Source organism: Gymnogyps californianus, chromosome 3, assembly GCF_018139145.2.
Source record: "Gymnogyps californianus isolate 813 chromosome 3, ASM1813914v2, whole genome shotgun sequence".
Lineage (NCBI taxonomy): Eukaryota > Metazoa > Chordata > Aves > Accipitriformes > Cathartidae > Gymnogyps > Gymnogyps californianus.
Window position 1 is genome coordinate 88,943,332 of NC_059473.1, and position 72,089 is coordinate 89,015,420.

General features: G+C 38.4%; 2 protein-coding genes across 5 annotated transcripts in view; one reads left to right on the top strand and one right to left on the bottom strand.

The window, feature by feature from the left end:
• Positions 1-5,948: 5,948 nt before the first annotated feature.
• On the top strand, positions 5,949-55,489 carry CEP162 (centrosomal protein 162). The gene is made up of 29 exons (XM_050894043.1): positions 5,949-5,983; positions 6,835-6,938; positions 12,010-12,148; positions 15,748-15,858; positions 17,935-18,084; positions 20,667-20,807; positions 21,078-21,264; positions 22,163-22,215; positions 24,359-24,474; positions 25,453-25,483; positions 25,880-26,002; positions 26,700-26,891; positions 27,054-27,135; positions 27,970-28,234; positions 30,028-30,295; positions 32,043-32,185; positions 32,986-33,213; positions 33,894-34,031; positions 34,574-34,686; positions 35,452-35,557; positions 37,145-37,271; positions 38,200-38,363; positions 39,891-39,995; positions 40,998-41,222; positions 42,411-43,081; positions 43,943-44,084; positions 46,898-46,996; positions 50,505-50,639; positions 52,808-55,489. The coding sequence occupies exons 2-29, from the start codon at positions 6,879-6,881 to the stop codon at positions 53,024-53,026; spliced, it is 4,533 nt and encodes a 1,510-aa protein (XP_050750000.1). The 5' UTR covers positions 5,949-5,983; positions 6,835-6,878; the 3' UTR covers positions 53,027-55,489.
• Positions 55,490-57,196: 1,707 nt separating this feature from the next.
• Positions 57,197-72,089, bottom strand: part of MRAP2 (melanocortin 2 receptor accessory protein 2) — a 24,966-nt gene continuing 10,073 nt past the window's right edge. For 2 of the 4 annotated variants that reach the window (XM_050895040.1, XM_050895041.1), the window contains exons 4-7: positions 72,054-72,089; positions 71,019-71,168; positions 65,919-66,018; positions 57,197-60,640 (exon numbers count right to left, since the gene is read on the bottom strand). The exon at positions 72,054-72,089 is cut by the window's right edge. In XM_050895040.1, the coding sequence (XP_050750997.1) occupies positions 60,247-60,640; positions 65,919-66,018; positions 71,019-71,168; positions 72,054-72,089 (680 nt within the window). In that variant the 3' untranslated portion in view covers positions 57,197-60,246. The remainder of the gene's footprint in view (positions 60,641-65,918; positions 66,019-71,018; positions 71,169-72,053) is intronic. The other 2 variants (XM_050895042.1, XM_050895043.1) reach the window with 2 other exon arrangements.

Consider the following 72,089-nt stretch of genomic DNA (forward strand, 5'->3'; position numbering starts at 1 on the left):
AAAAAAAAAAAAAAAGTTGAGCGCAGAGAAAATTCTTCAACTGCATTTGGAGAGTGACCTAAGATGTGGGAAAGTTGTCTATTGCTTATGTTATTTTTTCACCCACTTTTGAGCGCTTTGAGGCTACATTTCCCCTGAGTTATGACAGATATTGCCACCCACCTTAGTTCTTCCTGCCTCTGCCCTAACAGAACCTCTTTGTTGTTTTATCTAATCAGATTCAGAGGCCCTGCTAGAGTTGGCTCTTTCAGACTGTTCAAAGCGGTTATATTTCTTATTTCCCAGGCTTCAGAAGAACTAAAAATAACTAAGTGAAAATCTGAAATGCAAAGCTAATATTCTTGCCAGTGTTAAGCAATATGTTGTCAGGATTAACGAGAGATTTTACAGATCTGAAAAATTTGAATAACTCAGAACACTTAATTTTTCTTTGCTGAGTTTTCTGAGTTTAATCTTTCCTAAGCCACTAAGAATCCTTTATAAAAATATTTACCTTAATTTTTTCTGAACTGAAGATATGCGGTGTGTCTTCACGCAAAGAGAAAAATTTATTATAAAACTTTCCATATACAAAGGAGAATATTGATGGCAGATGAGGGTTTGCAGTTCAAATGACTTCGGGGTGAAAACGACGCAAGTTGTTTCTCCGGTCCCCATGTAGAGTAGGAGTGGTAGGTGTGTCGCCTGATGCCAAGGACTGAGATTTTTCACCGGCAAAGGAGACCTGCAGTACGCCTACGGCAGGATCGTTAGGCTAGTTCAAATGCGCTACGGTTGGTCAAACCAGCCATGTTTGTATCTATCTTTGCTCAATAATTTTCCCAGGATTTGTCAAAAGTGAAAGCCTGTAACAGGAGGGATCTTGCTCCACTGGCTGGATGACGCAGTAGAGCAATGTTTCCCAACAAGTTTATAGAGAATCAGGAAATGGAAGAAAAAGTAGTGTTAAATGTTGGCAAATGCACTTCTTTTAAGTTGAGAGAGTGAGAAGCAGCTATAATTATTGACTGCAAACATTTACTCTCTTGAAGGAACTTTTAACTGCTTACATTTGCTGGAGATATAACACAGTTTTCTCTATGATGGGGAAGGGTTTACTCCTGCAGCCAGTAATTACAGCAACTTTGCGCTCCCCCTCTTCCAGAGGAACTGAAAAGTTGGCAGCACAGTGCACAACATTAAGGCAATTAAGCATTTACACAAATGAGCAAAAGGGACGATCCGTTTTTAAAAAGTCTGAGAAACGTTGCATGTCTGCTAACTTCCAGAAACCAGAAAATGGCCAGCAACGTGACAGCCCTGCTTCTAAATCTGCAGCTCCATTGAACGGACGCAAGCTTGAAGCAGAAATAAGATTAGCAACCGGTCTAAACCTCTGGAATAATGTGAAACACGACACAGAGTTTAGTTCTCAGCCCGTGGACAAACTGCATGATGGAAAAGACTTGGCAGGTGAGATGCTAAGCTGAGTTCCGGCTAGCTACCGTAATGCAGTCAACCATAAATCTGGCCCTCGGGATCTGAGGGCTATGGTTAATCAGTGGCAGAACAAAATAAGACCTGCAGTGAAACAAAAGCAAAAGTATTAAAAATGATCTTTTAAACTGAAATTATAGTTAGGTGAACTATTTTATAACTAATCCTAATTGAACAATGCCAGACTACCGTTTTCTCTCACACGAAATACAGTTCCACGTAATTTTTCCATTTTCTGTGCAACTTGTACTTTTATGGAAGGCTTTTCCTTTTTCTGATGCGTATACTGGAAAGGGTTTTTATTGCATAGTCATGTAAGGAAGTATTATCACAGCGGGCATGCACAGAGAATGCAGTTTTAACTTCTTAATTCACCACTGTTTGTTTGCTTTTCATTCAGTATGAAACTGTTAACCTTTAAAAAAACATAACCAAGAATATGGCTAAATATTTATTATCATAATCTCCTATTTCACATATTTGCAAGTTCAGTACTGAAATACTATCTAATGCAATGCCTCAGCCAAAGTGGATGTGGCAGACGTTTTCTTTTTTTATTTGATGACTTTTTCCCCATTGATATTTATGGATGATATGAATCTGAAATTAGATGTGCAAAAAGAAAAGTATAGATATTTTATCCCTTTCAATTTTACCATTAATTGTTTGAAATTATTATACTAATACATGAAGCCTTGTATTTTAGCAATCTGGGGGAAAAAAATGTGTTAAATATACACATACCACATATTTAAATGAGAAGCCAATGACTACAGCAGCAAAATCTGGTTTCATAGAAGTCAACAAAGGCTTCCCATCCATGTCAGCAGAGCCAGAATTTTACCTTATAATCTGGGGCTCTGTCCAGCAGGATCTGCTTCAGAAGTTGTGGCCACCCTTCTGCTTTATTACCATTTGTGCCCAAATTGCCACGTTCCTGGCTGAAATTCATGGCTAGCCCCTGCTCTCCGTTTTTTAAGCTCCACTGTTAAGAGCTCTTGAGAAAACTGCTCCAACTGGTTGGCATTAGAAGGAAATGAAAATCTTTTAAGTGGCTATTGTGCATGTTATTTGAATGCACTGGATGACATTTCAACACCAGGCAATGCCTCCTCTCCACCACAGTCATCAAGAGTGGTTTGGGTTTTTTTTCCTTCCCATATGGGCACTGAGGTTTCCAACAGCATTGATCCCTCCACACATTTTTCTATACTTTGTACAAGCCTCTTTGAACATATTTCTGCAAACAGAAAGGCTTCAATGTGCAACAGTTTTTTAGCAGCTTGCAGGACTGAGCCCTTGATGTGAGTATTTGATTATATATGAAGTTACTCTCATGATCAATGAATGATGTCACGGCTATCACTTTGAAGTTAACAGCAAAATTTGCATTGGCTTAAATCTAGGCAGGATCAAGGCATGCAGCATCAGACTGACATCCCTTAATTAATTAATTTCCCTATTTCTCTTTAAATGCTCATGCCTCACTCCATGTTTTTTCACGAGATGAGAGAAAAAAGCAAATGCTGGAAACTGATGTTTTCACCAGCAGTAGGCTGTCACGCTTAACAAATTGTTCCAGTATATTAGTTTATGTAGGCATCCTGTCCTTGATCAGCTCCCACGTTTCCCATAGCAGCAGAAGTTGCGCACAAAGACGAAATAAATGACCCATACTTTGCAAATGGAAATATAATACTCCATCTGCAGACAAAAGGCCTGATTGAAAGAGGTGCTGCAGCACCTTCAGCAAAGTAATTCCTATAGACTTGGGTGGAAAATACAGAGCCCGTATTTCTTTGCTTCTTTGAATTTAAACTATAATTTATACTTGCATAAAAAAATCTGGGGTACATAAAGGCCATATTGGAAGCATGGTCTTTATCTCTCAGGCTAACAGGAAATGAGAGACAGTAACAGGATTTTAACTAGTTTCTCACTTGCGATGAGTATCCAACACTCACCGAAGAAAACTCCCTTTTCATTCCAAGTCTGCTCAACAGAGAATCAAAACGTGTGTGTGCGCGCGAACAACGTTCATTTGTATTCTTAAGTGAGCTTGTTTTATTTTGCCATTTACTAAATGCTGGCGTAAGAATTCCTAAAGCAACGTGACTCTCACAACAAACACAACTGACAGACCCTAGCTGGAGAGCACATGCAAGCACAGACTGCAATTGTTCTGTGGTTATTTGAGAGACAGTGGTCAGGGAAACAGGGGTCATTAATTTCTCTGCATATTTTAAACATTTCTAGAGATGTGCTAAAATGTATTAAACGCACAGCAGCCGACACCTAGGGCTGAAACATTAGAAAAGCTTTAGAAGGGGACTTCTGTGTAAGAGTGAGAAGGGATGGTTTGGTTTTGACCTTTGCATGAGGGAAAGCAACACACTTTTAACTCTTTCCATCATGCTTTTCCAAAAGATCAGCTGAGCCACTTCTGCAGAAGCGCGTCCCTCAGGAACTTGAGGAAGAGATCTTGGCTGCAGGTGGCAACAGCGTTAGCCCCACCGGCTTCGGGAACAGGACAAGGGTGGTCCTCTGCACGGGCCTGGCATCGCCCCCGAATGGAGAAATAAACTGAATTTAGTTTTAATTCCCCCGCTTTATCCACGGGCTCCTGCGCAGCTCCTAGTTGGCAGAAAACGGAAACAAGGCGAGCAGCAAGCTCAGGAGAACCGACAGCGGCGGGGGGAACCAAAGCCGCGTCCCCTCTCTCTGCTCCCACCGCCCAGCTGCAGCCCCCGCTGCCGGCAGCCCGGGGGGAGGCGGCCAGAGGGCCGCGAGCCCGTCCCTGCGGGGGGGACACGGAGCAGTCCCCGGGGCGGGCACTGGCCTCCCCCCGCCAAACCCCCTCTCGCTCGCAGCCCCCGCTCGCCGGAGGCAGGTGCGCGGGTAGGCCTCGCTGGCTCGGCGGGCGGCGGCCGGGGGCTGCTGCGCTATCCTGGCGTGACCTCTCATGGTGGAAGCGGCGAGCGGCGGGGCCGCTGCCCGGCCCCTCTCCCCGGCGCCGGTCTCCGCCGGCGCTGCCCACCCGCCGCCCAGCAGGCGGCGCCGCTCCGCCCGCCTGGCGCGCGCCGCCGCCTCACGTCACCGCGCGGCGACTTCCGCCTCCAGCCGCGCGGGCCGGGCCGAGGCGAGGCGACCTTTGCCACGGTAGTAATGGCCGCCGGGGACCGTTCTCTCCCGTCACGTGCCTTCCACGCGCGTCGGCGGCGGAGGGGCGGGGGGAGAGGAAAGCCGGCGGATTTGGCGGAATCACGTGACACGTCGCCCCGCGGTCAGTTTTGGCGGGCGGTACGGTGGCCGGGAGGGTTTCCTAGGCAACCGCGCCGCGCCGCCAGCGAGGGGAGGCGGCCGTGACCGAGAGGGGCCCGACGCGGCCCAGGTACGCTCCCGGCGCCCCGAGGCAGGGCAGCGCTCGGCCCTGAGCCGCTTCCTCTCCCGTCCCCCGCTGCTCTCTGGAGCGTCCCCTCGGGCCGCGGAGCCGAGCTCTGCCCGCCGGCTCGCCCTGGCGGTGCCCCGTCGGGGGCTGCTCTTCTCCCTCCTCCCGCCCGGCCGCCCATCTCCGAGCCCCCGCGCTGCCGGGGGCCGTCGCACCCTGTCGCCAGCACTCGCTAGGCCCAGGGCGGGAGAGGATGGGGCTGGAGGAGAGCCGCGGAGTCGCGGCTGGGGTTGGGAGGAGCACGGCTCGCCGGCCCCAGGGCTGTTGCCCGGCCGCCGCCGTGTGCTAGCTCTGCGTGTGCTTTACGGGAAGCCGGAGGAGGCGGAGGATCAGGTCACGGCTGGTCCCAGCGCTGGGATGATTAAAAGATTACATGAAATGTGTTAGGCTGTATAAGCTTTCTTTCATCCCTGTGGTTTAGCCATACCTTCCCAAAACTTCTGCATTCTGCATTGTGTTATAGCATATATCCTAGCAAGTGACTTACTTGTTTTATGTGCCAAGCCATTTGTGAGCCTCCAATTCTAAAGGTATGGCTGTAAAGTATATTTGCTAAGGGTAATGTTTGTCTGTAATCTATTACGGAAATTGTCTGACATTTCTTGTGCTTTTGAAAAATAAAGTTTTATATTGTTAATTTTTATAAAAGCAGTAATTATAAGGTAGACAGAAGTACAGATAATGTCAGAAAAATCAGTTAGTTTTTCTGGCAAGGCTGGAATTAAGTATTCTCCACTTGCTGAAGTAGTTGGCACAGCTAGTAAACTGTTAAAGCATCTAATGTTTAGCATCTAGTGTTCTTTGATGTAAAAGTACAAAAGGATACTGGATTATGTGTGTTGTGAGAGGTAACATTCTTAATCTTCTTACCATGTTTTCAGAGATATTGTCCAAGTGCTTACATAAGGATATCTTATTCAATTCAAAGTCTGGGCAGTCTGCTATAACTTTTTTTTTTTTTTAACTGCCAAAGCCAAAGTGTCGGGTGGTCTATGGATGAATAAGGAGTGAAAGCAGGAAGCAGTTGTCACAACTCGCCTGTCAAAATCAATTTACTAGGTAGGTAACAGTCCTGTGTACTGAGAGGGCTCCATATTGGGACAAGTTTTATTTAATGGTAAAAGCATTTCTGCAAATGTTTAGCCCTTTTATGTTTACATAGCACTTAGCCTGGAAGATGCTGGGGTAGTTTAATGCTGCTATACATATGCAGTTTTGAAGGTAGCCATATGTGTTGAGCAGTGTGATATACAAAAGCATTCTAGCATTTTGAGTGTGGGGCATATTTTATACCTGAGAAGTCAACACAGACTTTTGGGAATTGCGGGGGGGGAGGGGGGGGGGGCGGGCAGGTGCCATTGGCTTTCTGTGTCAAGGCAGATCAAACCAAATGTCATACTCTAATCTTAAAAGACTTTCATGTATTTATTGTTTACTGAGTCCTAAGCACAGCAGAGATGATGAAACAAAACTTATAGTGCCAGATGTCTCCAGTTTTGGGGAAGAAACATGGAAAGGAATTAAAAGCTCTTAAAATGGATGGGAAGTATTACTGCAGTGGATTCTTGTTTGATCATTGACAAAATGCTTAATTGTGGGTAGCTAAGAGAGCTGTCTTTTGAAGAAAAATGTAAAGATGGTGAAGAGAATCATGTTTTATTTATCCTTCAAAGTTTAAATGCTGAAACTGTTGTTTTGGAAATTACTATTTTGATTATAAGGAATTCGGGTAATCCAGGTATGTTTGCATTGATTATCTCATTCAGTAAATAATTTAGATTAGGAGTGGGAGGAATGAAATTTGGCATCTCTCGAGATTTTTTTTGCTTATAGCTCTCTATGAAAGCAGCAAATCACTAGGCTACCACTAATTTCAGAATGCTTTTAATTATTTTTATTTTATATCTTAGTTTTTAAACTCAGTTGTTTGAAAGGTAACATCCAGTTGCAGATCATGGCTCATCGATTTTCAAAAGAAGAATTAGATGAGCAGTTTGAAGAGTTTCTGAAAGAGGTATGTTTCAGAGCAAGGTCACATCCCTTTTCTCTATTAAAATACAGGGGGAAAACTGAGTATGGAAGAATATGAAATGGAAGATGCAGCTGTGCTTTTATCACGATTCACATAGCTGTCTTATGCGTGGGTCTTTGCAAGGTCTTAACTTCATTGCTAAATTCATTTTGCTGTATTGAAATCAAGAGAACAGTTTTGTGATTAAATAAATATTTTGTCACTGCTAGGTTGTATCTTCAGAAACAGCCCTTCTTGATTTTTGTTTCAATTTAATTGTTATTGTGTTGTGTGTTATTTAGTAGTAGAAGCTTCAAATTGATATATAATTGAAAATGAGATAAAAAACTTTTCCTGTATGTAGGCACAAGCTACATTTTAAGAATTTCCTTATTTTTCTGTGCAATACCTAATTTCACTGAATTCTATTTAAAAATTCTTGTATTAATCCTAACAAAATGAAGTATGTTGTAGCGATTAGAAAATTTTAATTTGATTCCTTTTATTCCTCATAGTGCTTAATGATTTTGAGTACAGGCAAAATCATGCAAGTCTGTGGGTTGTGACTTAAGCTAACAATTATCGGACGTGGTCAAAATGCCCTAACTTGGTATGATTTTTTCACTGCATATAGACCTGTAATTTCAGAATTTATGCGTCTGATAGGCCAGAGGGCAGTGTGGTAACCCTAAGATATAAATGCCACATACATAAGGCCTTTACTAGATTCTATTACTGTATATAAGTGTAGCTAATGATGTCAGAGAATATTCTTGGGGTCTCTGTTATATGTAATGTATGCTTAAAGTTTTTTTGATGTGGAGGCTGTGCTACAATTTAATTACTTGTGAAAAATGTAGGTGCTAGATTATATAAAAATTGCACTTTGTACTGTGTAGTAAAGATCTGTAGTAACCAGAGGCTTCTTTTTCAAGAAGATTTTAGCTTTTCCAGGTAGGTCTGTAACTCTGCCTTGACCATGCAGCTTGTGAGGTATTTTTACAAATACAGAATAAACATAACTTCACTGAGCGATACTAAATTGAGAGAATAGAAAACCAAAATGCCATCTGAAAATTAAGATTCACAAATAACTTAAAGGTAGATTTTGGCCTTCAGTTTGATGATGTAATTGAGTTAACATTCTTGAATTCACTGGAATTATTAATGTTAGTAAAAATAGAAAATTAGGCTCTGCAATGCTGTCAATAATTCTTTACTTACTATTGTTATGAAGGGAATTGCTCTGGGGAAGAGAAAGGAGGTTTATTCTTTTATTTATTTTGCACATCTGTCAAAACTCTGCATATGATTGCTTCTAGTATTTTGTTCCTCATTTGACATGCTCTTCTTGCTCCTCAGCTGTTGCCCAAATTGAGAATGCTTGAGTTAGAAAAAAAAATCAAAGTAGTTGTATTGAATTATTCTAAGTGGTATTTGGCATGTTCCAGAGAATGTAACTCTTAACAACTCACGTCTTAATTGTTGTTTATCGTTTCAAAGTAAAATTGTTTATAAAGTGTTTAAGCTTGCTTAAACACATATACTGCCAATCCAGTCATTAAAAATATGCATTGTTTTATGTTTTGCCAGCTAGATACAGACTCAAATAACAATATTATCTACTCTCTGTTACTTTATACACATGCATCTCCTGCTATGTCCCTCCCTTTGCTTTTGTTTTTTGTAAAAAGTGTACAGTCTTTTAACGTTAGAAAGATGAGAAACTGGTGCTCCATTGTTTGAAATCGCTGTGTAGGTGATGTTTGTGTTGAGAGTATAACGGCAGGGGAGGGAATAGCAAAAACTGTTTCTTGGTAGTTTGAGGAAGACTTAATATTGTTTAAGCAAATCTTTCAGAGAAGAAATGGAGCAGGATGGTTTTTCCCTTTTAAATAACTCATAGTTAGTAAAACTGCCTTTGTTTGGGGGGGAAGGGTGTATGTATGTTTGCGATTAAAATAGAAAGTTAAAAGAAAGACTGTATATACAGTTGGATGATGCAGGTCTAATATGAGGATTAAACTAAAGTCTTTGGGCATATGCAGTGAACTTTAAAAGCTATCAGTGAACAGGATTTTCAAGGCTTTTATCATTATACAGAAGGAAACACAAATGTGTAATAACAATCACTGCATGTAAGATAGGTCTTTTAATGATTCCTCTGCCTGGTCATGCTTATTCCCAACCCCTTGCCAGAACGGCCTGTTGTCATCCATGATTCTTCTGTTCCTCCTCCATTGTCTGTGTGCTTGTGATCCTTCCACTCCCCACCACCAGTATCTTGCTTTAGCGTGCTTCCCCTATTGTCACTTTAATTTCCCTTGAGCATCATCTATCATATTGGTATAGCTCCTAGGTTTTCAGTGTTGGCTGTGAAGTTCCCTTGGGACATGCAACGTGAGGAGCTCTTTCTAATACACAGTGCTTCAATTAATTGCTTTTTTTGGTGACACTTCAAGCAAAGCAAAGTTATGAAAAAGCCATTGTCTGCTTCTAGTCTTCTAGGTTGACTTTTGTTCTACTTGATATTCATGGACAGGTGAGAAGGAAGACTTTCAAAAGGAAAGGCTATACCATCTTTATTAGAAAATCTGTAGAGTAGTACCTGGAAGAGTAACACTGTTTAAAAAACGTTTTTAATTTTTATTGAAAGATCAAATGTATTAAAATATTATTTTGTACTAGAAATATAATTTGGAGTAGACTAGTTTTATTGAAAAAGATTTGTTTCATGAAATAATTAGGACAACTGGTCATGAATGTCTGAGTGTTTTAGATCCAATCCTGTATTACCTGTCTACTTTCTTAAGTTCCTTCATGTGTATAGGAGGTGGTAAGCTGATTATGTCCATGTAGTTGTCCCAGTTCTTAGTACTGACTCTTTTGGCTTTTATTTAAGTTGAGATTAAACAACTGACACTTTTTTTCTTTTTTCTTTTTTTTTTTTTTTTTGTGTGTGTGTCTGTGTTCCTGAAAGGCTGACAGGCTGTTTTATCAAGGAGGGGAGGGAAGAAATCAGTGCCACTTGCTGGCACTGAAAAGCCATTACTGGTCCAAAAAGTTGATTGATTTATTTATTTACTTTTTTCCAAAGGGGGGAAAAAAAAAATCTCTAAGTTTCGCTGTTGAGACAACTGACGTGTTGGGAAAAATGCACTAGTATTTTTGTGTCAGCATTTCTTTCCCAGCTGCTGCAACTTTACTGTCTGCAGTTGACAAGATGGCTGGACATAGAAAGTTTCCAGAACTTGAGAACGACCTGTGGGAGTTTCAGTTTCTTTAGTTACAATACTCTAAGGAGTACGACCATCATTGAAGTTCTGCTTGCAGAGTAGAGGATACTGTTAGTCGTAAAAGAAACAGCAAGTGATAACAGAGCTTGCGTCAAGCACCTGTCAGTACTTCTAGCTAGCAGGAGGCAGTCCGACCTTTGGGGACAATGGCACTAGTACTTGTGTTGTGACTAGTGTAAGGAAGTTGTTATTTATAGGACATTTATTAAGAATGTAAAGCTGTTTTGTTCTATGTCACTGAGCCAACCTAAAGAAATTGCAATACATCCTGTTGTCTAGCAGTTTCATAATTTATTAAAATTGTGGTTTTTTAAAGTGCAACGCTCAGAGCACTGAAATTTTCTTTCTGAGACTGTATGACAGGCATTTAGTTTTCGCAAGTGAAACTAAGCTCTAAAGATGTTATTGGTCAGAGATATTTGTAAGAATATTATTTTCTTATAATTATTTTTTTCTTGAATGGTAGTTTTGGATAATTGGCATTTGATTTATGGATGTTCTTGTTAGGCCCATATAAATTGAAGTGTTAGATATATAGTAAAGATAGGCTTTTATGGTAGTGCTTTTCATGCAATAGGAATCAGGCAGTGGACTGCACAGGCTAGTTTTAATAAAACATTGTCGTGTGTTTTACATATTAAGTACCCACAATCCTGTTGCCTCTAGTATTCTGTTTATACGATCACATTTTGTTATTTGTGACTATTACAAAAGTGAAGCTTTTGAAATTTTCCCATATGATGCATTTCATATGATAATTCTTTGTTTCTTATGCTTTATGGCTTTTGCTAACTCTATTCACTGTGTTCTTTAAGACTCTTTAGGACAATTGGTTTCAACAATTATGGCTAAAAAATTAGATAAAAATAAAAAGTATGCCACTCCCCTTAACCTCATGTTTACTGAGTTCAAGCACAAAGAATACGTAGCACATAAAGTTGCAGTGCACTAGCTTAATGAATATATTTCCTTGTTCAATGTCTGGACAGCTAATTGTGGCTCTGAGCCTGCTGTAAGCTACAAAGAACTTTATTAAAGGAAAAGAGCAGGGATTAGGTTTTTTTTTTAAAAATCTGCATCACTTCAAAAAAGTGCTGTTGTCTTGTGAAGTGTCTGTAGATCTTTTCGTTCCTGTTACTCTTCAGTAACTTAAATTCATAGGATGTTCATACTTAGAGAGGTTTTTTTCTCCATTGATTTAAGCCATCGGTCAAAATTGGCATGGATGACTAACACATATGAAAGCTTAATACACAGAGTTGGGTAGGAACGGCTCTGGCATTTCTATTAATTTCCATGAACACAAAGTACAAAATTAATTTCTGAAATCTGATTTGCTGGGAGCTAGAATGTTGCTTGTGAAGGTTTATTTTTAGAATATTAATAATGTTGTTCATGTACGAAGCAAGGCCAAGGCAAAACTGTTTCTGCTCTACTTCATTATCTTCAGGGATGTAGTCAGGATTTTGGTTCCTATATGTTGTAACTAATTGAAAAAGAGCTGATTATGCTGTTCATTTGAACATATGCTCTGCTAAGCAGTTAACTTTTAACATATCCAAATTCTGGCAGTGGGGTTATTGTAATATGCAGTATTATGCCACGTGAATATAGTTATTATTTCTTACTCAACTTTGTCGTGCATATACAAAAAAGGCAGACAGTGGGGAGTAGAGAGAGGCATCTGAACTCAGAAGTCCAGAACTGAGTGGCTGAAAGACAGTTAAAGAATGTGAAAATGTAAAAGCTGTTTTTAATCTTGTATGCAATTGACTCAGTCTCTTTCAGATGATTCACTTGGAAATTCAAAGAAAAAATCCAGCATTCTTGAGACATTGGGACAGCCCAGGAAAAAAGAAACGAAGAAAAAGGATTCAGTGCCGTGGTGGATATCTGAGGAAGATTCGGATGATGGTGGTAAATAATGTAGTTTTGCAGTTTTTTGGCCACAGGGTGTCAGGCTAGTTCTTCCTCATACTTCATGTAGGCCTGGTTTCAGATTAAGTTGATGCCACTCAAGTGCTTTAGAACATTACAATGCAAGATTGTGAAGTATAAAACTCAAATGTAATTGTAATTTTTTAAAAGGGATCATATTCAAGCTGTAAGCAAGCTTTCTGCTGTTTTTTCTGTAGCTTTCAAGTTATTAAAACTTTTATAATGTGTTATTAAAACACATTATAAATAGTAAGATACTTAGAAATGTAACTTATGAATTCTGCTGAAATATTTGTAGGTGTGTTTTGTAACCAACCTGTTCCTTATACTGGCTTTTTATAGATTTCTGTTTTCAAAACTGGAGTGGCAAAAGACCGATTTGTATAATCTTATGCTGTTTGCAACATTTGTAATAGGTTGGGGAAGCACAGAAAAACTTTTCAACAGCAGCTGATTCAAGGATGTATGTCTGTCAGTATTCTCAACGTTTCCCTTGCCAAGAACCATGGCTCAAGGGGGAAAGAGCTGTGATGACATGATTGCTAGTTCAGTATTGACTTGGTTACATAGTTCTGGAAGAAAATATATTATTGTTTGCAAGCTTTCCACCTCTAGTTTTCCATTTCTTCATTGTTTTCTTATTCGGTAGTAAAGCCTATGAGGAGTTAGTTTCTACAGGGTGATTGCCTCTTGTTCTTGTAGTAATTGGTGGCTTCTTATTTTCATGATTTGTATAACTTACAACTGAAGCTTAACAGAAAGTTCCAGAAATCAGTTTTTCGTATGACAGAGTTAAGATACTGCTGGTAGTCTCCGATTTTAAGCATAGCTCTGTCCTGTCAGTGTTGTCATAGTTGGGAGTCAAATCTTAGTCAGCGGTTGTGCCATTTAGGCATAACCCTAATACGTGTTGTCTGGACTGCTTATCTATCTCTGGCCTTTTAAGACGTTGCTGGAAAACTCAGATGGATATGAGAGAGTTCCTACCAGGTAGTTATGAGATATTATGATTTCCTTACAGCTTTTCAAAAAATGGAAGGACAGAATGTTCTTCCTGGGCAAAGTGTGAGAATTAAGAGGTTAGCATGACCTCATTTTTCTATATACTATCAAAGAAAATTTTCAGGTGACTTTAGAAGTTCAGCATTCTGCCATGGTTTTTCTGAGATGCTTGAGGCAACCCATAAAGCACTTCGATGCTTCTCATGCTACTTAAACCAAAAACCACTGAAATAGGTACTTAAAAGGCAGGGTGATTACAAGTTTTCAAGAACAGTGCTTGTATGGGTTAAGTACAATGCAAAGCAGAATCAGAAGAAATAATGTGATTATATCAGATTGTTCCCATCCAAACCAATTCCACCGCTTTTATTTTTTAAATTAAGAATATCTTATCAGCTGTATAGTTTAACTAGGGGTAAAGCTATTAGAACTGAAACATGCTTGATCTGCAGTTTATTGACGTATAAAGTATAAAGAAAGTTCTGGTAAACTTTTTAAGGTCTCTCTTAAAAAAAGCTTTTCCTTTAACAGGAAGACATTCAGGAGGTGAGCCTACTGAGTTTTGCCAGTACGGAATCCATTTACTTGCAAAACAAGCTAGCCTGTTCATATTCATACTCTTGATGAGGGGCTGGATTTTTTCAGAGGGAGTTGGAAGTAATCTCTGTGTAATGCTTTTTGAATCAGAGGTCCAACATGTCTTGGTCATTGGACGTAATAAAACTGAGAATACAAGAACTTGGGGCAAATATGCTAGATCTATGCACTGAATTCTTCCCCTAGCACCATTTTTGTCAGCCAGATTATTAGTTTTATTTCATCTACACCTCTGTCACCACTCTCTGCATAGAATTCTGCATTTGTGGGACATATGCAGTAAGCCCTATCCCACCTAGTACTTTAACATTGCCAAGCAGAGAGGCTTTTAAGTCTTACTAGAGGGCTTTCCAGGTTCTGTCTTGGCAAGAAGAGGATAGCACTGTGGCATGAAGCAGAGCTCCTGGTTTTATCATCCCATGAGGAACGGGCTATATTTGTCACACTGGACACTCGCAAGTGGTAGCAGTTGTATTAGCATATACTGTGATAGATTAGGAACTGCGTAGCACAGAAGCAGTCTATACTATGATGAATGCCATTCTGCTAACTAAAGTCTAGTTGTAGGGCAATTAACTTAGAGTCAAAAGAGAGCCATTTGCAGAGGCCAGCTTGGCCACCTTCAGTATAAATTGAGTTTTCCTCTGCAGTTGCGAAAGTAGATAAGTTTTATGTGGCTATAACTGAGAATGATGAATCCCACACATAAAGGGGGATTTATACATGTGTGTACACACTACAGACTATGCTATGATTTTAGTTCATGTAGATATACTTGCAGTGTTTTAAAATGACAGGTCAGGTGACTAAGGAATTCAGTGCGGATAGGCTTCTAGAACTGCTCCTCTTTTCCTCTGTGTGTGTCTCTGTTTGTCTTGCATGCTTCCAAGTACTTTGTCAAATACAATTTTGCCGGATCTGATATCCTTCAGCAGGTGTATGTTGTGTAGTATGTTGCTCAGATGTATTAATAACGGATGAAGGCACAGCAGCATTGCAATTTAAGTTACTGCACGGGATGACTGAGAAGATGATGTAGATTTGTAGCTTTTTGTAAGGTTATTAAATGTGCCCTAAATAGCAAAATAATTTTCCTGCGGAAAAAAGTAATAATATTGCTGTGATGATAACAAATATGGAAATAAGCTGAATTTAATTACTGAAAAGTGTAATGTTGGCATGCTTTGAAATTTTGTGGAGATCCTTGTGTATTCTTCTAGGCTTGAACCTCCACGTTGGTTGCAGATAGGACTTTATTAACAGGCTGTCAGCTAATAGAATTATTATTTTTAAAGTGTTTTGTCATCATGAATCAAACTTATGTAAATGTGTAAATCTTACTTCTACCCACAGTGTGTCACTGCATTACAAATACATGCTCCATATGTATGAGTTGATGTGTTTGGGTGGCACTGTCTAGAGATATTGTTATATTAACAAAATCTGGCTAATTAGCTTAAGTAATGCACCAAGCTGATAATTTGTTTCCAGTCTGAGGTTTTCATTTTGAGTTACTTCGGTATCTATATTATGCTTTCTTGAAAGAAACACAGAGAGATGACTGGAAGACTAAATATATGCTATACTTTTATTTGTTTTTTCCAAGGCATCTTGTTACAGAAGTGCCAGGAAATAGGTAGAGATTTAAACTAATAGCCTGTTTTCAGTTGGTTTTGTAGATTAATGGTAAACAGCATAGACTATTTCTGTTCATTTGACTGAGAAGTGTAAAGTACACTTTAAAATAACTCAACTTGTTATTCTAGGCACGTTTGAACTCTTTGTTCTTCAGCTTTAAACTGAAATGTGCAAATTATGATTCAAGATACTGTCTTCCATATTTGACAGGTTAAAGACCTACCTCTGATGTCCTTTCTACTTGCTTTTGTCGTTTAAATGATAAAAAGAAATTGGATAATAAGAATTTCTGTCCTGTCTTGCTTGCCTGTCTGTTCTTGCTGTTTGTCTTACTTTTCAAGATTTTCAAACAAGATTTGTTAAACTGAGAAAAGAGAAGAAACTGATGGAAAGCCATGCTGAAATAGTGGAAAATAGTGAACAAAAGAGTCCCCATTCAGATTCCCAGTCTGGTATTTGATTAAATATGTTTTGCTATATTTATTCAATATCAGCCTTGTATTACTAGTGCGTTTCCTATAGAAAATCCTTTGCAAATTGTGCATTTGACCATCGTGTTCTCACTGAAAGCAAGCTGCCACTTACTTCATTTGTCATTTCCAGAAGAAACTAATAGCTGTGTGAACTTTTGCTCAATTGTCATGACATCATACATCACTACCTATAGTGATATAGTAGGACAGACAGTATTGAATGTAAGCTGGGGGTGGGTGGGAATAACTTTGAAAATCTAAACAAAAATCAGTATGTTTAGTAAACAGGAAATCTCTTACACTTATTGTATTTCATACTCAAGAAATGTTAATATTCACGATTCTACTTGTTTAATTTCAAAGACTGCAGTCAGATAAGTATTCTACTTATTTTCTATTGATGTGATTCATTTCCCTCTGCTGACCAGTAGGCCGCTCTGTACATGCTGCCCCTGGAATGGAAACAGTACAGTTGGTGTAATAATGACAAACTAAATTGTTTAATCTGCAGGATTATTTTAGTCAATGTAACTTCAGATTCAACCTTTTATGTGAAGTCACTTTTTATGCTATCTGAAGAGAAACTCCTAAGAATAATTAAGAGTTATAAACGTTGATCCATGAAATACTTTTGTGTAAATGACAGTAGCAATTAACTTGTATGTACTAGTTTAAACGTGACTTTGGTGTTAAATTCAAGCACATCAATAATATTTTGGAGAGCCATGACAAAGGAATATTTGGCACTTGGTCTTTAGATCATGTTGGTGATCTACTATGTAGGCTTATAGAACATTTCCCTATGTTAGCTTTCTAGAGCGTATATGCTGCCATGTTTTCATAAGCCTCATTTGCATAGAATAGCTATAAAGCATCTCGGTCTGGGAGATAAACACTAAAACTGCATCTATTTCTTGAATTAGGCTTAATATTTGAAATATGAGCAATAGGAGGACTTTGGTAGTTATTTCAAATTACTGTTTTAAAAGGCATCAGGTGTTTGCATTATTTACAGCGGAAGGTATGCTGTCAGCACTTTTAGTTTCCCAGTAAATGTGGGAGAATATAAATCTAGAGAAGTGGTGAGTCACTAGTGGACTTGGACATCAGTTGAGGGAATAAAGGACCCATGCATTATATCAGAATGGATTTCATACCATTTCTTTTTTCACACTGCACCTGCCATATGCTTGCCAGCTTCTTTTAGTCATCTTGGATGTTTCTGAGTTGTGTTAGCTTCTGGTCACATGTCCCCGTAGTCCTGTTTCTAGATAGCAGAAGTATTTGGCCTGATCCCCATGGCTACTCTTGCTCTCTCTTGTGTCAGGGTAAATTCAAAAGACCTGTAACTAAGAATTTTCTCTGAATTAGCCCCCTCCACCCTGACAGTTTGAACAAGGAAAAGTCTAATACAGTGCATCTGCTTAGCCTAAGGTATATAAAGTGTGTAGTGTGACTATCATTTAAGTATCATGAGAGCACAGTTTTCAGCATAGGTACTGTTATCTAAAACTTAATTCTACGAATGTTAATGGAAGGTGTTTGGTTGTATTTGCTGCTAAGCAAGTCCTCACAAGGATTTGAGCAAACAACATGCAGTTCTTGTACCTAACAGTGATAAAGAATGGTAGTAATTCACATTTATGTACCTATGTTTTTGCACTTTCTTTGAACCGATCTAGATGCTTTCTTTTAAAACTTCTAGTACAAAACTTCTTTTATTGTTGAAGTAGTTTTACTAGTTTTCTTTGTTTTCAGCTAATATATTGAGCTCCTAGAACAGTGTATTTTAATGCAAGGTATACGTGGAAAAAAAAGGAATTTGTCTTTTTTAAAAATAAAAAAAAAGAAGGAAAAAAGAGTTTTATTCTCAGAAGTTACAAGTATTAACTTTAATTTTTAGTTATAGCTAGAAGATTATAGATAATTGAATCTACAAGAAACTGAACTACATTACTTTTTCAGAAGTGTCAATTTGAATTCTCACGTTATTTTTCTCTTTATTCCCTGTCCATTTTGTATAAAAACTTATAAATGTTTGTGTACACTTAAAAGTAGTTCCCCGTAAACCTTCTTCCAGTGCATCTCGCAGCAAGGCTTTGTCTAAATTCAGAATGCTGGAAAAATTTCATAAGGACAAGAAAGATTTGTACTTAAACAGAGAAGAAGGAAGCCTCACTTCTGACAGTCCAGACAATTCTGAGGGTAACAAATTTACTGTATTTTATATGATATTAAAAAGGTAAAATGGCTCAATTCTGACAGTCCTGGTCAGATTAAGGAGAAAAGAAGTTACTTTTTAAATAGATGTTTGTCATTGTCTGTAGGTTTGAGTCCTTTGTATTTATGTTTTTAAACTTTTCTCTGCGAGTGTGGTGGTTAGAAATATTTTTCTAAGTGAAACTCAGGTTTGTATTTTAATTAATTTCAAGTGGCAGGACTTTAAAAAAGAATACTGTATATCATTAGCCTTACAAAATATTGCATGTGAAGATATGGGTAGTGAAATCTTTGGAGTTCAAGAAAACTGCTGCTTCAAAAAGTTTTTATGAAAAGTAACAAATACTCCCCCAAAAAATAAATCACTCTTGCAAGCCCCACAAAAATCAGTAGGACTGTTCAAACAGCCAAAAAACACAGTGAAAAGAGACTTTGAAATCCATCGAAGTTGATATTTTTTCCAAGTTTGATAGCTTTCTCAGAGTTCAGGTTGTGTAGGGCGAGTAAAAAAGACATTCTTGCCTTCATTAGCAACAGTAGTATCCCCTGTAATCTGAGGTATGTGTCTGGGAATTAGGAGTGGCTGAGTTGCAAAACTCAATGGCTGCAAAACAGTATTTGATTTTCAGATTATTACGGGAGGTGCTTTTTTAAAAAAGCTCTGGTCTGGTTTGAACTGGCAAGATACTTAAAAAATATTAGATAGCTTACATAAATCCCATGAAACCTTCAAGATCAATGTAAGTCTGTCAGAAAGTTCATTGCGTTTGAGATGATTTAAATAAAACAACTCAGGAAAATGTTTTTCTCTAAGATTTTGTTCTGTTAAAAGTTCTAATTGTCTTTTTACTGAAGTATATTCCGATCTCCTTTCTTGTGAATCTTACGTAGGAGGGCAGTGACAGTTTATCTTTGATTCTACTAACATATTCTCATGAAAAATAAGGTGGTGGAGGTCTGGTGAGATTATGGCTAATGTAAACATTATTCATTTTATACTTTTCAATGTAGTAGCAAAATGTATTTTTTTAGGCATTAACTTTGTATACATGTGGAGCTTGACCTTTAGTCAATGTCTCTGACATTTATTTGTTGCGTGCAAGGCAAGTCAGTCAGAGCCCTGTTATAGGGGATGGAGCTGAAGTTAGATACAGGAATGTGGAAATCATTTCCAAGATGTAGAATCTTATGCACTTAGCCTCCCAATAAAACGTGCAAGGGGACTTTGTCATTGAAGTCAAGAAAAAAAACCTATTCTACTTCTTAACAGGGAGGCTCTTATAATCAGAATGCACGTGCTAAGGGCTGCCCAGTAGGGAAGGAAAAGGTGTTCAGACTCTTACTTTCCCCACCCTGCCTCACCCTGGGTACGTTTTCAGTACTGAAGGGAGAGGATTCTCCATTGTCATGATATAGGCAAGTATGGCATTTCTTAAAAGGGACTTGGTTGGACCTGTATAAAGGACAGAGTAACAGCCCAGAGTTGAAGCACTTGATCAGCACGTGAGAGGCTGGTTTAGTGTTCTTGATCTGAAGGATTATTGATGTACGCATCTCCTGCAGTCTCCTGCCAGCAGGAAATGAGCTGTTGTCAGTGTCTTCACCCCTCCTGGTATGTTCAGTACAAGGACACAGCTACAGTCTAAACATCATTTGGCCAGACAGAAGAAAAAATTCTGAGTTTATTTTACCAACTGGAGATTCATGTTGGAAAAGACGGACGTGGTTTCTGTTCCCTTCTGTGAGAACTGTTAAATCATTTCATATGTCATTGGATAAAATGCATAAGCAGCTTTTCTCCTAGCCCTTCTCCTAAGAGAACCTCTGAAGAATCTAAGGGGGGGATGACTTGGTACTGCAATATCTGCAGTATTTGCAGTATTTTGCAATATTGCAAAATTTTATTTTTCCGTAAGGAAGTAGATAAGGCGGCATTCTATCTGAGAGTAGAAGTCACACATAAAGTTGGTAAGGTGATGTTGAACCCTCACAATGAAATTACAGTAAGGAGAGCAACTGCCTGTTGTAGTTGCATAAACATACAGAATGGAAGAACTGGGTGTTCTTCAGTGACCTTTAAATAACTTTGGTTACTATTTTTTTCCTTAAAGCATTTAATTTGCAGCAAATGAAAAGGAGCTGCTGGACCCATGGCTACAATTTTCAAAAGTCTGTGGGTAGTAGATCAAACAAAATTAATAGGCTTTTAACAAAGAAATGTTAATTTCTGTACAGGGTTTGTGTGTGTGATTGTCCTCCATAAGTAATGTTACAGTAAGTCAATTTTTACAGTTGTTATATTTGTCCCATGCTGACCTATAGGTTTGTGTGCAAATATGAAGGATGGGAAGAAAATGTATATAATAGACTAATTAATTGTAATTAAACAAGGTTTACATATCTCATAATAGAAACTGAAGTTAGATGAATGTGATTTGTGAGACTGGGTATCTTTGCAGTTGCAACATGAGCTTAAAATTGGTGGTTCTGGAAAGTGACTAAAAGACTGAAGTGTCATAGAAATAGCTTTTAGATGATAGTCAAGAATATTGCAACTTTTTTCCTAGGAATGCTTGGAGCCAATGGAAGCTTTGTCAAGATACAGAACACTTCACAGCCTGTGGGGGAAACTGATGAGAATATGCATGTGGAAAAGAAAAGTGATGGGGTTGCTGTCTCCTTAAGTAGAGACAGCCTGGAGACAAATGGTGAGAACTGAGAGCGCAGCCACTTCATGAAGTTAGCTAGATCTAAATAGACTATTATTACAAACTGTTTCCCTTAATTCATTACAAGTCAGGATTCTTCACTTCTGTCAGCTGCATCTCGTGAGCTCAAGGCTCCTGGTACTAGCTTGTGATTATTTGATACTGTTAATATTTTGTGAGTCTGTCTATAGTTGTTGTTAACTATTATGACTATTCTATGTGGACATACAGCACAGACACAATTAGTTTATTCTTTGTTTTGAAATTTAGATTCAGTTTTAGCTTCTGGGCTTAATCAAAGTATCGTGGGAGTTGGATTGGATACCTTGGAAGAAGAAGAAGAAAAAGAGATCTTCTTTGCCAAACTTGAACGAGAAGCTTCCTCTACTATTGATTATTCAAGATTAAATAAAGAGCTGGATTCCAATGATTCTGTATTACTAGCACCATTTGTACGGTAATTTAGAGGGAAGAAAAGTTGTGGACTGTATTAGTGGGCACATGTGACTTGGGTATCTGAATACTGTGGCCACTGAGATTTTGTGGGACAAGATCCTGTATGATTTCAGTCAGTTTTTTGTTTGTTTGTTGTGGTTTGTTTGTTTTGGGGGTTGGGAGTTTTGGAAGAGAAGGACAGAAGTGAGCTTAATAAAAGAAAGGAATAAGGTGAGAGCATGACTTGGTCATGAGTGGACATAGCTACACAGTCTTGTGCATAACTTAATAGTTACAAATCAATTTAACATTCTTAATTGTAAGGTGTAACTGAATGAAAAGTTAACAACTGATAATAACAAGGAAGTAGATCAGGAAAGATTCTGTGTCCCCTTAGATATGATGTTACAAAGGGGCAATTCAAGCTGCTGTTGCTAAAAATGCTGAGTGCAAAGGAAACTTCCAGTATGAAAACAGCTGGAGGGTCAGAATTCTGGAGAGTTTTAAGTAAGGACAAAACTTTAACTTTACAGGAAAAGGGGAAAGAAAGGAGAGAGGTTTGTTTTTTGTTTTTTTTTGTTGTTGTTAATGCAGAATGAGCTGTCAGAACAGGAAGCAAACCTGATGATAAAAATTTCTTTGAGAAGCTAATATAGGTGTTGGAGGGAATGCAGAAAGGGAGTGATTTTAAGAGTTAGATTGAGAATTTTAACTATGGACAGTTGTAAAAACTTAAATATTTATTTTAATAATTGCTGACATTTATCCACCTTTCTTACCTATGTTTTGATATGATGGACAAATTCAGGTTTTTAATTCTATTGTTAATTGTAAGAAGTATCAAAGTTTGGAATTAGAGGGAAAAAGCTGTATTTATTTGCTGTCCAAGAAGAGAGTAAAATTTTCATTTTGTTTCTCAGAAATGAAAAAACTGAAAAAGGAGAAGAGGAATCCACACATGAAGAGAAATCTGGTAATACCATCTTTCTAAATCATTACTTTGAATTTTTTTTTTTTTTTTTTTTACTGTGTGTACACTAAGATTTGTGAGAACCTCATTAAACAGAATAACAGAAATGAAAGCTGTGGATTACTGCTCCAGTTCAAATGCAAAGTCTTCAGAAAGCATCACAGCAGAGTGTCAGAGGATAGTGTAGGATCTTCATGTTTCTAGTGGGATGTAATTTAAAGATCTGGAAAGAGGAATTTGTACTACAGTCTTGTAGCTTGTTCTGTACTCTGTGTTGCCTTTGGAGCTAGTCAGAAAACTTGACTCTAGGTTTCAGATTCACGAGACAGTCCAGCATCCTCACTGAACTTTTTTGTTCTGAATAATACGTAAACCAGTTGACTTCTGTTCCGATATCACCCTGACCATTGTGGGTAAAGCTTTTCTTTATCTGAAAGCTAATGTAATTTTCATATTAATGATTTGCATTGATCTGTAGTTCTCACATTAGCCTTTTAGTCTGCCTTTGCATTATGACTGTGCAGCTGGTGTTCAGACAGAGGGTTTCAGGGGTTTGCTTTTGGTTTGTGCTTTTTTTGTTTTGAAGTGGATTTTTAATGTATTGTGACCGGTGTTTAAAAGAAAAACAGCAAAAAAACCCCCCAAGCAGCTGTCAATCAAAAACTGAAGAAAAAATGACCCTGATGTTGAAATACATCTTAATGTTTGAGTTACTCCAGTGTCTTAACTGTCATCTGTGGTTTTGTACTCTTTTCATACCTGAGTTTAATCTTTGTAATCTGCAGTATTACTCTTACCTGATCTTTTTCCCAAATTTCCATGCTACACTCCTTCCATCTTGCTTATTTGTCTTTCACTTGTCATCTCTCTTTATTTCACTCTTCATTGCTAACATATGATAGAGTGTATTCTTGTAATTTAATCAACAGATTGTATTTTTGAATTGATATATTTAGCTGAACTTTTGAGAGATCCTGTTATCAGGCTTGAATTTCCCAAACATAGAGAGGCTGTATTTGTAAATCTTAATCGCAGGAAATCTTTTCTCCTTGCAAGTCTGATTACTCTGTAGATTGCAAGACATCATGATAGTTGTAGCAGAAATGCTACAACAGTTGGTAGCCTTTTTCTGAACAAAACAGTTGCAATTACTTGATTGTTACAGTCAGTTTTATGAAATTGATACTTCTAATTTTTAGGAAAGCAGTTTCTATGGAATACCTGAAATGACCAATCTGTGTGTTGTGTATGGTTTGGTTTAGTCTTTGCCAAACTGCTATTTCATTAAATAGCAAATGAAATAGTGGATAATACGTGTACAGGAATAGTATAAGCACTGTGTAGGTCTTAAGTCAGTATGAGAAAGCTATTTTCAGCTGATCAGACTTCTCATGGTCCAAAACCAAAGAGAATGCTGAAATAGTTACTTTTCATAGAGTAGTTTTTACATATGAGTTAGACTGTGCATCAGTTGTATTGGTGACAAAACACAGAAAGAACACATTATAAACCAGGGTTTTGCAATGGTTCTAGATTTAAAGGTTACAGATAATGCAGTCACTGAACCCTGTAACCACAGGAGCTGAGTGGGGGAGATACGGCAACAGGAAATCAGAACTTGTGGAAGGATCTAGGTAACTGAAGGAAAAGCATTTGGCTTGCTTGTAAAATTCATTCTCCGGCACACTTGTGGTTTTAAATAATGCTTACTCTTGAGAGTGGCTGTTGGGCCACCAAAGCAGGTCAGAGGAAGCGGAATTACAGATTCTAAGCCTAAAAACTGCTGGAGTTGTCAAGGTGGATGTACAGAGTACTTTGTCTGCTAGGGGGAGAATTGCATCATTTCACCCCTAAGTGAGAGAAAGTGATTCAATAAAAGGGGTCAATTCAGGTACCCCTTGAGGAGACAGAGGTAAAGTATATCTGATCATAAGGCAAGCTTCATTTAAGTTTAGAGATATTATGTCTGTCTTTTACTGTTGTTTTAGTACCACACACAGTCTTGAAACCTTTCTATTGCCTTTGTGAAAGGAGTAATAGTGGCAGTAGCTGTTCTTAGATGAGAGATTGGAGAAGAGGAAATAGCTTTTCCTTACTGCTTTATCTTCCTTGAATATTCATTCTATTTGTTTCTTTTACTCTTCAGGCAGCTACAGTGAAGATTTTGAAGAAGAAACAGATGCTAATCCTGCCTTTAAAACTGAGGCAAGTCAGGTGAATCAAAACATCATGTCAGGAGTTGATTTAAGTCCTCAAGAACAGGTATAACTTGCCAAATGGTCATATTTCTTGCATGAATTGTAAAAGCTCTGCAATGTATAACTGTAAATGTAGTAAACCTTTATATAATATGTACTATCTGAAAGAAAATAATATAGTGGCCCTGGGACTATATTGTCCTATTAAGGATATACACTTTCCTGCGATAAATCACTGAAAGGATTAAGTTCTTCACAGGGTTTCCTGCTTGCTCCTCCTTTGAATTAACTGTGGATGGGAGTGCACAAATGATGACCTCTGGTTGGAGCCTCAGCCACAGAATGGGTAGTGATTAATCTCTCTCTTGGAGCTATTAAGGTGGTGTCTACACCAGCAAGTGACACAGACTGAGGGAAGTAGTTCTGTACAGCGCAGCAGTTTGGACAGAGGACCCAAAATCTACGCTGTATGAGCTTTGGGGGTATTCCTGTCGACTAGCTTAGTCAGGTCTTTTGATGTGGAGCACATGTGGCTGGAGCACATCAGGTGCATTCCTGGAGCACACGTTCTGATTTGTTTTTTTACGAAAGGAGTCTATAGAGCACCACGTGTTCATCTATAATAGATAAATGGTTTTTTAAAATTCTTTTTAAGTAAGTTTATTAGGGTAATATTTCTAATAAATGTTTGAAAAGAACAAATAGAATGGAAATGTAATGTACTTACTGCTACGTTATTTTCTTTTCTCAAATTACAATATAAAAGAACCAGGGAGGTGCAAAAATATTATTCCATTTATGCGGAGTAGCATTTAGTTCCCAGTCACTTGTGAGAGGGTTTATGGAGTACAGGATGTTGAGGGCCTTTTGGCGTGCTAAGGAGAGTTTTAGAGAAGTGCATATTCTTGGAGCACCAAGAACTGCTTAGCTCTAAGTTCTAAGAACTGTTCTTTGGTTTTGGACCAACTTTTAAAGTTCATCCAGATTATTTTTTTTCTCCTGAAATTCAAAAAGTAATTTTTTTTTTCTTTATTTTTGTTAGGAAGAAGCAAATGCTGGTATGCTGGCTAAAGGTAAAATATAAACTTTGATCAGTAGGAGAATACTAAATGTAACTTTTTGAAAATTTCTTACCTGATTTTTACTATTTTGATATTTTTCACCTGATTTTATTGTGTTCTACTGAAAGTCTGTTGGACTGAAATGGTTAAAAATTAATCTACATGTTAGCACTTCAAAGTGATCATCAATGTAATTTTTGATTTTACTACATCTAGTCAGTACTCAGATTTTGATGCTTGCAGTCAGAGTTAATCAGTTTACCATTAATGGCATTAGAATAATCTATATAGTATTTTTTTGCATGTTTAGTACATCAAGATAAGCTTTGGTATACTTCTAATTCCAGTGTAGACAGAGTATAAATAAGAGAATTGTGTTTTCTTTAACATTTATCTTCTTGGTTTTAGTTGTATTACTTGATTCACAAGATTCAACTACAGAACTTCAAAAGGCCCTTGAAACATCAGACGTAGCTCTAGGTGAACATTATCTGCCTGAACAAGTCAGTGGAATTGAAATGAATGAAGCAGGTAAGGGTTGCTTTAAAAAAAAACCAAAAAAACCAACCACACAACAAAACCCAAATCCCAAGATCTTACTTTAGTAGAATAGGTGGCTCTGATGTCTTCATTTGTTCTTTGGTTATCAGTGAACATGAAGCCCTTGGCTTTTAGTAGCAAATCTTGACAGGAGGAGGAAATATTTCAGGAAAAAGTCGTTTCTGCTAAAAAGACACCTTTTTACACTTGGTTATTTTAAAGTTGCTTTTGACATTGCAGTTTGATTTTAAATACCACCTCCTTTGGTTATTCATCATAGCTAAAATTCTTCTTTGACAGCATTGAACACAATTATAAAATACATTCTCTTATCAAACTTTGTACAACAGTGTATGGCACTTATATCCAGAGTATGGCTCTGATGGCATCTGTTAAAATAGTTATATCACATATGCTGTTAGTTTTAGTACGGATAAAATATTGAGGCAGGGGAGGGGGGTGGAGAGGCATGCAACCTGTAGATGAGGCTATTTAGTATGTACTAATTAACTTGGCAACTGTTTATTCTTATAGTAAAAATGAGATTTTAAAATACTTTTTTCATAACTGAAATCACTGTTCTCACCATGTAATAGACCAAGCTAGTAACTGAAACACAGGCTCCAGTGGGATGTTTCCCAAAACAGAAAATCCTGTAGTGTCTCTTATGAGCCTGCATTTTTCACAGGCACTTCCTGTGGACAAACCACCAGTGATATCGAAGCGTTACACCAAGCATACCATCATATTGATCAGTCTTTGGGAGACACTGATGAGCAGAAGCTGCACGATTCTGCAATGGCAGTCTCAGAATGCTTAGTGCAAGGTGTTTCACAAAATAATGACATCTATTCAAAAAACGAGTCAACTATTGAGTCAGGTAAATACCTCAAAGGAAGGCATGTGTTGTACAAGCATGTAAAATGAGTGAACTAGTAATGTCTTTAATACTCCATCTATGAAACATTTTTAAATGCTGTCCTTTTTACAAATATTTTTTCTAAGGGTTTGTTTGTTTGGGGGGGTTTTTTGCACTAATTAGATTTACCTACCGTGGAAGAATTGATGAAACCAATTAAAGGACATTCATGTAATATCAGAAGTTTTGATGTGGAGCCTGAAAGGTATTTATTTCAGAATGCATTTTAAGAATTGTAATAACTTAAGTCCATTAACTATTTGTGAAAAACAGCTTACTAAATAACTCATCTGTCTTTTTCCCTAATTAAATACTGAAATTTCTTTATGTCTTGCACTGGCATTATGGCATTTGCAGTGAATTGTAAAATGAATATACAGGGTTAATTGGTTTAGACCAGGGATTCCCAAACTATGTTTGAGTGATAAGCAGCAATGTTTGCCAAATCATTTGGAGGAGTGTTCCTCACTCTCACAGCTGCCACAGCTAGGATCTCTGCTTTCCCAGTCTTCTGCTCTTTCCCCTCCCCCATACATGGATTTTAGCCCACATTCTATCCTAGCTTTCCAACCTCCATAATTTAAGATCAAATCCTCTTATTCTGCTTACTCTCGTGATTTTTACTAACCTGTGTTCCATACCTCCTTGTGGTTTGCTCCAACTGTTGTGTCTAGAGCAGAAAGCACAGGCCCTGGAACTGTCAAAAATAGGTTATGCTTAGCAAATGAGTTTTGGGAGCTTATCATATAGCTGCACCCAGCAGAAATTACCACATGCTCGCAGGTGTTCATCTTGTAGCTGAGTTTGGTACCTCCACAAAAACAGTCACTGCTGGGAAATGGCTCTTGTTCCACAGTGTGTGAATGAATCTGTATAACTGAAACTGCAGGGTTGTTCTTAAAAGAAGCCTAGTGGCTCTTTCAAATTCAAGCAGTCTTTACAGCTGATACCTAAAGGAAAAATGGCCCACTTTTTCCAGAGTGATAGAAAAGCAAAGGGCAAAAGTCTTATTATATATGACTATTCCTTTCTCTTGTAGTCCTGTGAAACTAGTAGGCAGCACAGCAAATGACCTCATCAGCCACTCGCCCTTTAAAGAGCACCAGAATAATATGGTTTGGGAGACAAACTTATTTGAAAAATTTAACGGAGAAGAGAGCGTCTTTCTGCAGACAGCTGTGAATGACGATAACTTTCAGAGGGTGACTGAGAAAGAAATTCAGACCAGTGACGTAAAGCCTGATGTACTAAGAGAAAAAATAGTACAAGACTCTCTGCTTTCACAAGGCAGCAAAACTAAACAAGTAAGTAATATCAACCAGATTCTTATTATGTGGAAATACATTTAAAATGTATATATTTTTAGACTGCCTGTCATTTGATTATGCTCTGATGTTTAGAAATTGAGAGACTGTTGCTGTTTTTCTTGAAATTCTCATGTTACCATTGCTATTGTTAGAGGTAGCCAAACCCAGTGGACTTTGGGACCAGCAGGATTCTTTCTGTCCCAGCCCAGTATGTGCAAGGCTGCTGCGGTTCCATGTCCCCAGCTCAGGCTAGTAGTGAGTATGAGCATGTGTTCCCACTGGGGGGACATGTATAAACACACACAGGCTCAGAATAGAGAGCATACCTACGGAGAGGACAGTTAGAAATACAGTTCAGTAAGAATATAGGTGAGACTGCAATGATCGTTGTAGGGCTTAGTCAGACAATAGTACTGACAGCAAGCTGGTCATGTCAACAGCTTCTTTAATCCTGTTTTCCCTCTGTTTCCCACACTTGTTCCTACCTGATCCACCCTTCACCTAGTTTTTGTCCTTTCCCTAAACATCCCATAAGTTTTGCACATTCCCACAATCCTCTCAAACATTGCATAACAAGATTTACACAATCCCAGATCTTCTCCCTTGTCGTGGTTTAACCCCAGCCAGCAACTAAGCACCACACAGCTGCTTCCCCCTTCCCCCTCCCAGTGGGGTGAGGAGGAGGAAAGAGGGGGAAAAAAGTAAAACTCGTGGGTTGATATAAGAACAGTTTAATAACTAAAGTAAAATATAATACTAACAATAGTAATAATGAAATGTAATAATAATAATAGTAATGAAAAGGAATATAACAAAAAAGGAGGGGAGGAAGGGAAAAAAACCAACCAAACAAAAAAAAAACCCACCAGTGATGCACAATGCAATTGCTCACCACCCGCTGACCGATGCCCAGTTAGTTCCCGAGCCACGATCCGCACCGCCCGGCCAACTCCCCCCTGTTTATATACTGGGCATGACGTTCCATGGTATGGAATACCCCTTTGGCTAGTTCAGGTCAGCTGCCCGGCTCTGCTCCTCCCAGCTTCTTGCACACCTGCTTGCTGGCAGAGCATGGGAAACTGAAAATCCTTGCTTAAGATAAGCCTACTTAGCAACGACAAAACATCGAGTGTATCAACATCATCACACTAAATCCAAAACACAGCACTGTACCACTACTAAAAAGAAAGTTAACTCTGTCCCAGCTGAAACCAGGACATCCCTGCATCCCCAAATTCTCTTCTCCCTGCATCCCGTAAATTAGCCCCACACTCCTTTAGGCAATCACTGCTTCTGTCTGCAAGGCATTGCAGGGAGAGAGATTGTTTGGCTGATTCGTCCTGGTGGGTTTCCCACCAGGGCCAACAGGCTAAGCTTTCTCATTTGCTGGTCTTAGGAGCTGCATGCTCTGTTTTCAGTGATCGGGTTTAGTAGGGTTCCTCTGCCTGCCACTGTTTGTCTCTTCATCGCTGGGTTTCTGTGTTCACTGTGATTAGCCTTTAGTCACGAGCTACCTGCTTTGGTAAGCTAAAGATGCTGTAATGTAATACAACTTTCCAGAACAATTAAACGGAGCCAGTAAAAAATACTTGCACTACGTATACTTCTGTCATTTTGCAGAATTTTACTACTTCATACTATTAATTTGGTTAAAAATAATGCTTCCCGCTGCCCCGAGTCTTACAGCTGTGTAATTCTGGTAACTGGTTCTATGTTCTTTTAGTAGTGAAAGCTACCTTCAGATCACACTAGAGCCTAGAACTTGTTTTAAACTCTGTGCTCTATCACAGGCTCTTCAGTCTTGTTCCTTGAAGAATGAAAGATCAGAATCAATGACAACTAAACCAATGTTATACAAGAATATCAGAAGTCCATCACCTTTACATAAAAAGAAATCTTCATATGGTCCTCATGGGGTGGTTAGAAGTTCTGGGTATGGGAAACCCACTTCACTCTCAAAACAGTCTTTTCCAGCTAATGAAAAGAAAGCACCAAAAGAAACTTTCAAAAAGACCAGTGTGAAAGCCAAAAGTCCTGCAGATAGAGCAAGATCTAAAGGTAATTCTATTGTAAGAAGTCTGAGTTTTAAGAGTCAGAGAGCTTTGCTGTTCATGCTTCACATTTAAAAAAAAAAAAAAAAAAAAAAAAAAAACCCCAACCATTTCAAAATTTTATAGAAGAAATCTAAACCCAAACGCAATTAAGTACTGAATTTTTTCTGTATCAGCATGAAGTTGCTGGAAGAGACACTTTTAAATAAAGCTTTGTACTGTGGTCTTGTTTCATTTCCACTTGCATATACCACCACTATGTTTGAGACTTACTTATTGTTCACCAGTAGGACCAAAACAATAGAAAAAGCTGGTGTTCAAAAATAAATATCTACAGGTTGCCTTTTTCGTTACAGTAAATGCAAAGATTTGCTGACACACTAACTTCTGTGTGTGATGCCAAATTTCTATTCTCAGCTTCTTTTTATCTTTGCTTTCCTAGAGTACAAAGAAAGCACTAAAAAGAAAGTCCTATTTTCCGTTCATGTCTCTTGTAACACTAAGGAAAGGAGAATACCAGTGTAGTTCTGTGAAAGCTGAGTTGCAAGTAAAGGACTGAAATTTTGTAGTTTTGGGTGAAGCCTGAAGAGTTTCATGAGATAATTCAGCTTAGCGTCTTTGCAGACGATGTTTGCTATCCCTGAGGCGTAGGAAAATAACTCTACAGATGCCCACATTTTAGCACACTTCTAGCATGTAATGCTTTTTAAAACCCTGCAAGTAGTGGTGGGAAAAGCAGTTTAGGATTATGTTGCCCATCTTGGGGAGATGCTTCAGTGGCAGCTGTCAAACTAAGGGAACTTAGTTCCTCAGTGCATTGCTGTGGCACTCCCTGGAGAAGAGGAGGGTGTACAGCCAGATGGAGGTGGTGAAGTGAATGATGAGTCCCGAGAAAATGAGGCCACTAGGCTCATTCAAACCTGTTCTTCCCTCTCTAGCTATAACCATTCTCCATAGCAATTTCAGGTGACTTCAGAAGTTAATCTCTCCAGGATGCATTCTGCAGGGACCTCTATTGCTAGGAAGCGAATGGCATTGAATCAAACAATCCCCTCATCATCAGTGCTAAGGGAGCACCTTTGTGAGGGGATAGTGTGAGAAATGTAAAAAGTATTAAATTTGGAAAACGATCATTGCCTATTTGTTTTCAGGTATAACTTTCCTAAGCAGGAGCTCTTCGCTTAAATTGCTATAGGCAGAAATGAAATGGCAGTTGTAGTTACTATCTGTATTTCAGAAGACTAAGGTGCGAATAGTTCCATGTATGTTAGTTACTCTCTAGGGGGAACTTCCCTGATTTTTAATTTCCAGTCAAGTTGCTATTTAATGCAACAAATAGATGTTGCATGTCTTTGTATGCTGTCTGCACTCCGAAGTCCATTTTGAAAATTGCTGTGTCTTATCTTCACCATAGCTTGAAATATGTTGTATTTCTGTACACTTAAATAACTGGCCACTGCTTGAGCAGAGAACTGAGATTAACCTTGTTTCATGAAGGATTTATTATCCAGCTACCTGTTTCAGTTGTTCCCTTGGGTTTTGTTTTATCTTGTTATCAGTTCCTTACTTAAAAAAAACTACAACATTTTCCGTAATGTCTCCTTGCTCTCAAGTTTCTATATTTAATACAAAATTCAGGTTGTAGAATACTTACTTTATATGCCTAAAGGGTGGATCCCATGAATAGATTTTTTTGAAAGGACATTAAATTCTGAATTTAATTTTGTTCTATTTTACTTTCTGCCTAAATGAAGACACCTTATTTGCTACTAGGATAATACGATCTGCAACAAATGAACCAACTTTGAAGGGGAGTATTAATAGAGTTATGTCTGGCCAATCAGTTGTTAGTAATCTTGGACACCAGGCTGTGGATTATTGCAGTCAACATCAGCATGTAAGTAATCATCAGTGATGCTCCTAATTACAGTATGTACAACTTGGTTTGCAAGCCTGTTTTGTCAAGACTTTTATAATTATCACAAGATTGGCAAATGCTGAAATATTGAATAAAGACTTTCCTTTAGTCAAATACTAGTTTTTGCTTTTAAAATATGCAAGTATAATCATACTGCTTTTCAGTTGCTTGGATAATTCTATTGCTTGGGTGGTTCTATGTACTTAAAGTTGGGATGCTTATTAATTTCTAAAAATTGCTATTTTGTGGTAGAAAAGGGGAAAATTTAAAATAAAACTTTTACTTAAAAGTATTCTGTTATGAATGTTAAATAGTACTACTGTTTGGGGTATTTTTCTATTTGCATTGCATTTAGTATTTAATAGTATCTTCTGACTTCTCCAAGATGACTGAATTTGCCGTACCATGATGGATTTTCCTTCTTCCTTATCAACTGTATAAAAAATTATTCATTGAATACCTAAATCATTACTGCTTTTCAGAAAGTAAGATGCGTAATAGAATAATTCTGGTAGCCATGTAGTGGCTCTTGTATGAGAGATGTTTGTTTCTTGTTTTTTTTGGCTTGTTTTCCTCGTACATATTTCAGAAATGACAAAGTAGCTCATTAAAGTAAGTGCAGGATGTTTTGCTATTAGAATGTTGGTTTTTTTTTCCTTTTCAAGTGCCTTATGTAGTTGCCAAGAGCCAGACAAGCCAGTTAGATAAAATTGACGAGTGGAATTTTTGGTAAACAATCAGCTCAGTCTAATGTTTCCCTGAATTTTTCTCTTCATTAGGATTTATCATTTTCTCCTATCAAAAGTTGTGATAGAGAACTATATTTGCTAAAACGAGTGCAAGTTGCAGAGGAGGACCTGAACACAGCTCGTGATTTGATTCAACAGCTAACCAGCACGGTTTCACAAAAAGAGAAAGAAATAGAGACAAAGATAGTAGAATTGAAAACACAGCATGAAAAAGAGCTTTCTCGGTTGGGTCAGGAAAATTATGTTCTTCAGAGTAAGGTACTCTATCATCTTGTATCCCACTACTATAGAACAGGAGAAACATTGCTTCTGAAAATTAGGTTAATGTTATTTTACATGAATTGTTAATGAGCAGAAAATCCAGATTTTACACACACACACACGGCTAGTTTGTAAATGCATACCCACTGTTACATTTATTGCCCATAAGACATGATCTTTTTTTTTCTACAGAGATAAACTATGTTATCCTGAGTTCCTTTAGTTTGCTCTTTTGAGAGTTCTGCAGCAGGTTTTTTGCAAAGATTTGACTCACTTTTATGTTAAAAAAAAAAAAAAAAGAGGTTAACAGATACCGCTTGTTGTATAGATAAGTACTATATGTTGAGTTATTGTTTATTTTTTGGATGCATTTTTTGATGCTGTGTTTTGTCTATATGGCATATTCCCAGGGTTACTCCACTACACCCTCCTGTCTAGATACATAAGAATAGAAGAGGGAGGGTAAAACTTCGTTAACTTTTCCCAAACTTTTTATACTTTGTTCCTGTTTTGTAATACTTCTGTAAAACTCCAATAATAAGATTGGCTCACTGGTCTGCTTTCATATCTTAATGGAAAGATTGACCTATTTATATTATAAAAGTGTAGTCTTGTAGAGAATTCCATATAGCTAACAAAATTTTCTTACTAATTGTGTGTCTTTTTCCTTCTGAAAGTTAAGAAGTATGGAAGAGCTGACTAAAGAAAAGAGATGGACCCATCGTACAGCAACAATTCCCGTTACTGAAGAAAAATTGGCACAAATACAAAAGGAAATTGAAGATCAAGAGGTCATTATTCAAGGTTATCAACAGGTATACCACACAGCATATTAAGCTGTGTTCTAGCCAGTTTTAGAAACAAAATTGTTTAATGGTTACTACTTTTCTGCTGAAAACAGTTATCTTGCTATCTAAAAAGTGGATGAAATTTAGGTGTGAAGGGCAAACATGTATTGCACATTTAAAAAGTATTTCACGCATGTCTAGTTTGGGCTATATTTTTCCACGATTTCATGTAAGTATTCTAAATTGTAAAAATACACTGACCTGTCAGTTGAGAACTGGAAAAATACTTTATGGCCAATAAAGAACCACAAACTTTTTGCCCCAAATGTAGTAGAAAACTAGTATTTTTAAGCAATATTAGAAATCTGGAGGGTTCTGGTTTTGAGATGTTTTTCACAGGATCTGAACAGCTGATTTCAAGGAAACCTTATTAGTGTGCCTGATTTTTATTACTTAGTCAAGTGTAGAAATAGATAATGCAAGCTTAATAACCCTTTTAAATACTTGCAGCTGTAAAATCAAATAGGTTAATTTATGAACATTCTTTAACTTTGTCTGTCTCAACTTAGGAAAATGAGCGGTTATACAAACAAATGAAAGAGCTACAAATCCAAAACAAAAAAAATGAGGAACGAATGTTTAAGGAGAATCAATGTTTAATGTCTGAATTAATAGCCCTAAGGTAGGCTCATTTAAACGTCTGACCTAAAATCTCTGGAGTTTTCGGCTGTGTTTATTATTTTATTTATGAAGAATCACTGCAGAGTCTGTCAGGTGCATGTTTTCCAGTGTTTCTTGAGTTTGTGGTTTTGTTTTTTCTTTTGAAAATTGATTTATGTTGATTATGGGCACTGAATTCTTAGTCTTCTTGCTGATGTTGCAGACCTGTGGGAAGACTAGAGTCTTCCATTTGGGAAGATTTCAATGCTAAAATTCAAATACTCTTATTCATATCAGAACGTGTAATATGTATACTACACTTGTTCTGGTACTACGGCTCTGCTCACATGTCAAAATGTTTTGATACTGTTGTAAGATACACAGTAGATTAGGGGCCACAAAAGATCCTGGTAGTGGAGGAACCATTAGATTCACTGCACTGTAGGTCCTGTAAGATTTGCATCCTGTGCTAGTAGTGAGGAAAAAATCTAGCAATTGCGTGTACTCCTAATTTACAAATCTTTGCTTGGGAGAGGCCTGTAGAGGAGTTCCACTGATGCAGAGTGGGTTTTGTTTCCCTCCCTTTTGTGGTCCCAACAAACAAGTTTGTGTGAGGTGAGTAGTATAAAAATGTCCTGCATAGTTGCTTCTTTCTTTGTTTTGAGCCTGCACGGATTGACTTTGTGGTACCATTTTGGGGGGCAGGGGGGTGTGGGTTTTTTTAGTACGCCATTGTTAGTATGCCAAGTCACCACATTGCATAACTGTTTTTGCTGTTGCCGTTTAGAGAAAAGATAGAGAAGACTAATATCCAGTCACAAATCATGCAGGATTCTGAACCAGCCAGAAATCAGAGTTTCACAGAACTGATTTCGGAGCTTCGAGCAGCACAGGTAGGTATATACCAAGCCTGTTTTTCATGTGTTCTTACAAAAAACGCATAGCCATCCATACTGTAGACTAATAATGTAAATTAAGTAGTGGAGCACGCTACTCTTCTACAGCATTATTTGCCACACTTGTACATCACAAATGTCTCATCAAATGAACTTTCAGAAGTAGGCCCCTAAGACATAGATTCACTGAAAGAAGTGCAGTGTTGCCATGTTTACTGGCAATTCTGAAATATCTTGTGAGAGCTTGCAGACAGTAGTGATACCTCTGTAGCTTTCCCGCATAAGACAAATCCAGAAGAATGTTTATCCCCGCTCTGTACCAAGTAAGTTCTACAAAAGAACATCAGAGTGAAAAGAATCTTTTGTTATTCACTCATGTAACATTTTTTGTAGTCCTACAGATGCTTGTGGTTTTGAGGGAGGATGTTTAGTAACCTTCATGTTAAAATTAAAGGTTTTCAGGAACTTCTATTGCTCTGCTTACTGCAAGTGGGGGGACTGTTCTGGTACATACTTCCTCTGATAGTTAGACCAGAAATTAAAAGCTGCTTCTTCTGGTTTTTGGGGGGTTTTTTGTTTTGTTGGTTTTTTTTTTTTTAAAAACCCAAACAAACAAACAACAACTGGTTAGGCAGGTGATCAGAGGATCTGGATCCAGTGAGCTTCAGGACCAGTGGAGGCGTTCCTGGTCTGATAGAGTTGACTTTGAGCTCTTAAGACTTCAAGGGCTCCCCTAGTTCCAACCTCATAGGTGCTGCTGCTACACTTCCCTGTCCTTAGGTCCAGCCTGTAATGAGACTGAACACAAGATCCAAAGATGGAGAGACACACACAGACAACACTAACAAGGTCAGGCACACAGATAACACAGAGAGCAGTGCCTTTGCTCGCACCACAGAAATACAGATAATACTGCTGGGAACACAAAGAGCACATACGGCCTGATCCTGTTCAGCAGATCAGGATAGGAGTTCGCTAGCAGTAACACACATACATGCACATGCTGGTCCTAGACACTTGGTCTATTTACTGGCTGGCCCCAAAATCTCAGTCCCCCAGTTGCTGCTTCCTGTACCTATGGATCCCTAGGACCAAGGGCTTCCCTCTCCAGAGGTGGTACTGGCAGTGAGGCCTTTCATCCTACTTAGTCTTGAAGTTTGCTTGCTAGTGATCATGCATAAACAAACAGAATGGAGAGTGCATGCAGAAAATGGTGAGAAATAGAACGTAGTAAGATGAACTGTTGGACAATACATTTGTCCATTTAAGCTACAGTCTTAAGTCTTAGAAATAAGTAAAGCCATTTTCTTTACTGACCTTCTCAAAAGGTAGATGTTTTTTTACTTCTAGGACAGTTAGGTAAGACTTATTGGGGAAAAAAATGTTTTTTTTCATTTAGCTGAAGTTTTCCCATGCTATAGCAAGGCCTGAGAATAATACCAAAACTAGCAAATCTCATTGCTGCTGTGGTCTGATGCAACTGTTGTGATTTAATCATTTTGTGGTGACAAAGCATGTTCAGGTTTTTTGGTATGACAATGTGTGTTTAGTTTTTCTTGTCTTACTGTTTTCTCTAAAACTCAGAAGGAAGAAACTAAATTACAAGAAGAGATAAGACGTCTTAAGCAAGATAAGCAAGCTCTTGAAGTAGACTTGGGACAAGCAAAGAAGGAGAGGGATTTAGCAAAAGTCCAGATTGCATCCACATCAGGTAAAGCACTTTCATTTTGTTGAATAATTTTGCCTACTCTGTGCTTCACTAAATAAATGTATAAATAAAACTTGTTTCTTATTAAAATACTAGTTAGTCAAATGTATCTAGACCATTTCCAAATATTGTCTAAACTTCTAATAAAAGCATACAGTGAAAGACATGCTACAGTACCTTTGGCACTCTATTAGAAAGCCTTTTCTTGTATCCAGCCAAACTCTTTGTTGTTGCCTATTAAGTTTGATTTCTTGCCTGTCTTCCACTGGGAATGTAAACCAGACGATTCCATTTATATGACAACTCTGTTCATAAGAGTTACTATGTTGCATCTTAGTCTCCTATTTAGATCTTGCTCATTTTTGACCTATAACTTATGCCTTGTGACTTTTTTTCAACATTCTTACCAGAACTCTTTCCAGTTTGACTTTTAGGTTTCTTAATGAGAGAGGGCCAGAAACTGGACTGTTTCACTTCTAGTATCAGGCATCACAAATGCTAAGAGCTGTAATATTTACCTGCATGTCTCTTCTCAAAATGCTTGATCTCTAAATGGGAGGAGTATGGTCGATACATATCTAAGCATATATACTATATTGTCATCCATGTTGTTACTCAAAATTTGTTTATTAGAATGTGAGCAAGAATAGATCCCCCTGGGATTCTGTTTTAAATACCTTCCATGGTATTGTGAACCATGGTAAACTGTGAACCATTGAGTACTACTATGTATGAGAGAAAAAAGGTGGGTTGGTTTTTTTTTCAGATACTGTTGCATTTAAAATCCTAATTAGAGTCTGATTTTAAAACTTTACTGCAGTAACAGGACTAGGAAATACATGAAATGTTCTGAGAAGGATAGTGTTGACTAATTACTTCTTCAATACATAATTACTAATAAAACAATGCTAAGGATGTTTTATTCTTGTAGGGGAGAAGTCTTATGAATTTAAAGTTATGGAAGAATCATACAAACAGGAAATTACTCATTTAAAAAGAAGACTTCAGTGGTATGCAGAAAATCAAGATCTTCTGGATAAAGATGCAGCCCGTCTTAAAGATGCAAGAGAAGAAATTGAGAAACTAAAACTAGAGGTGATAATATCTAGGTTTATCTAAGAAGTTGAAACTTTAAATTATTTATTTTCTAGCGATGAGTATAATGTAATTCTGTCCATAATAATCTTGGGTTTTTTTCTTTTCAAGAAAAAACATGTAAACTCTTTATAAGCTTTAAATCAAATGTGGAGTCTTTATATGCAAAACAGGTATTACTGCATATGCAGTGAGAATTGCAAGTGCATAATGCTTAAAACCTGGTTTTGCTTGTCTTGGACACCTTGATGATGCTTCTGGAAACAAAAGTAGTGTATTTCCTCAAAACCTGCAAATTTCTTGACTAAGAAAAGGAAGTACATTGTTACATTAACAACTTGGAACATCCCTCTTGTCATTCTCTTTTCCTCCTTTTTACTCCATTGTAGCATAGGCAACACTTATTTTTTCTCTTAAGTACCAATTCTAAATGCTTTTTTTCCTTAGAAAAATTCTCTGGTTGCCATAGTAGGGAGGAAAAAGCCAAAACACTCGAAATATAAAGCAAGCAGAACTAATACATGAGTCCTGAATAGTTCTGAGATTTGCATTGCCTGCTTGTAAGTAGATTTGACTTAAGCTTCATAGAAATAAAGAATTTTACCAGGGATAAAATGATCTTGGAATTTTTTCATGGTGTTTTATTAAAGAGATCACAGATGAAAGGAGGTGCCTCTGAAGGAGCAGCCAGGGAAGGAGATCCCCTAAACACCACCATATCAAACTTTGATCAACATATTGTTGCTGTGAAAGAAAATATTTTTACTTGCATTTTCTCCAGGATGGACTGGTGTTTAAAAACAATGAAGAGCTTTGACTTCATAGAAACAGTCAAACTAGTCAAACTATGCTGGTATAAAAGCATTAGTTACACTAACATTGCCAATGTGAGAGAGAAATCAAGATAGGAATACTTCCAACTATACAAGGTGTAATATCCCTGTACAGTGATCATAGTGGCTGATAAAGGTAGGAAATTCAATTTTAGATTAAAGCTTTGAGTCTTCACGGCCAGACTTTATGGGATTGGAGGAGCATTAGCTATCCAGTTCCTTCCCCTGACCCTGGGAGTCAGCATTTATTTAGGCACAACATAACGTTGCTTTTTGGCTGTTTCTATATCTCATCATGGAGCACAGCCTTGCAAATCACAAACTATTTCCTTAACTGACCCTGACTTCATGTAATGCACTATAGTACTTTATATTATAGCTTATTAACCAAGCCTGCATACTGGAAGTATGGGAGAAAGCAGCAGATTTACTGGTCTGAAGACAAGAATGTCCCAGAGCTGAAGTTCTCTTCTAGATTTTTGTAGCTAGTTTCAGCTCCTTTGATCTTAAGTGGCTTGAAGCTGTAACTTAGTTTAACAACCTGAAGAATCTGTTAGTACAGAAATTACTATTAGCAGTTTTTAAGTTGCAGGATACTTCCATTATATTGTGTGTGTTTGAAATGCTTGCTTTTGTACTATAGGACAATGTCTCTGAATATATATTTCAATTTATTTTCTCATAAATTGGATAGGTTGAGAAGCTCAGAGCTGAAGCTGGAGATCAGTGTGTGCAACAGAAGAAACGTTTGCGAGACAGAGCAGCAGATGCTAAAAGAATTCAGGATCTTGAGCGACAAGTATGCAATAATAGAACTGTGTTTCGTTTAACCTTTATTTCAGATAAGGTCTCTTAAAACACTTACCAGCCCTTTCATAAGGATAAAGCATTGAATGAAGCCCTGTGATAAAGTAACTTGTGCTATGGAACACTCTTAACACAAAAAGCTGCAATTATTTACTTACAAAGGGCTCTTCTGCTACTATGTTCTAATAGCTATTTACTGATATCCCTTTTAAAATCCTTTAACAATAAAATACTGTGTAGATTTTCTTGGAAAGGGGCAAGAGGGCAAAAGCACACACAAGCTTGCTGTTTATCTTCTAAGACTCCTTCTGTCTATGTTCAGTAATCCCTTAACATGACCAATTTCAACCAACTCGATTCAAGAGTAGGGGTTTAAATTTTATTGGATTCCTACAAGATTCATGAAAGCTGGGGGAGTAGAGACCTTAAAATCTATGTTTCTACTGAGGAAAAGTCAGGTGGAAGTGGGCCTTTCTGGGCCCCCAGTAACAAGTGGGCTTGTTATTAGTCTTGTGTGCAAGGTGTTAGTTTTATTTTATTGCAGACTCCAGAATAAAAGGCATATAATTTGTTATTGGGAGAATAATTTCAATACTGTTATGAAATATCTCTGTAACAGTTGGAAAACAAGAATGTGAATGTAAGTCCAAGAAAAAAGCAAATACTTTAACAGCATTAAGAGCCACATACAATTTAAGTGCTAAGAAAGTAAATAAAAAGTCCATTTGACATAAGACAATCTGAAGACCAGAGCAATATTTTGTTTAAGATGATGTATAAGTCAATCAGTAAGAGATGATGAGTCTTGCTTTTCTGTAAACAATAACATAAATGTAAACAATGTTAAAAAAATTCTCAACATATGCATCTCTAGTTTTCATTCTTCACCCAGCTTAAGTAGATGACTTTTGTTAACGTTCTGTCACTTATTTCAGTTCACTTTTCATTAGAACTTTATTCTTTTTGACTTCTGACTTAATTTTCTTTTTGATAGATCAGAGAAATGGAAGGAATTCTAAAAAGAAGGTATCCAAATTCTTTGCCTGCTTTGATTTATGCTGCTACTGCTACTGAGAAAACTAATGATCTTTCAGCTAAAACAAACACAGTTGATTTTTTGGAGAGAAGAATAAAAAAGTTAGAAACAGAACTTGAAGGTAAAGATGATGATGCTAAAAAAAGTCTCCGTGCCATGGAACAACAATTTCAAAAAATAAAGGTAAAAGTTGGAGGCTTGTTGAGTAGTCTGCTCTGCAAGTAACAGTCATAAGGTTACTGGGGTCTAACACAGAGTAGTGGTGAAAACTGAAGGCAAAGACCACATTCAAGGGAAAAGATATTCAAACAATTTATAACCAGAATTTCAGTAGCTTCAGCACCTAAGATAAAAAGAGCATTGAAATTGTTAGAGTAGTATTGAAACTGCGAGGACAAGTTCTTGAGGCATAATAATTTAATGCTTATAATTAGGATAAGTGGATTTCATCCTGTGGGTCAGAGTAGCTGCTTACCTAATTCCTTGCTCTACCAAAGGCTGTGGTTTCAAAGGGCTGCTGACTGGGCTTTTCTGCAGGGAACATCTGGGAACACTAAACATTCTATCCAAAAATTACATGATAGCGAGTCTTAAGACTTGTGTTAGGAAGCACGGAAGTCGGGCATTTTACTTCAAGGAAAAAGTAAACTGCACAGGTGCTCAATCAGCAGGAAAGGAAAGCATTGGCCAGTTGTTCCTCCTTTTTTCCATGTGAAGAACTCATCGTGCTTTCCTCAGAGGCTATCCAGGCTACTAAGAAGGGTTAGGTTTTCCTCAGCTCATTAGGAAGAAAGATTCTGTGTCTCTCTGAATTCATACTTCTATATTTAAAAATTAAATAAATAAAAATAAAAATCTGTCCTGTTAAAATTTAAGATGTTTTTAAAAATGTGAAGTACAATTCTGAGGCATGTGACAGTAATGGTTGCAAACTGACACATGGCAAATACATAATGGCAGATTTTTAAAAAGTTAAAGATTTCTTGCTATATTAAAATAAGATGTTACTTTGCCTGTCGGAGTTGGTAACATCTGAAGAGAACTCAATTATATAAAAATGAAATAGTTTCTTGTCAATTTAATTTTCTTTCCCATAGTTACTGCATTAATTGTGAGTAGAGGATTACCTTGTAGTGAATGTTTTGAGTAAGTCTTTTTTACAGCAGACTTGAGTTTGCCTCACATAATTTTTTCACTCACTAATTTCTGAACTGATTGAGTAGTGTTGTTAGTAATACTGATGTGTATCCTGTCTTGTGAAATCTTGCTTCAGATGTGCAGTAACTTTAAAGAATAATAGGAAGAGCTAATAATAAAAGTACACTTGAGGAAACTGCTTTTTCTTTCCCTCCTCCCACTCCCCTCCCTTAGATACAGTATGAGCAAAGACTTGTAGAGCTTGAGCAACTACTTGCCTACAAATTTATGAGTGAATCGCCAAAACTAAATGGTGATAAAGCCAGTTCTACAGAACTTGAACAGGAGCTTCAGAATCTAAAGAAGACCCATCAGATCACTGTTAAAAACCTCCAGACAGAAATTGAAAACCTTAAAAGTCAAAATTCCCAATTAAAACTCGGAAGTAAAAAGGATAATAAAGACTTAGAGTCCACAGACTCTCAAATGAAACAAGGTAACACAAAAGACAGACTGTTAAAACTAAATGAAGAACTGGTCACCAAAAATAGAGAAATACAAGACCTTACAAAAACTGTAGAGAAACTTCAAAAAGAAAGGATGGTGATGTTGTCTGATAATAATTTGAGAAATAAAACTGATAATAAGAAAAACTCTACAGAGATCGTGAAAAAGAATACCTCAGCAACAGACAAAAGGAATTCCAGCAACAGTGAACCCTTTCTAACCATTTTCAACGATGACAAAATATACCAACCACGTACTTTTTCTGATTCTAATCTCTCGGAAGTTCTGCAAGAAAATGCACAGCTGAAAGATGAGCTAGAAAGATTGTCTCTAGAAATGAACCAGCAGAGGGTGAAGTCTCAAGCAACACTGGCTTATTCTGAAAATAACATACGAAGGTAAATGCTCAACGTGTTCCTTTAAAAACCTTGTTAAAGTGTTGGCTGATACAGGATTGAAGTGACACATTAACATGTCAGCGATGTGTTAAGCTAGCTTATACTTGGCCAGTGTTCTCTGAAAATTTCATTTTTACTGCTTGTTTTTGGTTTTGGGGGTGTGTGTTTTGTGGGGTTTTTTGTTGTTGTTAGAGCAGTGCACTGTCATGATTCTTTCTACAGGCAAATCTATATTAATCCTTCTTATTAATACTGCAGTTCATCATGGTTTTGAGTAAAAAGATCTCAGTGTAAATCATTGCATCTTAGATGCTTTGTATTTGTGTTGTATAGCATTAATATTTGGTACACATACTTTCCTTCAAACTGGGGTATGCTTTCAGTGGGATTTACTTGACCAGCTGTAGAAACTTTACACTTCACCTAGTCTCCCTTAGATTTCTTCATAGTCAAAGTAGAGGAAATTGGCATATTTAGGTTGCAACACATTCTGTTCTAAAATAGATAACCTGAAATAGGACAGCTGCATTATGATTGAAAAGCACCTATTTTCTCTCTTTTTTTTTTTTTTTTTAATAAGAGGAGCCAAAAAAGATGAGTGGCTGAGTTTTCTGTATTCTAGCTGCCTCTAGTTAAATGAGGCACATATCCAACATTGTAGGCTTCCCACCCTGTCGTCCGTCCAGAGCAGTAGAAGTAATGGTGGTGCTATCTTGCGAGGTTTTGTTATGAAATTTCAAAGACATGCTGCCTTTAACATTTTTGGTATTTTATATGTTCAAGTGAGAAACTTTTTCCACATTTTTGAAGAACTGTCTGTAGCTGCTTTACTACGTCTTATTTTCTTCTCGCTCTGTTCAGGATGCAGGAAGACACAGCAGAATACATTGCATCTCTGAAAGCTTCCCATCAGAGGGAAGTGGAGAAGATTCTTTGCCAGCATGCAAAGGAGCATTCTGCTTCTAAAGTAGCTGAACTAAACAGCAGAATTTCAACACAAGAGGTAAGATACAGTAGATACATTGATTACATACAGATATCTGTTAAAGTTATTTCTTTCTCTATTACTATAAACTCTGTCTTTCTTTGAAGTAGGATCTGTTGTTTTAAAAATGGGCCTGTGCCACTATATTCACAGAATGGCTGAGATTGGAAGGGACCTCTGGAGGTCATCTTGTCCAACCCCCTGCTCAAGCAGGGTCATGTAGAGCCAGTTGCTCAGGACCATGTCCAGATGGCTGTCAGGTATCTCCCAAGGAGGGAGATTCCACAACCTCTCTGGCCTTAGAGACCCAAACAAGTGTTTGGTCACCCTCACAGTAAAGTTGTTTTCCTTATGGTCAGATAAAACCTCCTGTATTTCAGTTTGTGCCCTTTGCTGCTTCTCCTGTCACTGGATACCACTGGGAAGAGCCTGGCTCTGTTGGCTTTGCACCCTCTCTTCAGATATTTGTAAATATTGATGAGATCCCCCTGAGCCTTCTCTCCTCCAGGCTAAACAGTCCCAGCTCTCTCAGCCTTTCCTCATATGAGAGATGCTCCAGGCCCTTCATCATCTTGGGTGGCCCTTTGCAGACTCTCTCCAGTAGCTCCATGTCTCTTGCCCCGGGGAACCCAGAACTGGACACAGTACTCCAGGTGTGGCCTCACCAGAGCTGAGTAGAGGGGAACAACCACCTTCCTCGACCAGCTGGCAACATTCATACTAATGCAGCCCAGAATACCATTAGCCTTTTGTTCAACTTAGTGTCCACCATGACACCCAGGTCCTTTTCTGCAAAGCTGCTTTCCAGCTGGGTGGCCCCCAGCATATACTGGTGCCTGAGGTTGTTCCTCCCCAGGAGCAGGACTTCATACTTCCCTTTGTTGAAGTTTGTGAGATTCCTGTCAGCCCATTTCTCCAGCCTGTCGAGGACCCTCTGGATGGCAGCACAACCCTCTGGTGTATCAGCCACTCCTCCCAGTTTTATATGATCAGCAGCCTTGCTGAGGGTACGCTCTGCCCCATCATCCAGATCGTTAATGAAGATGTTGAACAGGATTGGACCCAGAATTGGTCCAATTACGCCCTCTGAGTTACTGGCCTCCAACTACACTTCGTTACACTCATCGCCACCCTCTGCCCCAGCCACTTAAGTCAGTTTGCAATTCACCTCACTGTCTGCTCATCCAACGCATACTTCATCAGCTTCTCTGTGAGGATCTTACAGGAGACTGTTGAAAGCCTTACTACTGAAATCCAGGTAGCAATATCCACTGCTCTCCCCTCATCTGCCAGGCCAGTCATTTCATCATAGAGGGATATCAGGTTGGTCAAGTGTGACTTCCCCTTTGTGAATCCATGCTTACTACTCCTGATCACCTTCTTGTCCTTCATGTGCCTGCCAGGTTTCCAGGATTAGCTGCTCCATCAACTTCCCAGGGATGGAGGTGAGGCTGACTAGCCTGTATTTCCCTGCATCCTCCTTCTTGCCCTTTTTGAAGGTAGGAGTGATATTTGCCCTCAGCACACGTGGTTGCATCCCGTCACGGCTGTGGACTTACGTACGTGCAGTTTGCATAAGTATTCCCTGACCAGATCCTCTTCCACCATGGGTGTATCTTCCTCGTTCCAGACTTGCCCCTTAGTCTCTGGGGCCTTGGATTCCTGAAGGTCTTGCTAGTAAAGACTGAGGTGAAGAAGGCATTCAGTACCTCAGCCTCTTCCATGTCCTGGGTCACCAGGACCCCTGCCCCATTCATCAGCAGGCCCACATTTTCTCTACTCTACTGTTTGCCACTTAGGTACTTACAGAAGCCCTTCTTGTTGCCTTTGCCAGTCTCACCAGATTCAATTCCAGGTGGGCTTGGGCTTTCCTAATCACATCTCTGCGTGCTCGGACACTGTCTCTATATTCCTCCCAGGTTACCTGTCCTTGTTCCCACTGTCTGTACACTTCCTTTTTACGTTTGAGTTTTGCCGGGAGTTCCTTTTTTATCCATGTAGGCCTAGTGGCATTTTTTCCTGACTTTCTGCTTGTTGGGATGGACTGCTCTTGAGCTTGGAGGAGGTGGTCCCTGAATGTCAACCAGCTTTCTTGGGACCCTCTTCCCCCCCAGGGCCCCATCCCATGGGACTCTTTCAAGCAGATCTTTGAAGAGGCCAAAGTCTGCTCTCCTGAAGTCCAGGGTTGTGATCATGCTTTTCGGCCTGCTCCCTCCTCTCAGGATCCTGAACTCCACCATCTCATGGTCACTGCAGCCAAGGTCTTTGATGTTCACATCCCCCCAACAAACCCGTCCTTGTTGGTGAGTTTAAGGCCCAGTAGAGCACCTCTCCTCACTGGCTCCTCTGTCACTTGGGTCAGGAAGTTGTCATCAGTGCTTTCCAGGAACCTCCTGGATTGCTTATGCCATGCTGTGGTGTTCCTCCAGCAGGTATCAGGGTGGTTGAAGTCCCCCATGAGGACCTGGGCCTGTGATTATATTTGTGCATTAAAATTTTGGGAGAAGTTTTACACACGGTATGAAGGTAGAAAGAGCTACTGCATTCGGATTATTTCAGAACTTTTTTTAACTGAGGAAAGTAACTTGAAGATTGAGACTTGTTTTCATATACTGTATATGTACATGTGTGCTATTTAACAATCCACATAGAGGATTGTTAAATAGCACGCATGCACACGTGTTAGAGGTAGTATTGTTAATACATGCATCACTTATACCTGCAGTACTACAAATACTGATTATATTTTTGGTGTATTTTTCCTGCATAGGTTTTCACATGTTGTCATGGGTACTTATGTTAATGACAAACTATTTTTAATCTTTCTGCAGATATTAATAAAACATCTCCAAGAACAAATCAGTGAACAACAGAGACATCAGGAAGCCCTTTTAGTTTCACAGATGCGAGAGGAACTCCTACAGAAAGAGGTATATTTAAATTTGGATTGGGGGTACCTTATTCTAATAAAAGAATTTTCACTTTCATCCTTGTAAAGCCTCAAATAATATATAGTAAAATAAGTCTTAGAAACAGTATCTTAGTCAGTTGCTTCTACATCAATTATACCTGAGAATGCAATATATTTTTCTAACGTGAACAAGAGAACAACACACAACAGAAGGTGGAACTTTGATTGTTTTTTTATTATTATTATTATTTTTAATTAGTTAGAAATGTCTGACATGTATGAAAATTGATCAGCAGGTTAATCCAAGGATTCATAGCCTCTTCTTTGAGAGTTGTGATGGGTAGTAAATAGACCACAGGACTTTTTCTTTATTAAGAGGATATTTTATTATTGTTTTCAAATTCTTTGTTCAGATAAAGCCTTCCTTTTTTCATCCTTCATTGCCATAAAACTGACTTAGGCAATTATATTCTTGGTTTTCTCCTTTGATATCTATGAAACTTAAGGTCTTTTAAGAAGAGAAGGTTAGCTGTAATAGTTCTTCTGAAATTCACTGGTTTTTGAGAGAGGTATCTAGGTTTTTCCTAACCTATTAATAGCATATAACTAAAAATGACACTTGTTTGTGTTTTCATTTTGGGTTAATATTGTGTAAAATTGCTGTCTGTCTTTTAGCTCAAGCTTTTTGAACTATTGGCTGTGCTTTTGTTGTTCTTGAAGGGCTGCCAATCTTTTTTTATCACCTCCTCTTCAGGAGGAGGACACAGCCTGTCTTAGCATTGTGCTTATGCTTAATTCACCATCTCCTTGATGTATGAACATTGCTAATTTCAACTTCATTTTGATAATATGGTAATTAATCTGCAAGAGTTATTAAAAAGAATTCTCCTATTCTGTAAGGGACTGAGAACTCCAGACATTTAATCTTGTTTGCTGCCCTTACTTAGAAGAAACAAGAGAAGTATCAGTATGTGTTTAGTACATACTTAATATAATTAATCTTAATTTCACTAAACGCATTCAGTATTTATCTTATCTTTGCAAAATTCCACCTCTGTGAAGTATTTATAGAAGAGTGAGGGATTTCAGGGAGAGAAAGAAGATGTCCTATTAAACAAGCTCTGTATTTGCAGAATAAAGGCTGAGACTTCGGGTTCATTTTATGAATCTAATGATAGATGTTGCCTTTCCATACAAAGCTTGTTTCACTCCAATGATCTCAGTATATATAATACTTCCTCCTGGGAAAACAGGGCAAGAGTACAATGAGACAAATGTTAGTAATTTGTTTCTTCTGTGCCTGCTTTATAGATTATTAATGACAGTGATGGTTAAGAGAATGATCATCCTATCTGACCCACATGTTGCAGGCTGAGTTCAAGGTACCGGCATTTAAGAAAATGTAATGGAGTGCCTTTGTTACAAAAATCACGGTGTCATGGTTTAACCCCAGCCAGCAACTAAGCACCACGCAGCCGTTCCCTCACTCCTCCCTGCTCCCAGTGGGATGGGGAGGAGAATCAGAAAAAACGTTAAAACCCATGGGTTGAGATAATAACAGTTTAATAACTAAAATAATAATAAAAATATAATAATAATAGTAGTAAGGAAAAGGAATATAACAAAAAGAGAGAGAAATAAAACCCAAGAAAAGACAAGTGATGCACAATGCAGTTGCTCACCACCCGCTGACCGATGCCCCAGCAGTGATCCGCCCCTCCTGGCCAACTCCCCCCAGTTTATATACTGGGCATGACATTCCATGGTATGGAATATCCCTTTGGCTAGTTCAGGTCAGCTGCCCTGGCTATGCTCCCTCCCATGCTTCTTGCACACCTGCTTGCTGGCAGAGCATGGGAAACTGAAAAGTCCTTAACTTAGGATAAGCGCTACTTAGCAACAACTAAAACATCAGAGTGTTATCAACATTGTTCTCACACTAAATCCAGCTACTAAGAAGAAAATTAGCTCTATCCCAGCTGAAACATTGCAAGACTATACAGAGAAAAATGTCAAAGTAAAGCCTGGCTTTTGCCCTCTAGCATGATTGCTGTGCTGCTTATAAAATACATTTTAAGTGTTAAATAGCTAAATAAGTTGAGCTGAAAAAAGAAGGCAACCAAACCTGCGAACGGAATTAGTCATGATAGAGACAAGCACTACCATTTGTAATAGGACCGAGTCCTCTGTCTAAAATGGTGGTACCTCAAAAAAGGCAAACTTTTTTTCTGAGGCTCCCTGGAGGATTGTTATTTGAATACTAATTTCAGAAACGCTGTTTATGGATGTTTTCCATTAACTATATACTCCTCTTGCGTAACAGCTTGCACGTAGCACAGCTTTGTATTTAACATAGTTCTGTTGCTGGCAAAATATATGGAGCCTGTTTTCTCCTGGGGCTTTTCTCCCCTCATAGCATCTTTCCTGCATGAATTTTTCTTGTATTTAATTACGTAGTTGAGATCACCATCAGCCCTTCCCTTCAGTGGGGCAACTTAGCAGCCAAGCAGCAGACGCTCAGTTTCACAGACCTTATGAAACTAAGACTTCTGCCCCTCTGGCAAATGTGGCTGAAATTGGCCCACAGGTTCAAAGCTGCTGGAGTAATGGACAGGCAAAAATGTACTAACATAGGCCTTGTTATTTTAGAAAACCACGTTAAAAAATGGAAATAATAGTAAGCCATCTTGGAGTCGCTTCTCAGTAAGAGTGACAAACATCTTATGAAGACACAATGCTTCCAGCTACTTGAATTCAGCAGTAGAGGGCCAAGGATGGCTGAGTGCCTGAAGAGGGTTAGCAGTTCTCAAATATATAGGGTAAGGGGAGCTAAGGCTTATAATAAAGGATAAAGACTTCAAAGCGTTCACTTCAGTTTACTTACATTAAGAAAGTGACCAAAAGAGACTTAGGATGTTAAATGAAGAAATATCAAGTTACTTAAAATAGGCAAAGAATGAGAATAAACCAGTAGGGCTTTGTAAGGAAACTTAACTGAATTTCTGGAGGATTAGGAAATCAGTTGTAAGTCATTGGTAGAGCTGATTTGACCTGGCAATTATTAGACCAAAGGGGGTTTGTAATCACGTCTGTTAGCAGCGTGTCTCTTCTTAATTTATTCCTTAGAAATACACTGGTACACTTGATATTTTATCTTTATCCAGGGCGTGAGAAGGGATTGTATAAGAACATCTAATCATAATATTCTCTATTAATTTTTCAGTATGTTTAGAAATATAAAAATTGACTGTGAATAATCACTTCATAACATATTATGAACAGGATTGGATTTATCAAAAAGGACTAGATTTTCATATCCTCAGGCCACTTCTTACAAATGAAAGATCCTAATCTAAGTCCCTGAGCCCCTGTTTAAGCTTTTGAACAAAGTCGATTTCTTTTATGTCTTCCTTTCTGCAGCTTTTGAATGGAATCATTGAACAATGCAAATACCCTTTGAAAGCAATCTGTTTTATACACTGCTTAACACAATGATAACAATTTTCATCAATTCTCTCAAACTGTAGGTGACGAAATTGTTGGATGAACTGAGAGAGGCTAAGGAGAGCCAGAGTCCTGAAATGAAACATTTCCTGTGCCTGGAAAAGAAAATCAAGCATATCGAGACGAGACATGCAGAAAGAGAGCAAGAAATTCGAAAGGTACACCAGAGTATATCTGCATTTACTTCTCAAGAGCAATTTACTGGTTTAACTGTAATTTTATGGTATTTGCACAGGCTGGTTTAGCTCACACTGCAGGGGGGCAAGTACTTTTTGATACAGCCATGGTTTTGTCTTTGGTGCCTGCTGATGCAAGTGAATGTAGCTGCAGTCCTAGTCAGCACGTCCTTGCCGTGGTAATTAAGATTACTGACGCATGACTCACATATCGGATGCGTAACTTCCTCGCAACCTGATCTAAGGAGGCCTTGCTTTTGCAGAGGGTTGGACCACATGACCTCTGGAAAGTCCCTTGCATCATTCGGTTATTTCGTATTTCAATTACACAATGAAAGCTAGCTGTTGAAAAATTGATGAGCGTTTGTGATGCAGAGTTTGTTAAGCTATGATATATTCCTCAGCTGAACTGTAATTTTATTGTCTAGTTCTAGAAGTCCCATTCAGAAAAGCTGCATTAAAAGTATAGAAACATCTTGTAGCAGTCTACCACATACTGTTTTTAAAACCCAAAACAACAACAACAAAAAAGCCTTTATCCTCCACAAACTGAAAATTTTGGATTTTGAAGGTTGGATCTTTGTGATACAGCTTCTTGTATCTGACATTTGTATCCCTTGAATGGGTAAAACAATTTTGCATTGATTTTTTTAATCTTATTTTATGTCATGGCCTCTCATCCTGATTTTTCATCTGTCGGGGGAGCTTCTATCATCTGGAAACAGTTCTCTAGTTCATGTAGATTTTTTTCGCAACACTTTCATCGCTTAAATACATGACTCTTTCGTTAGTGTTTTAACTTGTTTTACTTAAATAAATGAAGTCAAAGAAGGGCAGCTGGACTGGAAGATTATCAAACCTGTAGTAGTTCTTAGTTTGTGGAGTTTGTTCTACAGTTTTGAAACCAGATGTCAAGGAATATACTTTTATGTACAGAATTGTTCGTGGTAGAAGGTTTTATTCTCATACTTTTCTACATCAGATATTTAATTTTCTTCCCGAAAAGAGATGTGCCAAGTCACTGGATTAAGAACAAACCCTGCCACCACTGATGATTTTATTATTTTTGTTCACATTCTGTCCTGCTAAAGGCAACTGTAATACAGTTACTTTTTTTATGCTATTCATTTGCTTTTGTATAATGTGAGAATTTCTTTACCGTGTCTGCAAAGTGTCTGCTGCTGCCTAGTCTGTGATCTATCTCCACTGAATTCATTACCTGACCGACAGTATCTACTAAGATGTTTTGTAATGTATTTAAAAAAAATAGAAATAATAGTATATGCAACAATTACTACTAAGTAATTTCATCTTTCCTGGTGCTACTAGCCTTGTTATGTATTAAGCTTTGGGTTTTGTTTGTCCTCATTTTGCACCTTTAATCATCTGCAGTGGGGCAGTCCCCCAAATGAATGAGAAGGAACAATGTAGAAAAACAAATTGCTGAACAAGGAAATAACAGGTTATCCTTAGTATCAAACTACAGATACAATAATTATGTCCTTCAAGTAATAAAGCTTTCCTTAAAGAATCTACTACAATTAATAGTGGTGTGGAGATTTTGATACCTTGTGACACTTTTTATTTTGGGTAACTTAATAGGATTATGCCATGGATTCATGTCAAAATTAATTCAAACTTTTATCTGCAGCAGCTTCAGACCTTTGTGACTACAGGATGTTTTCTGATAATTCACAGAACTTGTGGTTTTTAAAAGTACAGTAGTAGCCCAGAACATGTCATTCAGATTTGGTTTGTTTCTCTTGCAGAGCATTCTTTTAATTAACACATTTAAATGGCAATTCAAAAGGTTCATTTTGATTACAGAGGGTTTTACGTTATATGCCCAGCTTTGTCTTAAATATTCAAACTTTTAATTGCTGCTTTGGAGAGGGTAAGTTAAATTCTCCTGAGGCTCATTAGTCCGTAATGGATTCTACCCTTCTGTCATTAATGCAACTATTTAAAGGAATTCATTGCTATCAGAATGATTTTTGTAATATTCAGAACAAATTGTTTCCACTTCATGCGAGCATGGGGCTTTGAGACTGAGCATCAAATACAATGAAGCGGCATATTTTTGCAAAGGGGCAGCGTTGGCCGAGTATTTGACTAGGAGGTCGCAGTGCTGACTGGCTTCTAATTTGCAGGCAACCCAGCTAACACAACATGTTACTGAAGCAAGGCAAACCCATGAGGTTGAGAAGTGGCGAAGACTGGCACAACGGAAGAATCAAGAACTGGAGAAATTTCGAGTGGAATTGGATTCAATATTAGATGTTTTACGTGAACTGCAGAAACAAGGGGTTGTTATTCCTGCCCCTAATTCCAGTGGATTCAGCATGACAGACAGCTGTTGGAAGACATGATTGGGTAGGATTTGATTAGAGAAGCAGAATTTTAATATTCAAAGTTATGTATAGAAAATATTACTGAAAATCATTAACGTACCACTCGTAAATTGAATTACATTCTGATCTTATCTGGAATCTTGCTTGTCCAAAGGTAGATTTGCATTGAGCAGCACCCCAGTCATACTGTATGTCTTATTTTGTTAGTAATAAAGTTACATGCAATTTTAAAAAAATACTAGGAATATTGAGGTTATTCCAGAAATTCAATTAGCATTGAAAAATTCCATTTGATACTTTTTCAGATACTGTAGAACATGCCTGAATATTTTTAACTTTTGTTTATAACTTGTCTCATAGTGGTTCCTCTAGTGAGTCCTTTGTGAACAATGTGAGTAATCTGCCGTTTGGCTTGTATTTTTAGTGTACAGAGTTACTATTTTCATTTGGTAGGGCATGAAAATCCTCTTTTTCCAACATTCTGCTTCCCTCCCTCCTATTCATAAAATGTTCCTTCCCGTATCTTTAAGACCCCTTTCAACTTTGTGAATGACTGGAGGGCTGGAGCAGGGCAGGCATGCTCTGGTGATGCTCAAATTCAAACTATTCTTTGTTTGCTTTGCAGGTATTTCCAGCTGTGCTGGTAAGAATGATGGCAGAGTGGTCTAGCTCAGTTGTTAGGGGGCAGATATGAAAAAAGCCTATAAAATACAGTGTGAGAGTAGTTACTGGTATCCCTTTTAAAAGAGAAGGCTGTATTGAGTAAGATTTTTACAATGGGCTGTTCTGGATCTGACACAGTAGTATCTTTATAGATGATCTTGACAGAACAAAGAGGCCAGTCAAATGTGAAGACGATGTACTAAAGCTCAGACTGCAGGGATATGTTGGTGGGCAAATTTAGAGTTAAAATACTGAGCAAGTTGGAAAAGGGGCCAGAGAAAGACCCCAAACAACTAGAGTCTTCAGGAGTGACAAAGGAGACTAGTATGCTTAAGCAGGAATAATCCACTACCCAAATACCAAATGTGGATATAACTTTCTGCTGAACTGCCAGGCATGATAGCAGGTAACAAGCTGAACGTTAGAGAGACCGTTGCCTTCTCCCTCTCCTCTTGGGCCCTGCTGGAGTTATACACCTACGTGTAGAGCCTGTAAGATACTAGGTAACATAGGAGCAATTCCTACTGCATCACTAATGTGTAATTTAGTGTGCTAAGCTTTTGGTCCCTTGTTTCAAGAAAGAGATGGACCAACTGGAGGGCAAAGAACAAATCAGCAGGCTAGAAAATGTAGCCTTAGGAACTGCTGAACCCAGAGGGGCTGCCCTGCTCCAGAGAGGAGACTGAGGAGGGAAGATGAGGATGGCTATTACTACACTAGTCGTATATGAAAAACCTGCTGCTAAAAGCATAGAAAAAGGAGCAGCAGTAAGTCAAATTAAAGAAAACTCAAGATAGCTAGCTATTTGGTGGCTGGAAGGACAGGTTTTCAAACAAATCAGTAAATTATTAGTTTCAAGTCTCAGCACTGCAAGTCCTTAAGTAAGTATTCCATAGCACATATATTGAGGCTGTAGCTCAATCAACTATACTTACTTAGGGCAAAGAGAAGATAAAAGCTAGAATGTACTCTTCAGGTCCCTCTAGTATTGGTTGAAGCTAGCATTTAAGTCAAATGCGAAATAGTTCAGGTCTGTGTATATGTATTCATGTATCGCGCTTCTTCAGGGACCAGCAGTAAACATGCATTTTGTCTTATACAAGCACGTGACTGAGCAAGCATAAAGAACAAAGTAGTATAACAAATTATACTGTATAGGCATAAACAATAATTAAGTGCAAGGCTTTTTTTTTTGAGTGTACACATACACAAACATAAAGTGAGGGAGAGTGTATACACCTATATAGATATATAAAAAAAGGATGGTCAGCTGGCAATTAATATAGTAATCTTGGTTGTTTCATATTCAGGTATTTTCAGTATGGATGTTTTGTCCCCCAATAATGAAGTATTAGTCTGTATTCATAAAATGTGTAAATACAATAATGCTTTGTATATAAAATATCAGCTACGTGTAAATATGCTGTATTTTCTTGATTTGGGACTGTTTTGCAAATGAAAAGGATAAAATTGAATAATTTCAACTTACCATTTATTTCCTGTACAATTTGCTGTATGTGTAACACTGTATTAAAGTGTGTGACCTGAAGTGAAATTTTTTTTAAATTCTAGCAACCGTTGTGTTCCTGAGATGCCAGGCCCTGGATGTGGGTATGCTAGGGCACTGCCTAGGACAGGAAGGCCTAGGGGAGGCATTTCTGGTTGCTGGAAACTCTCTCTCCAAATATATAGTCCTTAGGTCATCAGGAGGGGGTTGCCTTAGTGTTCATGTAGTTCATTCAAATACCTTTTAAAATTCTTATATTCAGTTCTGAGCAAGTGCTGGTATCTTACATAGTTTGAATTAAATTTCAAATTAAATTCTCTCTCTGAGTCTATTTTACTGAGCAGGGACAGTATTATTTACCATTACTGTAAGCTATAATATGGTTTATACTGTGTTCTCACATGTATTACTGAAGCATGGTCTTTAGTTCTTATGCATTTACCATGAAATGGGCACTCTACACAGGAAGAGATTCTCTCTGGTCTTGAATGGCTGCACTAACGGTGTTCTTTTTGGAGAACTAAGGTCCAAGTTTTAACTTCTCTGCTGAAGTTATTAGTTCTTGACTCTCCAGCAGTCTCAACAGTACAGAAAGGGGAAAATACCCTGAAACTGAACAAAGGCTGACAAAACAGATCATTAGCTTTTACTGTAGTCCACTGAGGAGTTCAGTGGGATCTTCCAGAGAGTAATAGAATTAGATACTCCTCATGTATGTTTTTCCTCTTCTTATGCCATGCTATTTCATCCTGCGTTTCCAGGAGGCATTATAATGGATGGATTAGAAGAATCTTATCATTTCTTTGAATCATTGCCTTATGTTTAGCTGGAATTCATTTGTTTACAGCAAAGCAGCTGCAGTATAATAATTTGAATTGTCATGTTTGAAGCTTTTAGGAAATCAAGTGAGTAGCTGGCTGGGTGACTCAGTGACCTAGATTACAGAGAAGACATTTACTTCAAGAGAGCAAAACAGGGTGTGCTGAAGAGTATCAGATCTCATCATGGCACTTGTGGCAGAGACATAAGCAGTGTATTCTATTTCAAGTTCTCAGAAATACATGTCAAAATTGTTCATGTAACAAATTAAATAGGTTATCATCATGGATGAACACTTTATTTGATAGTACGTAATACATTTTGAAGTCTGCCACTCTATCCAGTATTTAACCTATTCTGGAAAAAAAGAAGGAAAACAGATCTGTATGTTAGCACTAGCTCTGCAAATCCTGTTCTGCAGGGAAGGGAGGCCATGCATCAAGTGCTGCCCTGACTCTTTTGAACAGAAAGTCCTCTGATAACTTTGAATCATAATGTTTAGCCTTTCATACAGCTAACTACATACCTCATGTCCAAAAATAAGAAAGCACAGGCCTCCCACTCATGCTTTTGTTAGAGAACATGTGGTACAAGGCTCTGGCTCTGTGCTGTCCTTGCTACCTGTCAATACCTGAGGCTACCGAGTAAGTTCAGTCCAGCTCTGCAGTATTTCCAGTTGATTTATTTAGCTTTGTCATCTTTCACTGCCAGGAAGATAGGGCAGAGTAGAAGGGGAAAAGCACACTTGAATTCCTCCTTTGCCAGTGGCTTGTGAAGGGTTTTGTGAGGTTCTTTTAATCACAGAGTGGCAAAAAAAGTCAATATTAAAAGTATTCAAGACCTACAGCTCAGGTGCATAAATACTAAATTGCATGACAAATACACCTCACTTACTTCTCCTTTTAGCCTCAGAGACTGTATATCACTGGATTGTAGTAGAGAAGTTCATGGTTTTACCTTTCCCTTTCTTTTCTCTGAGCAGGCATTTTCTGATTTTACATTGCAGTTTTGTTGTTTGGTTTGGTTTTGGTTTTTTTTTTTTAAAGGAACACAACTAAAACTTGTTTACACAGAAGAACATTTCACAAATATTCACCTCTGAAAACTGGAATACATAACTTGACCTAGTAAGTTTTTACAGAATACAATACATGTTTATGCAAACACACATATGTAATTATCTTAGGAGAACTCTCCATGAAGTTAAATCTACTACAGGTGATGCATTTATAGTGAGTTTTGAGAATAGGCTCTGAAACAGACAGCCCAAACACCACAAAAACTTGCAATAATTCCATTTTCAAACACCATTAAATTCCAGGTACTCCTTTTGAAGGATTACCCTGGTCAAAACACTTTCTATTCACTTCATAATGAACCAACTCATGTTGGTTTTCTGGGAAAAGATGAATTTTTTTAAACATGTTATACAAAGTTGGTTATTACACCAGTCCCCTTTCCCCTGAGGCAAAACATCGTGTCTATTAGTTCTTAAAAAGGAAAAAGAAGGAACAGCTTTAAAATAACTGCTTTTGAAGACTGCAAAAAGTTTCTTTGACTCTGCTCTAATGCAGAGGCAGAGCAAAAATCTGAATCAGACTGTATTGCTGCCACAGTGCTTCTGAAGTCATGTGGGAGCTGTGCCAGGTTATTTTTCTGTAAAAAGCAGTGTGAAGGACTTTGAAGATAGAAGGGAGAAAAGATGGAAGAAGTAGAACCCCTGTCAGGGAAGAACAGAAGCAGGAACCAAACACTTAAATACCATTACAGGATTAATACATGCTTCAGAAGGACACTAAGAATACAATACAGATGTGTTGTAAGTTAAGTTGGTATTATCCCTTGATCATTTTATTAAATACCCTTCATCTAGGCATTAAGTGTCACCAGCATCGATACACATGAATACTTCTCCTTTCTCCCCGAAGTAGCAGTTATGCACCCAAACAAAAGCCACAAAGATTTAAGGTAGCAGAAGAAAAGCTTAGGTTAGCCCACTGGGAATAGCAAGCTTCTCTAAAGCCAGACCTGCATTATTTTGAAACGTAGTTTTAAATGCTTTAAGCTTAATTTCTCAGTTGCAGAGGAGAAAGATTCTACACAGATCTTCCCCTCATTTAAGCAGCATTTCTGTTTTCAAGCACAGCAAAGGAAAAATTAAAAAAGAATAGCTCAAACATGACTGAAGGCAGCTCACTCATCCAGAAATAGGCTATAAGAGCCACATTTAGTAGAAGTCCCAGAGCTTAGCAGCAAGAACAATATTGAGCTTCAGTTCAGACAAAGCTTAACCATCAGATAGCTAACGGTTGTTTGAGGTGCAGGAAGCAGTTGCCACACTCAAAAGGCAGATTTCCCAAATTAAGAAATTTGGGAAGAGAAAAGGAAAGTCCACAGCTACAGCCTTCATACCTGTGGTTAAGTACTTACTGTAAAAGGAGGCCTTTTCTGCACCCTGAAGCAGCATACTGGAGACCTACATTGCAACCCATGCAGCTATGCTCATTTGTAACAGCGTTCACTTCAGTCTTCTCATGGGAACTATTTTCAACAATAATCTGCTAGTTTTAAACAGTCTCTGCTGTGCTTTAAGTATAATCCCATTACTTTAAACACTAGGAAGTAGTGCAAGAATTACATTTGAAAACAGGAAATTTAGGTATAAGTGGTTTATAATAAGGGCACAGGAGATAAAAACAAAAGAGGTTTCCCCCACTCTTTGTGTTCTTTAAATGCACAACCCATTCACTTTTTTTTTTATTTGTCAGGTGAAGGAAGAATGAATTAATCAGCATTTAAGTGTCTGAAGAATGTATCAGCAGGCCATTGGTGCATTTTCATTCTGACACAAACATGTCGTATACAAAGCAGGTTAATTTCAAAAACCCCAGTTAGGCACAGTATCTTGAATCCACTAGTTTCATTTCAATTAAGAACTTCCTGCAGAGCACTCTTACTCCAAATCCAGCAAAGGATTTGAACGCAGTTCCTCTGCATCTTACGTGCTTGCTCTAAAACCATTTGGCCATTAGTTATAGTTACGATCTTTTGAAGAAAGCTGAAATGTAATTTAAGTACTGGCTAAGGTTCAGAACCTTATTCCTTCTCTAAAACATAAACTTAAAGGTTGAAATTACACCTCTTCAATTCCTTAACAAACCTTTCCTTGGGAGAACAGCTGTGGTTGCAACACCATCGCAACTAAGTACAAAAAGAAGATGGAGCAAGTGCAGCTCAGCTATGCTTTTGGAGCTGGTCCTCTCAACAACTCAAAGCCTGCTAGGCCTTCACTGGCCCACTAGTCAAGAAAGGGCCATTTAAAGAGCCAAAAAGCACAGGAAGGTTCAGCCTATAAGCAAAGCATAACACCAGCTTAACATATCACCACCCTTTGCATATAGTAACTATTGGCAAAAGAACAGTTTTTATCTCATTTCCTGTGATTTAGCTACTGAATCTTGCACTTACCAAACTGGAAGTTCACATAAGCAATAAAAAAAAAGGTCAAATTACTGTTTGTGTGTACAATACTTAAATTCCAGGTCATCACTGGGCAGCTGTCAGAATGTCACTCTGAAGTACTATAATTACAGGCACCAATTTGCTTTTACTCAGCAGCAGGTGGTGGTAGCATTTTGTAAATGCTGTATAACCGAACAATTTAATATGCAAGGTATTCTCTCTGGAAGCTTTTTAAGTTGGGTTTAACCTGCACTGAAAAGCAGTTAGGAATCAGAAATATAAGTTAATGCCAAGCAGACATCCATTGTGCTGCTCAGTTTCAGGTGTCCTTTTTGGGAGTGGCAGAAGCTGCAGAATCTCCCCAGGGGCTGCCTGTTTATTCCTTGCTTCAGTCTTATTTTGAGGTTTACACTTTTCTTGGCCGAGGACTTTTCATATACCTCCCAATAGCAAGCTCCAGCCTTCACAGTTCCCACAAATTATTATGGTATCGTTCAGAAGCTGGACATAAGCAGTCACTTAAAAACAAAGAACAAAACAAGAAAAAAAAAAACCCAAAAATCAGGAAGCAAAAATAATGCTGGGCAAAAGGTTTAGACCACAAAAGGCATCAGAATAAAGCATTCAGTGTTTTACTTCTTATCTAAACTGAGTTCTGTCAGCACAGCCAGTCTTACATACAATAAAAACCACAGGTCTGAAATACCTTCTATCAAAATACCAGAAGGCCAAGAAACGCTTCAAACTGGCCAATAACGGGAATGTTTACCTTAAAGTAAAAGACTTTTCAGTCAAGGATCCGATGGGAAGATTGCATGACCGATTTGCTTTCTAAAATGATTGGTGGCTCTGAGATGAGGAGATCATCCTCACCTAGTGAAGAGTTCTGCTCAGTGTTCACAAAGTTAGGAATGTTAAACTTTGTAAGACAATTTAGGTCCTCCTCAAACATTCCACTGCTCCTGGGAACTTCCTGGAAGTGGATATTACTCTCCAGACCTGAACCTTTCTGATTTTGTTTTGCTTTGCCCAAGTGTTCTACTTCATTAATACAGAAATGGAAGAGTGACCGGGATTCTTCAGCTATTTGACGAGAAAAGACCCTCTCCGACTCTAGAGGTCTTCCAAAATCTGCCACAAAGCTATTCATGCGAAATCTTTTTTCAGAAGGTTCTGCATTGCTAGGGAGGAAAAAGAAAAATACAGTAAGCACAAAAGTAGAACTATTTGAGTTCTTAACAGCAAATTTGGTTTCAGCAACCATTATGATCAGGAAGAAAAGAAACCCTACAGTTTATCTACAACAGAGTTTAAAAGCCAGCACTATTTCTTACTTTCTGCTGAAGGTATTTTAAGTCTTGATTTGTCATAATTTTCCATGGGAATAAGTTATCAATGCCAGCACTCTTAAGTGGCACTTCTAGTAATCAATATACTGTAATAATCAGCTCACTGAATGAGCTTAGAAATACCCTTCAGTATTTTCTCTTGATACCAAGTAGTAACAAGTTTTTTTAAATGGCTTATAGAACACTTTGAGAAAAATCTTTGATAGAAAAAAAATCTGAGACGTAGGCAGCACTGCTGTCACTAAGGGCATAATTTGAGTGCTTAGTTGTCCAGACATCAAACCATCTTTTCCACTGACTTCAGTCAATGACATTCAGCTTTCCAAATTAGGAGATCTGGAACTATAAAGACTGCTATAAAGACTGGCAGTCTTAACTATTCAGACACATAGCCCAGGAAGGACATCTTAACATTTTTCTTGGAGTGTTCTAGAAGTGTTAGCTCAAACCAGCTCCAATCTGCATGGACTTGTGCAGGAACCATGAACAGCTGGGGGTGAGAAAAGCTCAAGCTAGACAGAAGTTTTACAGATGGTAATACATTCTTTGTCAGGCTGAATTTATATACTATCATGACAAAACGCAAGTTATTTGCATCTGAAAGGCAGTAGAGGTATTCAGAGGATGAGTAGTGAAAAACCTAAACATATTCTCAGAATATAAGTTTTGTTAAGTAAGAATTAATAAATCATACTGTTTACATGTGAACATGTAGCAAATGACACTGGAGCCAGATAGTTGGACGCCTAAAGGTGCACACAGCACTTAAGAGATTTTCAGAGAAACACTATAATTTAATTCCCTTGAGCCTGCAGTAGAGGGTAAGTGCCTACATGCTTTTGAAAGCCTCAGATGGCACCTTCAGAAATCTACCCCTAAAACCTTCAAGTTCACAGGACACCTACCATTAGTCTTTCAGTCATAGTTAATCTTAGAGATCCCTGCTTCTCGAATGTTAATTTACTTCCATTACCTGATATGAGAATTCTATCCTAACAAAATCAGTTACACTAGCCTTCAAATCAAAGCAGGCCTCTAGTTTGTCAAAACTGTACTAGCTCATTCTGCATTTCGAAGTGAAGCATGTAGAAGCATAATGTTTAAATTGATGCAAGACAGACCAGTAACTAAGTAATAATCTACTGTATACACACCAGGAGGCAAACAGACTAGAATAATACTGTGGTAGCCTTCAGAACTGACAACTGACATTTATGTATTTATAATGCAACAGGAAGCACCACTCTGAATTTAAGCTGCATATATAGTTTCGCAAATCTGTCACCAAGAGCTTCTATGTAGTACTGTGGCACAGACAGTGGAGGTGGCAAATAAGCACAGAAAGAAGGACAAGCGCTATAAGCCTAGGAAGAAGTGACTTTGGAAGAAAGCTTAAAATGCATCCATTGGAGAAGTAATGTAAAACTAGTTCATAGGTGTGGAAAGTGCTTTATAAGCCAGTAAGCTCTGAAGGAGCAAAAGCTGACTGTACAGAGGGGCACACAAGACTGACAATGTCAACCTAATCTAAATGGAAGAATAGAACATGCAAAGAAATTTTATAATGACCCAGAATGTTGAGGACATACGATAGAGAATAATCCTGTGCTCATGAGTAGGGAACACGTGATCTAATACACAGTGATATTTTTGGATTCTGAAATTCACAAACACTATCCTTCTGTATTTTGGTGAGGAATTTTTTTTTTTTTTAAACTAAAAACTTGCATAGTCTTGCTTATTACAGTATGCAAGTATACCTCAGCGTATATCTTTTCAGAACACTCAAAATAAGAAAAGCAGCCTCAGAAATCCCAGTTTTACTGTGGAAGAGAGCACAGCCACCTGGACAATCAAATCCCTTTTGCAATATTTGGGCTAACAGGACCCTCTGAGTCCCAGAAGCTGCCAACAAGAGAACAGGAAGGTGAATGCCAGACACCTTGAACATCATACATACTGAAAACCACTCAAAACAAGCAGTTGCCAATGAACTAACCCAAGCTCCCTTTTCTGGGAATCTTCCAGCCTATGAGCTGGGTTCTGGTCTGCTGGATTCAGTATTAAGCTCTGGACTCTGCCCACTGGACTTGAGTGCATTGTCAGTGTACAGGCCATTTTGCCCAGTATACCCTTCTAACAGGGGCATACTGGTTTGGGACTGACACTTGAGATTCCGCTATAGCTTAAACACCCCTCCTCTCAACACTCCCTGAAGTAACTTGGGGTACTTGGCAAACCATGGAAAGGAATAAGTAGCCAGTCCTCCGAAATAGCAGGCTTTGGCATCCCAAAGTAAACTTGAGGGATCTAAACAGATCCTTAGTACCAGTCCAGAAGTGCTACCCTGAACCTGAGAAACCTTCCTGAGTAAGTTTTCAGCAAACAGACATATATCTGTAGAAGTTTTTGTTTCAGTGGATCTGCATTTCTCTGAGTGGATTTCACCCCAAAATCCTTAACCAAAACCAACTGATTTCTTAAAAAAAAAATTATAAGTCATTTCACCTTTACTGCAACTAGTTGTACAACCTGCCTCAATAGCTGCATGAAGCTTTGAGATTACATCAGCCAATATTTTGTACAGATAGGTTACATGAATACATGCTTTTATTGCACAAATGTGTTTTTAAGGACATTTTTAAATGCAGAAACAAACATAGCGTACTATCTTCTCCCGAGTGATGAACGAGAGTACTCTTCAGGCAGAACAGAAAGATTGTCAACAAAATTTTTTGTCACACAAGCTAATGTTCTACAGTTACTAATACGCAAGCAAAAAAAAAAAAAGAAGAAAAGTGCAACAGGCATCATTTCCATAACTAATTAAATTTCTACCTCTCCCTGCCTGTATCCTGACCCTTTTCTTCTGGTCTGAGAATGTACCCAATTCTGAACATCTTGTACAATTTTGAAAAGTACATGCTATCATACCCCTTTATATTGAGCCAAGAAAAGCATACTACTAGAAAAATCAGAGTATTCTACTTTGGATCCATCCATCTGAACCCAGTTACAACTTATCTCTCATGTTAATGGTACTTTAAAGAACAGCCAAATTGACTTACTGAAGTCAGAGACATGTCCATCAATCAGGCTGGCTTTCTCCCAAGACCTAGGAATCCCATTAACATCTATTTCTAAAGGAGGGCTGCAAGACAGCCCACTAATGAAACAATGAGTCATGAAGAATCCAGTCAGGTATAAAGACAGAAGATGCAGGCAAACTAAAACCACAGTCTGCACTGGTTTTACAGGTAGGTATTTATGTTCTCCAGTTTTTATAGACATGTACCAGAAAGAAGAGGAAACAACAGTATTCACTGCCCTTAGTGTACTCCTGGATGATCTATTTCTAGTACCATACACATTTGGTTATCAAATCTCAAAAAAATAGTGCTTAGATTTGTTAAAGGTGCCAACTCAGCATACACAGTAAGTGGGCAAGCATTCAAGCACACAGCTCCCAAAGCTGCAAAGGAAGTTTAAAACAAATACAGAAAGGAATAACTGGGCTCTCTTCAGCAACTGAAGAAAAATTATATTTAGATTAGAAGGGACTTCCAGAGGTCTCTAGCCTAATGCCCTGATGAAGGCAAGGCCAACTCTGAATTCAGATCAGGTTATCTGGATGTAGAAACTGACCAAAGATGGAGGTTTCACAAACTCTCTAGGTCAACCTGTTCCAAGAAAATTGATGAAGAAAGCAGAAAAACAGTGGGAGATACCAAGCAGGCCTCTGCTACCTGAAAGTACATTTTAACAACTGTACAAACTTTTGACAAATATCCACATTAAATTCTCTTTGTTGTATATTTGACTTCATCACTTCTTCCCCTCTCAAATTATTCACGTGGGATACAGACTCAGATGCTCAGCTAAGAAACAAGATCTCCAGGGAAGAGGCAGCACACCAACACTTAGAAGGACTTTAAACATATTTGGGAGCAAGGTCTGGCTACTTTATGACAGTCTGTAAGGGAGGCAAGAATACCACCAAGTCAGTTCTGGGAAGCTGAATTCTTCTGCCTCTATTGCCTTCTCACAGAAGCAAAAATTTAGGAGCACAGAAGAGGCTCACGATATACGTATGTCCTCTCTAATATGGCCCTGTCTCTAGAGATGTGCTATTACATGAAGTTTCAGAGCCAGTCTACATATGACTAAATAGCAAAGGGCCTTCAGTAGGCAGAGATAGGCAGGCTGCTTTAGTGATAAGCACTAACAATTGTCTTTCACAATCAGCTTCTCATCACTGCTGCCTGCCTGCAAGCGATCTCACTCTCCAGAGGCTTTTTATTTCTACTTTATGGCACGCAAGCCTGAGAGATGCGGGTTCAAACTTTCTCAGAGGAAGGGACACTGACAGCCTGCATGCTGTGCAAATGCAGGTAAATGGATGAGGCAAGGCACGGTCTGCACATACTTACCAGCCAGAAAGAACAAGAAAAAAAGGTTAGTTTGTGACTTTCAGGGGACCCTGGTGTTAAACAAATGTGGAGCTGATCTGTACTTCAGCATCTACTGGAACTTCTCAGCAGAAGCTAAGACTAGGGGAGCTACAGGGTTAAGGGAAGATTTTGTAAATACTACCAATATCTACCTTTTGGACTTGAACACACAAACGTGGAAACCCGCCAGACTTCAACTTCCTTAATTTAACATCTGCACTGCATTTTATTTGTATATACTCTGTCAATATTCACATTTGTCTGTTCCACTCCATCATAACATGAGCCTACCTAGAATGACCCCATTTATTTGCAGAACAGTAATCTAAAAGCCACCTGTTTGGCAGCCTACCCACCAACTTCCTTTTAGCATGAAAATGCATACACGCAGCTATTCCCTTCTCTTACTGCATGCCTACTGACTATTTGCTAAATAGGGAACACATTAATAACAGTTCTATAGAATTGGTCTCCTAGAAGTGCTTGGAACAAAGATTATTTGAAACAAAGATAGACTGCACCCTTTCATAAGAATGGACTAGAACAAGATGGTGCTGAGCCAGCGCAATGTCAGCACTGTCGCTGCTTGTTTGGGGGCTGCAAAAGAACAGATGCGCCACTTAGCAGGCTGGGTTTGTTATTCCAGTTTTCTGACTCACTCTTGATGTGGTGCTCCTGTCTTCGTCAGCAGGGTCAGGACAAAAAACATGAAGACGACAAAAACCGCAAGACCAACCCAAAATCCAATCACAATGGAATCTGGTGAAAAAGAGAAAACAAGATGATCAGTATTTCACCTGCACTTGCAGAAAGTTTCCTTCCACATGCAGCATGACTGCAAATCCCAAAAGACTTTGCAGCTTGTTCCTGGGTGGCAAAGAGGAAGGACAATCAGATTTATCGTTATCTATTTTTAAACAGAAAGCTGCCATTGAAGCTGTCATTTCTAGCCCGAATTTTACTGATGTCTGGACAAACCAGAAACAAGCTGAAAGAGGGAAGACACTAAATTCTCTTGGTTAGTCAAATAAAAGCAGCTCCCTTTGTGATGCCTGGCCCATTTCCAAGCATTGCTTTGGAAACAACTTCAGTGCTAGAACTCAGAAGAGAGGATTATTTGATTTTCAGCAAAAACCTCTGTCCCTATAGAACTGAACTCCTGCTATTTTAAATGATTTCTGCCCCAGACCATTAGGTTTCCGGGTTTTGATGGATTTCTTTGATGCAATAGGTTTAGGAAGGTCTAGCTTTCTTTCAGTAGTAAGATAGAGGGTCCTGAAATAAATGGAACCACAGATAAAACTATTTGCTACCTCAACAAATATGAATAACCAACATATACAAGACATTTTTGAATAATTTTTAATTTGGGTTTCCAATTTGCATACAGAAAACTGCAATACAATGTGAGAGGAGCCAAAATGGATTTGGACAAAAAAGTCAAACCACCAGTTAATTAAAACACCAATGCAATAGCCAAATATAGAAACAATTGGGAAGAGCACGGCTTTTTGCCTGTGTGCATAAAACGTACCTACTGTTCTCATTTATAGCAAATGTACCCATAGATACATCACCAGTCCTGCTTAAATCTATGTCCACTTATGACTTCAAAGTTGATCCACAGCTGCTCCTGAAGGAAGCTCAAAGCTTCCAGAAACTTGATTTAGAGAGGTCCAAGTGGGACAAACATATTTCCAGGCAACAATCAATTGATAAGCATGGCCCAAAGTTACAGAGCACCAACCCAAAATATGACCTGGTCCAGGACCCACAGTATACAGGGACTTTTTCACCTGTCACTTCACTTAGTCATTTTTTGTTTATGCAAATATTCAAAACTTCCACTGTAAAAGTTCCAAAAAATTAACATACAAACATGCAAGAGGGAAGTCTTGGTCAGGACAAGTATCCTATCTGCCCTTAACCTCTCATTACGCAGCTACTACTGAACCTCACAGATCCTCGCTGGCTGTAAAGCTACATGATGATCTGTCTGACCCAGTGCAGCAGGCACAGCACAGAACTTTAGCCATCCTGTTGAATCTCCTACAGGACTAACTAAAGACACCAGAAAACAAGGAATCAGCTATCCTGCCTGGTGCTTGACCCCAACAGTTAATCACACTCCCACTGTGAAATCTCTTCCACGCTAAAAGGCACATCTGGAAACTGGAAATCAATTCAAACCATTTGCTCTTACTCTGCAAAGTCAAAGTGCCTGCTCCAATTTGAGATTTTCTTCCTGTGACAATACTTGATCACAATCAAGTCACTCCTTAATCCCTTTTTCTGGTAAGCTAAGGAGGTTAAGTTTCAAGTCTCCCACTGCAATGTTTATTCCATCTCTCCTCTGCCATATCTCCCCCTCTCAACACCCTTTGTGAAATAACTAGAGGGTGGTTCAAGTATAGGTGTCCATGATGGGGGGGGGGGAGGAGTTTGTAATACTCCTTTATGCTTAAAGTGTACTGGTATGAGTTTATTCCTGTAATTCCATGCATTATGAGCCCTAAGTTATTTTCAGAATCATTCTATAAGTATAGCCTGTATTCAGTGGTTCAGGATGCACCTTGTGTTTGGCCTTACTAATACACAATAGCTCATGATTATCTACCATCCCACTAGACTTTGTAGTACCTGAAAATTCCATCTAAAAAGAAATACTCCCATTAAAAAATTTACCACTTAACCATTTACAGCTACTAGTACCTACCAATTAGTCAGACATGCTTCAATGATATGCAACTGCATTGATAATGAGAATGTAAAGTCCGATCAAGTACGATGTCTAAAAAATATGCACATAGATTATATTGATCAAGCCGCAAAACTTAACTCATCAACTATGGGGGGAAAAAAACTAAAGGAAAAAATAAAAAAAATTATCAAGATTCTGATAAACTACTGCTCCCCACAAAAATCACACCTGCCAGCACTGTGTGCTGAATAACAAGCCTGTCTTGTGGTTTGTTTGGTGTTCCCCCCCGCAACAGAATTCCTAAGTTTACTGAGCCTAAAGCTACATCTTCCTTGCTTTATTGTGGTTCCTGACACACTTCCAACCCTCTGCTGTATCAATTACATTCTTTGGATTTGTTTAAAATTAAAGCAGGTGGCCTGAGTTCTCTTCAGTATTTCATTTAGGTCTCACTCATTTAAGTGCAAATTATCCAAACCTACTAACTTCTAAACATTTATTCAAAACAAACAGTACATAACACAACATTTATTCAAAAAATATGGTATGTAGGACTACATTTATAATACTGTCCCAAGTTACAAATAGATTGGGGAAGTATCCCATGACTTTCTCAAGTTGCAGTATCAGCCTTCCTTTCCTTCCTCAGACTCATAACATCCTGGCAGCAGTTCTGACTCCCCTGATCGTTCCTACGTATTTTACCTCTCTCTAATGTTACTGAGGTTTCTTCTGTTCCAAAGGCACAAAAAAGGATTTTTTTCTTATCTCTGCTAGTCACAGATATCTCCTGGCTATCTTTGTCTATTTACTTTCTAAAGCTTTAATTTACAAAACATCTGGTGCCTACTTTTCTGAATTTTCTGATTTCTAGTTCCTGCCTTCACTTCTCCTCAGGCAGAACATACTTTTTATTTGTAAAACATCTTTTTTTTTTTTTTTGCAGTCATGTATTTGAAAAGTCACTGTGGCATTTGAACACCTCATCCTCTCCCCACCTCCACTTTTTTTTTTTTAAGAAACGTATTCTTGTGTATTAGATTGCTTTGTCAATATTTTGCTTCACAGGTCACTTTGACTTTGCATAAATTTTTCTCTGCTTTCAGAAAACAGGCTTCTGAATTCCTTTTTATATACATGAAATTACGAGGAACCTCCCCTTGCCTACAATTAATTAAATCAACATTAATCCAAAAGTGGCCTCCAACTTTCTCTTGTGGAATTCATCTTACGTTATGGTTCAAAACAGTGTCCTCTCATTTGGGGTGAAATACCTTGTGTATCAGAAATAAATAAATAATAATTTAAAAAAAAAAATCACATACCTCTAATTTCAAGAAGGGCCAGTGATGTTTTAGAGCTGGCCAAGTGTCACCGCCAGCCTGTATCACCTAAACTGGAGTCCACTCCCCTTTAAGCTCTCCAATGTAAGTTACAGGCATTCATTAACACCCTCTCTTTGTCAATATTCAAGGTCTCCCTCCTAATACAATCCCAGTGTAATCTCCTCTCCTCCTTCCTCCCCGGCTTAGGATTTCAGTGAAGTTAAATGTCTGACCACATTGCCTCCACATTCCTCAACAGTCTCAACTCAGCTGGAAATAGCTAGAACAAGAAACATACCAAGAACACACCACATCAAGAAATACCATGCCATACACACCACAGACATAGATTGTTCCTTTACTAGATTAAACTCAGCCCTCTGAGAATGCATGCAGTAACACCAAAGTAAACAGAGCCAACTCCAATCTATCAGTTAAAAAAGCCCAAAAAACTGGAAAAAAAAAAAACCTAGAAGGGACTTCCTAGGTCACTGATTCAATACTACTATTAACCTCTTTCGTAAGTACATCAAGCTCCACCTGAAAAGTGGTTGTTACTTCTGTCCCGTTCTCTAGTAAGAGTTGTCCAGAACCCTCCCACTCTACAAACTGCACAGCCAGACAGCGAAGCTGAGCTGCTACGCTTAGCATGGCAATCACTTCAATGGCAATCCAAAATCTGGATTGTGGAAGGTATAGTGGCAAAACAGAGGTAACTATCATTTATATTTTTTTCCTCCCGTCACTCTGTGACACACTGAGCTAAAAAGAAGGCATGTACATAACACTGCAGCTGATCTTTGTAATCAGTAATCTTTGTAATCAGGTTTGGCCTCTGATTAAGTGGAAGAATGGAATATAAATTAGAAACATGATAAAAGCTAACCTACATTTTTCAAGTACCTAGCATTTGTAAAAATACAGACAGTAATCAGCAGACTTTTTTGGGGGGAAAAAAGGTAAGTTACAATTCAGACTAAAAAGCAAATTCTGCTCTAGTTTTTCCCCCCCCACAACCGTCCCCCCACAAACAAACAAACAAACAAACAGAGACATTTCATAAAAGCCATTGTCTAGATTTTAGATAAATGTTGGTCCAGCTGTACTAGTTTGTCCTAGCTAAATTTCCTCTCAATTCCTACCCATATTTTTCATCTCTCTGGTCCCTGTCCTCCACTTGTTACTTCTACTGAAAAAGAGCTCCAGCATTAGCAGAATGCTGAATTTAGCACACTCCTCCTATGAAGAAAGTCCCAATGATAAGTTTCTTCAGAAGGAAAAATTTCTTCTTTTGTTTTAAATCTTTTAAAAGCCTTAAGTTTATTTTCTGTGAAGAAAAACAAAAGCAGTAAGGCTGCCCACCACTGCCTTTTTAGCATTAACAGGAGCAAGAACAAAGCAACACGGATCATACCAAGTAGCCACCAGAAGCAGCAGTGGCTGTATTTGCCGTTATGAACTGTTCCTGATAGTCTGATATTCCTCAGTATTGACAAATTTCTACCACAGCCAAGAAATCCATGGTTCTCAACTGCACAAGAAAAGCAGTCAACAAAAGGATACAGAATAATAAACAATTATAATAATCTAATAAATAGAGTAATACCTCTAATTGCTGAGAATTCAAAAAATTAGGAGAGAGATTTTTGTACAATAATCAGTTACAAATGAAGAGCAGGAACATTAAGATGGGGAAGCTCAGCTGCAATAAAGTATGTCTCTACTGAACTTACATTTATGAGCCTTCAGGCCTTCAAATGACACCGGTCCGTACTCATAGTACTCGTACTCCCAGGTGTAATCAGAGTTAGACAAGGCCTGCTGGGAGGTTCTGTTAGAAATCAGCCTCAGGGCAGACATCTTGCACCTCAATATACATACACCTGTGGATACGAAATGTGTTAATACAGACTACACACTTCTAGTGCATCTTTTGATTTTATAGAGAATCCTTTCTTATTTATGTGATCTCTTCCTCATCACTGTTCCCAAGAGAAGCCACTCTCGCTTACAAAGGCTCTCTCTCACCTGTTCCTTTAAAATTCAGTATCACTGCCTCAGACAAGGCTATCGCATCCCCTCCCATTCCTTCCCCAGTCTTGGCTGGCCAACCACCAGCCATCACAAAGCTTCTCTTCAATGGAAAGAAGAGAACCTATGTTCACCTCCACAGGGACACCTGTAAGTGTACAAAGTATCAAAACCAGGCTCCTCATATTGAATATAGCTTTTATAGCTCAAAAATAGTAAATACCAAAGACCACCAGCCTCAGCAGCTTAGGATGAATGCTGCCATGAAAATCTGAGTGAAGAACTGGCCAGACTACCAGGCTCAAAGGGTTATATTATCCATACAAAGTCCAGCTGGCAGCTGGTTATCAGTGGTACGCCTCAGGGACTGATACTACGATGAAACGGAGTGCACTTATAGCAAGTTCACAGATTATGTCGGGGACAGTCAAGAGGCTGGAGGGCAGACTGCTACTCAGAGGGACTGGGACAAGCTGGAGAAAGGGAGTGACAGGAACCTCATGAGGATCACTAGTGCAAATGCAAAGTCCTGCATCTGGGAGGGAATAACCCCATGCAGTAGTACAGGCTGGGGGTTGACTGCTGGGGAGCAGCTCTGCAGAGAAGGACCCGCAACGGACAACAAGCTGAACATGAGTTAGCAATATGCCTTGTGGCAAAGACGGCCAAGTGTGTACTGGGCTGAATTAACAAGAGCATAGCCAGCAGGTCAAGAGGAGTGTTTCTTCTTTACTCACCACTGCTAAGGCTGTATCTGAGGTACTGTATCCGGT

Excerpts from the sequence above, each read along its gene's own strand:
- CEP162 (XM_050894043.1), top strand. The coding sequence starts at position 6,879 with ATGGCTCATCGATTTTCAAAAGAAGAATTAGATGAGCAGTTTGAAGAG. Across the intron at positions 12,149-15,747 it reads GGAAGATTCGGATGATGGTG|ATTTTCAAACAAGATTTGTT; the intron begins GTAAATAATGTA and ends TTACTTTTCAAG. Across the intron at positions 22,216-24,358 it reads CACACATGAAGAGAAATCTG|GCAGCTACAGTGAAGATTTT; the intron begins GTAATACCATCT and ends TTTACTCTTCAG.